This window comes from Rhinoderma darwinii, chromosome 13 (genome assembly GCF_050947455.1).
Source record: "Rhinoderma darwinii isolate aRhiDar2 chromosome 13, aRhiDar2.hap1, whole genome shotgun sequence".
NCBI classification, from domain to species: Eukaryota; Metazoa; Chordata; class Amphibia; order Anura; family Rhinodermatidae; genus Rhinoderma; species Rhinoderma darwinii.
The window spans coordinates 45,593,535-45,652,496 of NC_134699.1; the positions used below are offsets into that span (position 1 = coordinate 45,593,535).

General features: G+C 43.1%; 1 protein-coding gene, 1 long non-coding RNA gene and 1 pseudogene across 3 annotated transcripts; 2 read left to right on the forward strand and 1 right to left on the reverse strand.

Moving 5' to 3' along the window:
- The first annotated feature begins 858 nt into the window (after window positions 1-858).
- LOC142666649 (glutamine-rich protein 2-like) lies at window positions 859-34,031 on the forward strand. Of its 2 annotated transcripts, XM_075846791.1 has the most exons (19): window positions 859-1,285; window positions 2,271-2,375; window positions 2,839-2,937; window positions 8,770-9,247; window positions 9,762-9,850; window positions 13,690-13,781; window positions 14,340-14,454; window positions 15,634-15,978; window positions 17,023-17,136; window positions 17,257-17,331; window positions 17,732-17,896; window positions 18,369-18,490; window positions 19,371-19,436; window positions 19,547-19,648; window positions 21,748-21,966; window positions 22,322-22,458; window positions 25,905-26,090; window positions 31,869-31,937; window positions 33,895-34,031. In XM_075846791.1, exons 1-18 carry the CDS (start codon window positions 884-886, stop codon window positions 31,922-31,924), a joined length of 2,967 nt encoding a protein of 988 aa, XP_075702906.1. In that variant the 5' UTR covers window positions 859-883; the 3' UTR covers window positions 31,925-31,937; window positions 33,895-34,031. The 2 variants fall into 2 exon arrangements, with proteins under 2 accessions (XP_075702906.1, XP_075702907.1); XM_075846792.1 differs by lacking the exons at window positions 31,869-31,937; window positions 33,895-34,031 and having other exon boundaries at window positions 25,901-26,047.
- On the reverse strand, window positions 21,773-37,124 carry LOC142666651 (uncharacterized). Its single transcript, XR_012851712.1, has 3 exons — window positions 36,845-37,124; window positions 35,755-35,837; window positions 21,773-22,144 (listed from the first exon to the last, which is right to left on the reverse strand). It is a non-coding gene; the product is annotated as an uncharacterized LOC142666651 (long non-coding RNA).
- Window positions 37,092-57,382, forward strand: LOC142666650 (BTB/POZ domain-containing protein KCTD5-like; annotated as a pseudogene).
- The last annotated feature ends 1,580 nt before the right edge of the window (window positions 57,383-58,962 follow it).

Genomic DNA, 58,962 nt, shown 5'->3' on the forward strand with positions numbered 1-58,962 from the left:
CTATTCTGTTCATTCACTTTGCATATTGTTACTTGATGAAAAATAACTATTAGCACCTTGGGTAAGTACACACGGGGCGAATACACTGCTTAAAGGTACACAGCATATCCGCCCTGGTGCCGCAGGAAGTTCCGTTCGAAAAAAATGCACCAAATTGTGGTGCAGTTTCTTGGCCAGAATGTCGCTGCAGAAAACAGAAAAGTCAAAAATACCTGCTACTTGTTGAATTCAATGGGTAGAACCCGCACGCAACAAAAAAGCAGCTATTACGCAAATTAAATTGACATGCTGCAGATTAAAATACAACACGGCAGGTCAATTTCTAAACGTTGTTTCCGGTTATCATTATGCAGCGTGTGGATGAGATTTGTTCAAATCTCATCCACTCTGCTGCTACTGTAGTATGCTGCGGATGTTCCGCTATGTTTGAACTTACCCTTCTATTTTTGAATGCATTTTTACTTTTCAGCATTTTTCCACAATTGCCTAACACTTTTGCACGGTACTGTATATATTCTATGTGTACACAATTATTTAGGGTTGTGTTGATCAGTTATAAGCTGCCAAAACTGATGTTATCACTAGGTTTCTGTAGGTGCCCCTCATCTGCTCCAGGTAACAATGCATTTATGCATAATGGTGGTAGTAGTAGCTGAGGCAGGGTCAGTTGAGGCTGAGTGAGGTAGCAATGCGTTGAGGCAGAGTCAGCTGTTTATAATGTCACTAGTGGACATGGTGTTCTGATTGTAGTTGGTTGTCAGGGAACAATACACTGTAGTGAAGTGAGTTGTGGGTGACATCACAAATAGCTGCAGTATTCTGATTATAGGCTGATGTTCTGACCAGTCAGAGCTCCGACGGATTGGTAAATGGAGGGAGGAGCATGAAGGGAATCCGTCTATTTGATTTGGCCAATTTGGCCATTGGGACGCCAGAAGTCGGGGCAGTGAATTTCACTGCTCTGCACACTCTACTTCATGCCATTATCAAGCACTTACACGTCCAAGATGTTAGTGCAGAGCTCCCAGATGAAGGCACCAGGCGGTACCCACCAGCTGGAGGAAAGCTGGTGAAGGGCGAAGAGAAGGGGCAGGAGGGCATGATGGAGCACAGGATCTTGCACATGGAGAAGCAACTGGAGGCACTAAACAATTTTCCATCTGGATTAGATATTATTGAAAGGAGCCACTCCGGACAGCAGGGGGGCAGCAGGGATGTGGAAGACATGTGGCAGATGATGCAGCTGAAGAGAAGACTGGAGGTGAATGAAGAAGGAGTGTGTAAGGTAATGAGCAGTCACCATCCCCTCACTGATCAAGTATTGGGGCTTCTGTATGAAGGTGACAGGTGGCAATACAGGCCAGTATATGCCAGATCCATGAAGCCACCAGTGCCCTCCATCACGATCATAGTTCACTATCATGCACAGACAAATTTGCTTGTGCACTGCTGGAAATGCTACAAACTGTAAAAACCAAGAAAAAAAAATGTTTCATGAGAAATAAAAAAGAAAAAGCCAGAAATTTTGCTTTGTTGGTAACAACTGCTTTACTGATTAAACAATGAATCATTGTAGGATTGTTACCAGAAGGGGAAAAATCTTTGTGTATTGCAATGTGAATTGAACACTTGGCAGACGGGTTATCACAGTGCAGCTTTACCTCTGATAGAGACCTGCACAGATACTGTATAGTTTTCCAGACCACCCTACCTGCATCTTCAACTCAAACTTTGTACTTGTATCTAAAACCCACAGAACCGTTACCAGTGCTAATGGCTAAACCTGAGCCCAGAGTCATACCCAGGATTTCCTTTACGAGGGGCAAAAATTCAGTTTGCTGCCCAAGCCTTGTATTTTAATACCCTTGCCAAGGCAAAATGGTTTGTTGGTGCCCCTTCTGATACCCAGGACCACAGACACATTCCCTGCCAGCCCTTCTCACCTAGATACGCCCCTGTCTAAGAATCACAATCAGTACAAAATACCTGACGTATGCCGTATGTTCATCGACTCAACTATGAACATGTGTTTGTAGCATTTCCATACAGCATGGTACCAGAAATTTCAGCTCATATTTTGCGGTCGGGCTGTTAGTTTATTTTTTCATTTACATAAAAAGTAAAAATCCTCTGGATACAGTTATATCTGCTGCACTGTGTACATCTAAACTGTATCCTATCCGAGGTGCAGATATTATGAATACTTCCAACCAGATGATATAAAGGACTTTATATTGTCCTCACCCTAAAGTTCACTCTTGTAATTTTAGGCTATGACCGTGCTGCAGGACCTCATGCTGGAGGTTGAGACCCTGAAAGATTCACAGCATGAGGTACAGGACCAGATACAGAAAGTGACCGAGGCTGCAGGGCTGGTAAGTGGCACAAAATAATTGCGACAGCAGAGGAGACATTAGTTGATGTTAAAGAGAAAAAACATAAACCCTCCCTAGATACACAATGGCCTGAAACGCTGTAATAGTGTGATCCATAACATAATTCAACATATCTAAATTCAACTTTTCTTAAAATGACCCTGTAGTCTAAGATTAATGTGTAAAATCTGTGCACAACTCTATGTAATACTACAATACTCCCTACAATCCATCCCTATCGTTTACGTAGAGGAAGATAGGGAGTGCAGCAGAGAAGCAGTCATAGTGCAGTGAACTGGTAACATAACGATTTGCTGATTTGTTCCACACCCAACATCTGCTCACAAACAAGATAGTTACCATACGTAAGATTTATAAAGTGTGTAGGACTTCACAATGATGACATTTCTGAGTGGTCTATAGGTAAATGGTTCATCTCGCTTACTCTGATGTCTGTATCTAGGGGAAGCCGCAGCAGCTGAGCCAGGTGGACTTGAAGACAGAAACAAAAAAGGATGTGGAAAACGTACAAAAAGAATTGGAATTGTTGAAGACTCGTATGGTAGGTAGATAGATAAATCGAAACACATTCAACATACCTACATACAGTGAAGTTTGCAAAGTCTAGTAGCTCCATACCTCACATTTGTATACTGTACTTCTTGTGATGGTGGGAAAATTTTGCATCATGAGAAATACCTGGGACATAATGTAGGCGTACCTGGAGAGCCTGATTCCCAACGCATTACTAGATGCCTGGATCTGGAGACACCATACAAGCTAGCAGTGCTTTGCTCAACTCTTATCCTGGCACTGTCTGTGCTTTGTTGTACATTAAGGCCCCATGCACACAACCGTAAAAACAACCGTAATTACGGGCCCCTAGACTTCTATTGGCCACGGGTACCTTCCCGTTTGCTTACGGGAAGGCGCCAGGGCCGTTGAAAAATATAGAACATGTCCTATTTCAAGATTACGGCACGGGCAGGCCCATAGAAGTTTATGGGGCTCCCGTAATTACGGGTGGCTACGTGTGTGCACCCGTAATTACGGGAGCGTTGCTAAGCGACGTCGGGGGATTCCCCTGTGTACAGGCTTAAGCCTGATTTGAATTTTTGAATAAAGAGAAGCAGGGAAAACGGGTCCGTAAATACGGGTTAAAAACGTGTGACAAAGGACCCGTATTTACGGGAGGGAAAAAATACAGTCGTGTGCATGGGGCCTAAGTCTTCTCAACTCTTTTCTGTTGGGGGGGGGGGCCACAGCAGATAGAACATGGCAATGCCTTGGCCTTACTTTTGATCAAAGTCCATGTCAATGTTAAAAATGTAGTATCACAGTGGAAACTCCTTATAAAACAAAACCTTTATTCACTATTCATAATCCACAATAATCACCTGGAGTATCCAGAAAATGATATCTAGATGGTGTGGTACCATACGCCACCTATGGACAAACTCCAGGGATACAAAAATTTATATCACACACAATTAGTGTAATTTCTAAGCACCAAATATTGCATAAAATGTCCACAACACTTACACTTCATAACCGTCTCAATGCGTTTCCCTAACTTAGTTAGTTCATCAGGGGACAATATTAGACAATGTGTGTGTGTAATTGGAGACCTATAAAGGTATATATACATGTGATAAATATTTGCTTGTATCGGCACATTTGTGCCAGATTACAACTCACGAATCCTGGGAATAAAGATGACAATTGGTTGAGGAAGGAACAGGTGGATTAAGATGATCCATTTTACAAGGCATGCTGGTTTGTAGAAGCTGTAGATGGAGGCTTAGCATTCCACATGGTTTGTGATGACTTCCTTCCACAACCAATTGTCATCTTTGCTCCTAGGAGTTGTAAGTTGTAATCTGACACAATTGTGCCGATACAAGCAAATATTCATCATATACAGTGAAGAAAATAAGTATTTGATCCCTTGCTGATTTTGTAAGTTTGCCCACTGTCAAAGACATGAACAGTCTAGAATTTTTAGGCTAGGTTAATTTTACCAGTGAGAGATAGATTATATATAAAAAGAAAAAAAAAAGAAAATCACATAGTCAAAATTATATATATTTATTTGCATTATGCACTGAGAAATAAGTATTTGATCCCCTACCAAGCATTAAGAGTTCAGCCTCCTCCAGACCAGTTACACGCTCCAAATCAACTTGGTGCCTGCATTAAAGACAGCTGTCTTACATGGTCACCTGTATAAAAGACTCCTGTCCACAGACTCAATTAATCAGTCTGACTCTAACCTCTACAACATGGGCAAGACCAAAGAGCTTTCTAAGGATGTCAGGGACAAGATCATAGACCTGCACAAGGCTGGAATGGGCTACAAAACCATAAGAAAGACGCTGGGTGAGAAGGAGACAACTGTTGGTGCAATAGTAAGAAAATGGAAGACATACAAAATGACTGTCAATCGACATCGATCTGGCGCTCCATGCAAAATCTCACCTTGTGGGGCATCCTTGATCCTGAGGAAGGTGAGAGCTCAACCGAAAACTACACGGGGGGGGGGACTTGTTAATGATCTCAAGGCAGCTGGGACCACAGTCACCAAGAAAACCATTGGTAACACATTACGCCGTGATGGATTAAAATCCTGCAGTGCCCGCAAGGTCCCCCTGCTCAAGAAGGCACATGTACAGGCACGTCTGAAGTTTGCAAATGAACATCTGGATGATTCTGAGAGTGATTGGGAGAAGGTGCTGTGGTCAGATGAGACTAAAATTAAGCTCTTTGGCAATAACTCAACTCCCAATGTTTGGAGGAAGAGAAATGCTGCCTATGACCCAAAGAACACAGTCCCCACTGTCAAGCATGGAGGTGGAAACATTATGTTTTGGGGGTGTTTCTCTGCTAAGGGCACAGGACTACTTCACCGCATCAATGGGAGAATGGATGGAGCCATGTACCGTCAAATCCTGAGTGACAACCTCCTTCCCTCCACCAGGACATTAAAAATGGCTCGTGGCTGGGTCTTCCAGCACGAAAATGACCCGAAACATACAGCCAAGGCAACAAAGGAGTGGCTCAAAAAGAAGCACATTAAGGTCATGGAGTTGACTAGCCAGTCTCCAGACCTTAATCCCATCGAAAACATATGGAGGGAGGTGAAGATCCGAGTTGCCAAGCGACAGCCTCGAAATCTTAATGATTTACAGATGATCTGCAAAGAGGAGTGGGCCAAAATTCCATCTAACATGTGTGCAAACCTCATCATCAACTACAAAAAACGTCTGACTGCTGTGCTTGCCAACAAGGGTTTTGCCACCAAGTATTAAGTCTTGTTTGCCAAAGGGATCAAATACTTATTATATATATAATCTATCTCTCACTGGTAAAATTAACCTAGCCTAAAAATTCTAGACTGTTCATGTCTTTGACAGTGGGCAAACTTACAAAATCAGCAAGGGATCAAATACTTATTTCCTTCAATGTATATCATAGTTGCCAACATTTGAAAAATGTTGTGTCTTAGGGTGTGGCGTCTTTGGTGGGTATGTCTTTTGGGGGTGTAGTTTATCTCGTGGGTGTGGTTAATGGGGCGTGGCTTTCCCAAATTTCTGCATACAAAAACAAACAAAATTTCTGCACTTGTTACGCTGACAACTACTATGGTGCCCAGGATGTTATCTGGTTGTTTACAGGCAGGTGAATTCTCACTGTATCACTAGGGTTATGTGATATGTGTTGACCACTACTGTCAGCGTAAAAACCAGCGTATATAGTGCCACACTCAGTGCCCCTTGTAGATGGTGCCCCACACTGCCCCAGTAGGTATTGCCACACACTGCTCCCTGTAGATATTGTCACACACTGCTCCCTGTAGATGCCACACACCCCTGTAGATGATGCCACACACACCCCCTTCCACACACCTCCCTGTAGATAGTGCCACATACCTCCCTTTACATAGTGCAACATACTCCCGCTTTAGATAGTGCCACATACACCCACTGTAGATAGTGCTACATACTCCCCCTGCAGATAGCCCCCCTCACTGTCCCATTATGGCTCCCTCTATGATCGGAATCCCTTGCCAGGCGTCGGCAATATTCTGGCCGGGGATTTCACTACAGGAAGTGCCCCTGAAGTCACTGCCCTTATATGGACAGAAAGTCATGGGCTCATTCTATGAGCAGAATCCCCGGCCATGGTAACGATTTGGCCAGTGATTCCACTGCAGGAGGTGCCCTGACATAACTGCCCTTATATGGATAGTGAAGTCATGGGCTATTCCTGGAGCACCGGAATCCCCGTCCAAAGCGTTGCTGATGCCCTGGCTGGGAATTTCGCTCATATAAAGAGCCCTGACTTCACTGTCCATAAAATGGCAGTGACGTCAGTGGCACCTCCTGCAGCAGAATCCCTGGCCAGCGCGTCGGCAATGCTTTGGCTGGAGATTTTGCTCCAGGAAGAGTGAATGGCAGAGGAGGAAGTGAATAGTTTCCTGCTCTGCCTAAGTATTCAATTGTATCTGCGTCCTCAGAACGCAGATACAATTGAATATAGCAGTTGCTGGGACAAGTTCCGCGACAGTAATTTGCCGGGACTGTCTCTGTAAATTCGGGACAGTCCCGGCAAATTCAGGACAGTTGGCAAGTATGATATATGCTGTATATATACTGGATTTACTTTAGGATTTATTTAGATCCTCATTATCTAATTTAGATCCAAGTCAGGATTATTCATTAGAGTTTGATCACTGAATTTTAATCTTAGAGTAACTACAGTTAAAATACTGTATGTTCAGTCTAGAATTAGATGTCTTCATCTTGTCTAATTTAGCCATCAAGGTTTGTAAAAACACAGAATGTTAGTCTGGTTACATGGTTGTTGTAGGGTCATCCTATGTGTGAACTTCCTTACAAGACCACTAAACCTGAAATACAAAGGAGGAGATTTACTTAGACTGGCACTTCAAATGCCAGTCGAATGAACCCTCCTCAAGTCAGATGCAATAAATTAATTAATGTGGCACATCTTCTGCTGTCAATGCGCCAAAAACGGAACTCTACACCCGCTAGGAAGTGTAGATTTCTGCTATAATTTATGTCAATTTCTGGCGTAAATTATGGTAAATGTGTCAAACCGCAAGTAGTCCCGGAGGCAGTGGAAAAGCCAAAGAGTTTTTGCACAAATTACGATTTTTCTACTCCGGAAAACTGCTGTAGATTGCTTAATTCCCCCCAAAGTGTCTTCTATAGAATAATGATAACACATATACAATAGTTTGTATTAACATTTTCTTTTCCCAAGTACAATGTGAAATATCTCAAGTTCCATAACTATATGGGAACATCCAGATTCATAGCTCTAATAACTAAGTTACTACTACTGCTGTAAGGACATATTTGTAGTTGGATTTAATAGTTTCTTATCCTAACAGACAAGGGCAATGCTCCTCTTTTCTCAGAGTTTTAATAGCTTAATATGACGAGAAAAATGAAAGAGGCTGTCTCATGACAACAACCCCTGTCCATATGCCCTACTAGGACAGATGCAATTCAGATCCCCTAGGACTCCCCTCTGTAAGCCAGAATGGAGAGCTGCTGTGACAGACTCGGTATGTCTGTGAATTACATGGGTGACTATTCATTTGGGTGGCTACTATACAAATGCTACATTTACACGTTAACATTTTTCCCCAGAGATAAACAGCAGATCACTGAGCTAGAAAAGCCAGACAGGCAACAATCAGCCCACCGGCTTATTTTTTAGAAAGTAATTATCTTAGTGTGAATACCCCTGTAACACTCCTGATATGTCTGTTTTGGTAAATATTTGTATTTCCTATAAAATAATAACGCTGACGCATCTTTTCTTAGAACATGGCATTGTGCCGTTCCTCCATTATTCTTCCTGGAAATGTATGAATAAATTGACAACTTGGTTTTACCATTCACCTTATCAAAGGGTTGTATCCCTAAAATGTCCAACCTAGTGATGACAGTCTGGACACACCCTATTAACGAAGGGAATGGTATCACCCAGTTGTCAATTTATTCATACATTTCTTGGAGGAATAACGGAGGAACGGTACAATGCAGAGTTGTAAGAAAAGAGGCTCTAGCATTCTTATTTGATGGGGAATATAGGTATTTACTAAAACAGACATGTCAGGAGAGCTGATAGCTCCTCATAAAAATCGAAATATGTGCAAATTGAATAATGTATAAGGGTTTGAAGTGGACCGTATATAACTGTATGCACCATATTCATAAGTGCCTTTGTCATATCTGAAAGTCCTTTATTATTTTTGTTCATTAATTACCTTTATGTACCATGAATAAATATAAAGTGAAGGTAGGACTGAGGTGTTGTAAAAAGATCATCTCATTGTTTTGTAACTTCCTTCTGTCACCAGGATGCCCAGACATCATTTACTTCACAGCCTAGTGACATTGACATCAGCCCTATGTCTGAACCTATACAAGGTACCGACTTATCACAACCTGATGAACCCTTATTGGACACTTCTCAAACTATGCGGTCTCAGGCACAGGGGTCCACTCAGACTAAAGACCCTGTAAATGCTCCACATGTTACTCAGGATGGTATGTCAGCAAGTACATTGGAGGACTCTCAGATGGGGGTGTCAGGACAACAGCATGAAAGAGACCTAACCCATTCTCACCCTGGGGCCCCTGTGCCTGAGGATATTGGGATTAACCCTTCTATGACCAGCATGGACTGTACTCCTGCTCCTGGGCCACCTGGAGTGAACCTTGCTCATCCAAGTGGGGCCACGTCTATGGAACAGGCAATGCTTTATATAAGACTGGATGCACTGGAGAGAGACAAGGCAGACCGCACCGAACTTGGACTTCTGCAGAGAAATACAGGTAATGTTTATTTAGCACTGTACATCGACACCTTCAAATGTGAAACCCTTGTTTAGTTTATATGAAAAAAATGGAGTGAAAATTGTAAGAGGCCGTCATGAAAGATTTGACTGGATTATTTGTTTGTTGCTCTAAGAAACTGCAAGTGAAATAAACTTGTTGCAGGTGTAATCATTTATACAATAATGAATACTTTTATATTAGTTTAAATTAGGATATATAAAGCATAGCAAAGTGACTTTTCCAATAAATACAGAATATATTATTCAATAATTCTGCCATATTAATAGACATTCCCCCTCTTCAATGACCACATCGTGTCACGGATGGTACCAAACCATAGTGATCTATAATCTCTTCATTCAATTATATTTTAGGCATTGTTATAAAATTTTGATATTTGGACAGATCTTGCAGGACCTCACCTGTAATGCAGAATTATTTCCAATCACAGTTATGGTTCTGTTAGTATATACTGCTCACATATGCAAGTGACCACTCTTTCTTGTTTTAGATGATCTTGCTAAGACTGTACCTGACATGCAGGAGAAGATGAGCTCCCTGTATAAAGAGATGCAAGACTTGAGAGGAGATAGAGATAAGGTGAGAGATTTGATAGTTAAATGGACACTCTGGCCAAAACTAAACTTTCCCATGTGTACCATTATGATATTCATGTGTCGGTCTCTCATCTGTTATTTTTCTTGCTGCTTCCATCTCTATATACCAGACTGGGATGGCTTCTTATCAGCAGTGTGAATCCGGCTCGGTGACTACTTTCTCTACTTGGGTCTATAGAGATCTATGTGTCACCCATCACAGGCTTCAGCAGTTCCTGTACCACACTAGTTTTGCACAGGGGGGTGGGACAGAAACTTCTATCATCAGCTACCACTGATACTTAGACAGGTTCCTGTCACACAGGTATTATGTAGAAGAATATAGTGCAGCCTCCAAGTCTGTATACTTATGGTTTCTCAGCTTATTTAGGAAAATATAGAGAGAATGAAAATCACAGTGTCCCCCAGCATACAGAAATGGTATGGTCTTTAGCTGGTCATGTGATGCTGTGCTGAAGCATCATAGGATTGATAACAATGCAGAGAGGAAGAGAAAGCTGGGGAAATCTAAGAATCAAGATGGAGGCTTTTTCTAAGCACAGGCAAAGCAGCAGTTCATAAAATAAGTCCAGAATACATAAAAGAAGTGTAAAGTGTGGTATACAGTCAGGTGGGGAATGCAGTCATGGAAAGTTGTATTTCCACTGGAGGTCTTGTTAAGATGTATTTACACGTGACAGTTTTGTGATTTTTTTTTTGCATAAGGCACTGCAGTTGTGTCCGGGCAAACACAAGCAGAAACCTCTGATTTATGCTTTGGACTCCTAATACACTGAGATAATAGTTCACATAAAAAAAATATCCCAATTCGAATTTGCAGGGTGGCATGTTCAGCCGTTACCCTAGCAAGGAGCACTCCCTCTGAAGAATGTGTCCTGACACCCCCATCTGAGTGTCTACTGAATAAAGTCAGGTTGTACCTGACTTCACTTTTCTCGAACAAAAAATGTACGTGTTCTCTGTGGGGTCTGCAAAAGATATATCATATCCCACTCAGTCATACCTCCCAACCTTCCCGGATTCAGTGAGACAGTCAAGGATTCTAGGCGGTGTCCTGCTGTCCCAGGTGGCAGGAAGTATGTCCCGCTGTCGACGCAAATACAGTTGAACCCAATGCTGAAGAAGGGAACCATCAGCTCCCTACTTCAGAATTAGTTCAGAGCAGAGGAGCGGAGGGAGCTCCTCCGCTCGCCGAGGGCTCCCCGGACACATGCTATTTTAGGCGCTGTGCTCGGTGAAGCTCATGACGTCACTTTCCATATAAGGACAGTGACATCAGTGGCTACTGATTAAGCAGAATCCCTGTTGCCGGTGATCTGGCTGGGGATTCCACTCCTAGAGGAAACCCCTGAGGTCACTACCCATATATGGGCATTGATATCAGGGGCTCCTCCTGGAGCAGAATCCCTGGCCAAATCGGGAACGGGGATTCTGCTCAAGGAGTAGCCACTGACTCACTGTCCATATATGAACAGTGACATCAGGGCGTCCCTCTAGGAGCGGAATCCCCAGTCTATGGTCTGGCCGGGAATTCCACTATTAGAGGGAGTCCCAATGACGCTATCTACAGGGCGGTGGTGCTATCTACAGGGGGTGGCGCTATCTACAGGGGGGTGGCACTATATTCAAGGGGGATGTGGCACTATCTACATGGACACTGTGGCACTATATAGGGACACTATTTAAAGGGGACATTTTGGCTCTATCTATAAGGGCACTGTCACTTTATATGTGGGAACGGGCACTACAGGCATCTAGGGGGGCATTATACTATATGGGGGCAGCTTTGGGGGCATTAAGCTGTATGGGGCAGCTATGGGGCATTATACTGTATAGGGGCATCTGTGTCTGCATTATACTGTATGTGGCATTGTACTGTATGGGGCATCTATGGGGTCATTATGCTGCATGGGGGCAGCTCCGGGGCATTATGCTGTATGGGGGGAATGTGTTTGGGCATTATACTGTATGGGGGGATCTGTGTTGGCTTTATACTGTATGGGTGCATTTATGGGGGCATTTTACTGAATGGTGGCAGCTATGGAGGCATTATACTGTATGGTGGCAGCTATGGAGGCATTATACTGTATGGTGGCAGCTAGAGGGCATTATACTGAGTGGGGGCATCTAGAGGGCATTATACTGTGTGGGAGGCACTATGGGAGCATGATACTGTGTGGGCTGAACCGAGTGTGTATGTGCGGGGATTGGGTGAGATTAGAGGCGTGGCTTAAAATAGAAAAAATTGCCGCGCTACATGCCATGTGATACTTGAAATTTGGGAGGTATGCCCTCAGCCCTCAAGAAAAAATCTAGTCTTGATAATCTGTCCTTACAACTGAGATCTTCCATGCCAATTATTAATTTAGTTTCCCTTGCTTGAACTTTCTACAGCTCTCTGATATTATTTTTATGAAGAGGTGCCAGAACTGGACTTCATATTCAGAATGCACCTACACCCCTTCTACTCTAGAACTCATGCCCTTTAGGACAAAATTTAGTTAGCATTAGATGCAGCAGCTTGGCATTGTATGCTATATTTTAAGCTGCTCATACACTTTAGATAGCTGTCGGCCAAATGATCGTTCGGCCAACCTCTATTTCTCCCCACCCCCCCATACATATGCATGCTCCTCTGTCAGCTGCTTATCTACTAATGAACAAAAGGATAGAGTGGGGATGCCACCCTAGTCATTACATGGTCGGCGGGTCCTGACTAAATCAAAATGCAGAAATTAGGTTATGTTCACACGCTGAGCCAAAAACGTCTGAAAATACGGAGCTGTTTTCAAGGGAAAACAGCACCTGATTTTCAGACGTTTTTGGAGCAACTCGCGTTTTTCGTGCCGTTTTCCCACCGTTTTTTCGGCCGTTTTTGGAGCTGTTTTCAATAGAGTCTATGAGAAAACGGCTCCAAAAACGTCCCAAGAAGTGTCCTGCACTTCTTTTGACGAGGCTGTAATTTTACGCGTCGTCTTTTGACAGCTGTCAAACGACGACGCGTAAATTACAGGTTGTCGGCACAGTACGTCGGCAAACCCATTCAAATGAATGGGCAGATGTTTGCCGACGTATTGGAGCCGTATTTTCAGGCGTAAATCGAGGCATAATACACCTCGTTTACGCCTGAAAATAGGTCGTGTGAACCCAGCCTTACTCTTCTTACTTGTTGACTCAGCCAGTAGTGATTCACTTAGGGTATACATATTTATATACCTAAGGCTGGGTTCACACAACCTATTTTCAGACGTAAACGAGGCGTATTATGCCTCGTTTTACGTCTGAAAATACAGCTCCAATACGTCGGCAAACATCTGCCCATTCATCTGAATGGGTTTGCCGACGTACTGTGCAGACGACCTGTCATTTACACGACGTCGTTTGACAGCTGTCAAACGACAACGCGTAAAAATACAGCCTCGTCAAAAGAAGTGCAGGACACTTCTTTGGACGTTTTTGGAGCTGTTTTCTCATAGACTCCAATGAAAACAGCTCCAAAAACGGACGTTAAAAAACGGAGCGAAAACGGCGCGAAAAACGCGAGTTGCTCAAAAAACGTCTTAAAATCAGGGGCTGTTTTCCCTTGAAAACAGCTCTGTATTTTCAGACGTTTTTGGTCACTACGTGTGCACATACCCTAAATGTAAGAGCCTGATGATTTTTGAGTCAATTCAACATTTGGTGTGGACTAGTCCTTACGGTATGGTGTCTTATTCTTTTAATTTATCATTCCAATAACATCTGTCTCCTGTTTCCACTAATGAAATTGACATTCATTCAATCAATCAATTTAATGGTTGAGATACCTTCTATTGCTTTCAGCTGGACCAACTGCAGAGAGCAATGGATCCAATAGTAACACAACTGAAGTTGGAGGAAACCAGTCAGATCAATCAGCAGCTAGGTTATCTCAGGTAAGTAAAGAGACTGGGAGCAAAGTCAGTAGGTCAATCTGACATAGAGACTGTAGAAGAGTAGAAAGACATTAAATGGGTATATGCACACGATGAGAGGCTTTTACGTCTGAAAAGACAGACTGTTTTCAGGAGAAAACAGCTGCCTCGTTTCAGACGTAAAAGCTCCTCCTCGCATTATGCGAGGCGTCTGTGACGCTTGTAAATCTTGAGCTGCTCTTGATTGACTTCAATGAAGAACGGCTCAAATTACGTTGCAAAGAAGTGTCCTGCACTTCTTTGCCGAGGCAGTCAATTTACGCGTCGTCGTTTGACAGCTGTCAAACGACGACGCGTAAATGACAGGTCGTCTGCACAGTACGTCGGCAAACCCATTCAAATGAATGGGCAGATGTTTGCCGATGTATTGGAGCCCTATTTTCAGGCGTAAATCGAGGCATAATACGCCTCGTTTACGCCTGAAAATAGGTCGTGTGAACCCAGCCTTAAAGAAAACCACAGAATAGTTTTACATGAGTGCCAATTTTTTTCCTGTGAATGTCCATTTTTCTCTCCAAGTGCTACCATAGAAGACAGTGAAAAGGAGCTGAAGGAACTGCGTGATAGGCAGGTGCAGGAAAAAGTTACCATGGAGCAGTCAGGGGCTGACAAATATCGACAACTACAAGATCAGGTTATTAAATTGTAGCAAACGTGCACCAAGATGCCTATTAGGGCCTGTTCACCTCACCGTTGCCTGTTCACCTCACAGAGTTCCGTTATTCTTGACGTAAACAATAGCGCAGTCGACTGCGCTATTGATTCCGTCAAAACCCTGTCGCAACAGTGACAAACGGAAACCATTAGCAATGTTTCCGTCACCATTGAGTTCAATGGTGAGGGAAACGGAAGATGAGTTTTCAGTTTGTCTTTTCGTTGATGGGTTACCCGACGGAAACCTCTGACAGAACCCTTCAACGGAAGGGCAACGCTGATGTGAACACAGCCTTAGAAAAAAATAACATGCCAGACTTTAATCTGACAAAACTTTACAATATTTTTGGTGTGGGATAGAACAACAAGATGTTGCAATCTGATGATGTTGCTACTTGTTGGGCATAAAGTGGCCTAATCAAAAGCATATGCGCTATAGACGCAGCCCATACAAATGTGATGTGCCCTTGGAAGGAGTAGTACCCCAGCTCTGGTTGGTTCCACCCTCTTTGTTATTGGGTAGCATGAACTTGTGCAGGATTCCCTTCTGCAGAGGAACTACATTGTTAGCAAACAAGGGGTGAGGAATTGGCTATAGGCTCGTGAAAAGGCTGTGCAGGGGCAAACAAACACCAGACCCTGGTGGCAATTCCCATAATTCTAATCTTTTCTAAGGGACCCTCTTTAAAAATAAACTGCAGTAGAAATCGATTTTCACTTACATGATATTTATAAAATGTGTCTTTTATTGGTATCACTGATTTCACTGGCAGTCTCTGATACCTGTGCCAAAAATAATGTGAAATAATGTTTTATCTGTCAGAAGACGTGATCATACAGGTCATTGTTTGGAGAGCTACATTGTCAGCCTTCTCAGAAGCGGTTCACCAAAAGCTACATGTATACAACTGTTCTATGTAGATGCTCTGAGGACCATCTGTATTGTACATTTGGAGCAAAATCGCTAAAACATTTTGACAAACATATGAAAAGAACAGAGGGGTTACTTGATCTTCAAGAATAGCACATGCCAATTCTTGTAGATAGACTCCAGATTTTTACTCTATTTCAGTTTTTTGGGCTCTTGTTTAATAAGGTTATAACCATGTTGTCATATCCTAAAATGAACTGTCTTTTTATCCGTTTCTTTCTATCACAGTTAAACCAGCTTCGTGGGATATTAACAACTATGGCATCTTCATCATCCACCCTTCTAGCCATGAGTATCCCCGAACAGTCTGAGAGCTGCACACCACCATCAAATGTCACTCCAGAACCTGAACTGCCAGCACTGGCTACTATGCAGACACAACCTCCTGTTACTACCACAACATCTAAGGAACATCTGACATGTCCAGCATGTTCCATTGACATAGGAAAGAAAGTTAGCAAACTAGTCAGCGATTATGAACATCTGCAGAAACTGGTGACCGATTACACATCTAAGGAGGCAGCCGGTAAAGATCTACAGGGAGGCAGGAGGGCATCTAATCATTACATTCAGGTAACTAAGTGGTTAAGGAGGATCTGTCACTAGTTTATTAATTCCCTATCTCCTAACTAATCTAATAGGCGATATCCTGCTGATAACTAGTGTGATTTTACAAAAATGTTTATTATTTGCAAAGTTCAGAGCATTTTTCTAAATATGCTAATTTGGCTCTAACAGCCAAATAGGAGGTGACTCTTTCTTTTCTCTCTGGGCGGTGTAATGTTTTCTGTATGATGCTGTCCAATCAGCATACAGCTTCCCCCCCTTTCCCTGCCCAGAAACATAGTGTGATCATATAGTATACAGCTTCCATTCCCGACTGTGTTGTCAACTGATAATGCCTCTCGTTGTTTCAGATCTAGATCCTGGTGTCATATGAAGGATTAGAATCTCATCTTTCATATGCCACTATACGCACTGTTGTAAGTGGTCCGCAGCCGGAGATATGGCTGTTTGAAGTGATCCCCCTACCCTCTAGCCTGTGTCTCACACTGTGTGATGCAGCTTTATGCAGATAGGACAGGTCGGAGGCTGTGATGTAGCTCCACCCCAGGAGAATCGCTGCTGTTGACGCCCACTTGTCAAGTATAGCCTCATTTGCATATTTAGAATAAAAGCTCAGAACTTTTAAAATAATAATCTTTTTGGGACACAATTGTCACTAGCATTATCAGTGTGACAGCGCCTATTAGATTAGCTATGAGATTTGGCATTAGTAAACTAGTGACAGATCCTCTTTAAGGAGGTTGTCCCATCTCCTTGCTCGGGACCCCACTCTAGGAGCCCGAGTAAAGATCTACTAACAAGCAGTGATTCATGGCCGTAATGTAATATTACATTTCCCCTGCTGCAGCCACAAATAGCTGATTATGCCGGGGGTCTCACAAACTTCCATTTTTAGACTACCCCTTTAATGAGTCCTAAATCATGTAGAGTAAGAACATACAGTACAATCTCTATACTTATGTTGCCTTGGTAGGATTTGAACTCAGGACCTCAGAGTTGCTTTCTTTTGATTTTTCACAATCTCCTCAACACTTGACTTTCTACCTATAGGACTCAGAAGTAATTGCTTACATCAAGAATACCATGGTCCAGCTCCAGGAGGAATGTGAACAACTGAACAAGACCACCAAATCCCTCCATGAACAAAAACAACAACACATTGATGTGAAAAAGACTTCTCATATTATTTCTCAAATTTCTCTTACACTTGTAGGATAACACTTGTTATCCTTTATGCGTACTCTTGTTTTTTTTTTAAACATACCCCTGTGGTTCTTCTTGCAGATCCTTTACCAGGCAGTGGGTACACTGGAAAACAAGAAAGCCGACAAAGAACAGATTGGGCTGGAGATAGATGTGGTAAATTGCTGTAAACCCAGAGTTTTTCTGCCTTTTTCCGTTGTGATAATCCTCTCTCTATACAAAAACTGAAGAGTAGCTATAACGGATAGTAAGGCCAACTGGAAAAAGCAAAGGGTGACATTATTCTGGGTACTGTAAGACATTACTGAGAGGTTGTGATAAGTAGCCTGTTGGGTTCAGATTATTTGAAATGATGGTAGATCAAAAACAAAAGATGTGAAAACTTCTGTTGCTGCCCAAAGCCTACACAAAATGACAGCAATAAATCAATGTCTGCCTCACTCTTCTGTGCCTGGAATAAGTCACAGCACATTTAGAGGATATACCCTTCACCTCTAATACTTGTGTCCAACGCTCTAATCTTTTATGTTGATTTTTACTTTCTGTGATTGGATAGAAAGCAGACAAGAGATCACTAGAAAGTAAAGTGAGCCGCACACATTTTGATGCCACCACAGAACACCTAAACCACATGATTCAAGAGCTGCTTGGCAAAGTAAGCACCCAGGAGCAAGACTGGCAGAGACTATTGGAGAAAATCAATGTGGAGATGCAGAATAAAGTGAGTAGGTTTATGTGAATATTAGATTGAGTGTTCGATTTCCTCTCATAACCATGTGATGACCAGAGTAATGAAGGGTCTATTGGAAAGTCAAGGGGTCTAGTAAAATAGATTCTATCACTGCCCCATCGTTCTCATGGTCCTGGTCCACCCTTAATGTTTATCACTACAAGATTGTGATGAAAGGGGTATTCTAAGTGATAGTATGAAGCCTCTTAATATGCAGATGGACACCTGCACAGAGGCGTGGATGTCGTTTTTATTACATGATATACACTGAATATTAACCATGACCGGTTATCATATTTATTTGTAATATGGACACACAGATGTCTGGCTTCTTTACATTCTATCTTCAGTAGATTAGCCCCATACTGTAAAATGCGGTTTTGTGACCATGAAAGCCCAAGGACTTGGGAGGAGTTCGGTAGTGATGCAGGTTCTAACACAATTTCATGATTTCACTCTACAGTTGGACCGCATGGAAATTGATCCACTGAAGAATATATTGGAAGAGCGCTGGAAAAACCTTTGCCGACAGCTGCAGGAACATCCGACGCAGTATGTGGCTGATGAGGCTGCTGTTATCCGCAAGTAAGTGACTATCATAGGTGGAGAGCTGAGGAGAAGGAAAGACTTGTGCAACGAAAAAAACATTACAAGTAACATACGAATACTACATGGTGTATATAACACATGAGTCATTACAGAGAAAAATTGTCGTTTGTGGACCACGAGCATACCTCTGTGGTTGACAGATCTACAGAAGGATTAGGGGATTAGGGGACTGAATCCTTAGTATAGGCCATATTGATAAATTACAACCCTAGTTATGGTCATCTATTTACCCTTAAGATGGTTTCACACACAACATCTTGATGCATTTTTCGCTTTTTTTTGTAGCATTTTTCGTGTTTTGTTTTTTTCTTAAAACGCTAATGTTAGTTTAGTCTGGAGTGAAATATGAAAGAGCCTACATACAGTATAAAGCATTTTGTTTTTTTGTAGCATATTTGGGGTCAGCTGCACTAGGTATGACGTTTTTTCTGACTTTGTCTCCAAAGGGTTTAACAATGCCAAAACATTTTTGTACAAAATGACACTGAATAAAAAAAAGCCTCCAAAAAAACACATGTAAAAAAAGCCATTAAAAACACTTGAAACGTATGTTGTTTTCCACTTGCCTCTTAAAACACTGAAAAGTGAGGAAGCCGAAATGATTTGATATATAATAATAATAATAATAATAATAATAATAATAATAATAATATCATCTATGGGCTATGACATAAGGGTTTCTTAGACAAATTACTAGGACTGATCACTCTTTTTAACACTTTAAAATAAACACTTTGACAAAACTTTTAATGTAGAAGTTGAGCAAAACATTATTGGGTTAAAAACGGAGTCATGTAGATGCTTCTATGACAGGGAAGCAGAACAATGATTATTTATTTCTATCTTTGACATCCAGGCAGCTGATGAAAAGATTTCACTGCATCTCCTGTGACCGCACTGTGGATATGATGGTGCCTGGCCCGTAAGTCTTCATGTTTTTATATATTTCAGTTTCATAATCCGCATAGATCACCGGAAGTTTATTTTTATTTATTTTTTATTCTCCCCATTTTGTCTTGTTTTTTTTATCAGGGCAATATTAACCATCCCAAAGATGTCTGGGCTACCAGCACGTCATTCCAACCGGCCGTACACTGTCTTTGAACTCAACCAAGTCCGTCAGCAGAGCCACAGGTAAGGAAGATTATAAAACAGTCTGTGGCTTCAAATTCAACTCTATATTTGGCTGTAACTTAGGTGATTGTCTACTTTTGGCTATCTCTTTCTGTTATAAGCAGCGGTATAACTACTGTTGTAGCAGCCATAAAAGCTGCTATGGGGCCCTGTGACTCAAGGGGGCTTGGCGCACAGGGTACTGAACCCCTGGTTAGAAGAGTCCCCCGACGGTTTTTGTTTTAGTTTTATATAGTATTGTATTGCACTGTTCTGTATATTACAGGATAACTTTTTTTCAAAGGAGACTGTCCGTATCACGATATACTGCAATACGTTAGTTCAAGTCTCCTACGGGGACTAATAAAAAAAAGTAAAAAACAGTTAAATAAAGTTTTTTTTTTATATGTTTAAAAAAAAAAAAAAAGAGTATTAAAAGTTCAAAAAACACCCCTTTTCCCATTTTTCCCCTAAAGTAATGTTTAAAAAAAATTAAAGGTTAGCATAACTGGTAAGGCTGCGTCCGTAAAAGTCAGAACTATCACAATATAGTGTTGTTTAACCCGCTCGGTGATCGCCGTAAAAATAAAAAATTATAAAACGCAGAAATTGCTGTTTTTTGGTCACTTTAGCTCTAAAAAAAAAAAGAAATAAAAAGTGATCAAAATAATGCCCGCATAGCTGCCCCATACAGCTTAATGCCCCCATAGATGCCCCCATACAGCTTAATGCCCCCATACAGCATAATGCCCCCTAGCTGCCCTTATATAGTATAATGCCCCCAAACCTGCCCCTAGTGCCAGTGACCACAAATAAAGTGCCAGTGCCCTTGTAGATAGTGCCCCTATATAGTGCCACTGTGTCGATGTTGATAGTGTCATCCCCCCCCCCCCCTGTAGATAGTGCCATTGGGATTCCCTCTAGGAGGGGAATCCCCAGCCAGAGCATAGACTGGGGATTCTGCTCCTAGAGGGTAGTCCTGATGTCTCTGTCCATATATGGACAGTGACGTCAGTGGCTACTCCTTGAGCGGAATCCCTATTGCCGACTCTGGCCGGGGATTCTGCTCCAGGAGGAGCCCCTGATGTCAATGCCCATATATGGGTAGTGACCTCAGGGGTTTCCTCTAGGAGTGGAATCCCCGGCCAGATCACTGGCAACGGGGATTTTGCTCAATCAGTAGCCACTGATGTCACTGTCCATATATGGACAGTGATGTCTAGGGCTTCCTCGAGCACATCGCTTAAAGTAGCGCTGTGCCCGGGGAGTTCTCAGTGAGGGGAGGAGCTCCTTCTGCTCCTCCGCTCTAAACTAATTCTGAAGCACGGAGCTGATGGATCCCTGCTTCAGCATTGGGTTTAACTGTATCTGCGACCTGAGGTGACAGCGAGACAACGCCTGGAATCCGGGACTGTCCTGCTGAATCCGGGACAGTTGGGAGATATGATAATCTGTAATCTGAAAGGGAAATGAAGCATTACAAGGTGCCTATTGAAAACAATGGGCTGTCCATGTAATGCACAAACATGCTGGGTCTTCCAGAGAGAGCTGCTATTTCCAGCTGATTTCTGATACACTTAATTAATGGAGACCTGGAAAGAAGGATTCCCCTCTATCCTTTAGCTCTCCAGGTGTTATGAAACTACAACTCCCAGCATACGACTGTCAGGGTATGCTGGGAGTTGTAGTTTGGCTAAACCTGGAGAGCCATAAATTTGAGATTACTGTAATAGATTATTTAACAATAGGTCCACTAAACCAGACAACATCTGTGCTTTAGTCAGGGTATAAGGGTATATTTACAGAAGATGCTTTTTGGTGGTTTTTATTGTTTTTTACATTTTTTATATTTTGAATAAATGCAGCAGTCCCCATTACGGCTCAGTGCCCGATGAAGGTCTCACGACCGAAACGTTGTACATATAGCCACCCGCATTACGATAAAAAAATCAAAATAAATTCACTTTACCTTTCAAAGAGTGTGCCGAATACAATTCTTTCTATTTCTTCAACTGGGTTGGGACCCTATTCTGAGCACCTGAGAAAAACTAGTGCTATCTGAACAACTCCACACAGTTGTATAAAGATGTTATCCCACCCTCCTAATATTACACCAACAGATTAAAGTCAGGAATTTACCAGGCAAGATGTGAGTTCTCACAGCTAGAATTAAGCATCAACCACCTGCGTAGAATCCATTCCCATATGCGCCAGGAGATTGCAAGAGTACAACTGCATTTTGGAGGCTCAGATACCAGGAAGATCATCAGTCATCTCCTGCAAGCACATTGTGCCACTCTGGGGAAGTTCTCCAAAAATTCCAGCACCAATCAAAGAATGTGAGTATAAGAAATTGGGGGTTAGAATCCTCTCCGCAAATCCTCTGCAATTTACAGTACAATACAAATCCCATTCCACATGTAGTGGAAAAAATCATCAGGAAAATGAGAGCATGCTGGTTTTTTTTTTATTCTGAGCATGCTTATTCTTTTGTGGAAAAGTTGCAGATTTAGGCCCCTGCAGAAGCAAGGAGAAGTAGTTTATCCACTGTATTTCTCATTCCATTTGAAGCCACTTCTGACTTTAACTCAAAAATTTGCATTAAAATCTGTAACAAATACGCCATGTGTGAATGCAACCTATGACTGTTTGACGTGATTGAACCTGGCTAATCCTGTGTTTTTTATTCATTAGTGATGACTTATCCAGCTCCCGCAACTGTGGAGGAAGTCACACACTTAAATTGTCACAGAGACGTTATACAAAGTTTCAGGTCAACAGCCCATGTTCTGTGCAGAAGAAAGATACTGCTGGGGCTGGCTTAAAGGCAGGTAAAATAGTAACTGGAACTTTAGGTCACTTTCAGATGGCAGTATTTTGATCAGTATTTTGCTTCAGTATTTATAAGCCAAAGAAGTGGAACCGACACAGAGAGACGGAATAATGGAAAGATTTGTACCATGTTTTGGACCCACTTCTGGTTTTAGCCTACAAATAATGATGCAAAATACTGACAAAACGACTGCCATATAAAAGGGCAAGTTTACACATACCGGATTTGCTACGGAAAATTCGGGTTTTGTTGTGGATTTTGGCTTCTTAATTTAACTCAATGGGTAAGGCCCCTGCACAGGAGCGTAGTTCTCTTCTCTAATTGAGGATCCATAATTACGGATGAAATTGCGGGCCCATTAATTTCTATTGACCTCGGACACCTTTCCATATATTTACGGATATGTGTCTGTGCTGTAGAAATGACCCGCAAAATATAGAACATGTCCTATTCTTGTCCGCAATGGCGGCACAGACGCACTCATAAAAGTCCATGGGGTCTTCTGCAATCGCTGACGGCTACGGATGTGTATCTGTAGCCGTCTGATCCATATTTCCAGACAGTAAAAACCCTTACAGTCGTGTGCATGAGGCCTTAAACTGTGATAAACACATGCTCAATTCGGATCAGAAATTGACATGCTGCGTATTTAAAAACCTGAACCACAGGTAAATCGTGGAAAAAATTTGCAGTGTGTGGATGAGATTTGTTGTAATCTCATCCCCTTTTCTGGTACTATAAATCCCCTGAACAAGCTCTTAGGGTGGTCTTACATGGCCCGATGGGGGCTGTTTAAACGAGCGCCAATCAACGAGACAGCTTGTCGATTGGCTCTCGTTTGCTCCTTTTACAAGGAGCTCGTATGGGGACAAGCGCTCGTTATTACGATCGCTCATCCCCATACATTTCTATCATGTCGGCAGCACGTCCCCCTGATGACACAGGGAGATGTGCTGCCTACAACGATAATAGTATCGGCATTTAAAACGATACAATCAGCCGATGAACAAGCGTTTGCACGATAATTGCCCGGTGTAAAAGGGCCCTCACACTCTTGTCACTACATTTTCACCTGATTCCTGTTCCATTGTCTGATCTATTTATCTGTTTTTTTCCTGATCAATTTCTCATTAAGTCATTTCTCCACAATATCATAATATGTTCAATAGAACAAGTATTATGAACAGAGTTGTATTTACTTCTCAGGTGTCTAGATACACTTGAATAAAGCTTAATCTTTAAATAATTAAAACTTCTACAACTTTCCAATATACTTTAAATTTTAATTTCTCACAATTTTCAAGATCTCATTGCTGTCAGTGAGTTAAAATATTAATTATTACATGAAAAGACTGAAAACTGCACAGCTTTTGTCCTGCTCACAGCTGATGGATGTGTGCAGCGTCAGACTGCATAGGGACCCACCGCTTTGACCAGGGGAATGGTTACACCGAGTTGTCAATTTAATCATACCTTTTTAAGGAGGAATAACAGAGGGACAATACAATACAGAGTTCTAAGAAAAACTGCTCCAGAATTGTAATTTCATGGGGAATACAAGTATTTACTAAAACAGTCAGGAGGGACAGAAACTCTTTAATGTTATACCCAGGTCCTGGTGTCTCATTGTAGTATGTAGACACATTCTTAGGAGACACTGTGCCCAATCACTGAAGATCCTTTAATATCCCCCATTGCCAGCATATGGTGACTTTGTAATCTATATCTCCTTAACCCATCATGAAGTACATGTGTCTGTCATGATGAGGGGGTACAGAAGCAAGCGGTGCCATACGCTGCATATGTCCGCTGTATATTACAGCTGAGACTTTGCTCTAAGGGTAGGAACACATGCAGCGTAAACACTGCGGATTTTCCACAATGGATTAATTGTGGAGAATCCGCAGCGTATTACAGTAGCAGTAGTGTGGTTGAGATTTCAAGAAATTTCGTCCCCACATAGTGGAAAAAATCAGCCCAAAAAAATACACATAAACTGACATACAGTGCGGTTTCCTCAACCGCAGCATGTCAATTAATGCTGAAGAATCACAGCACTTCTGTTGCGGTTTTCCCCATTGAATTCAATGGGGTGCTTAAACCCGCAAAAGTGGTGTGTGTTGTGACATTTGCGGCGGAATCACAGCGATTCTGCCGCAAAAATGGCAAGTAAGAAAAAAATAAATTAGGCCTCATGCACACGACCGTAGCCATGTGCACGGCCGTGATTTTCGGGTCGGCCGGCAGAGGACTGTCAGCCGCGAGCCTTACACTGCTCTAGACAGAAAAATAAAAAAGTTATGGCTCTTAGATTATAACGACACGATCAAAGTTATGAACTTAGATGTGATCAATAACAGCAGGATCCAGCGTGTCAGAGACAAGCAGGACCCGCTATCACTGAAGCCGTCACTCCCGCTAACCTGACAGATTTGGGTTTCAGCTTCTACATAGCCAGAATGCATAGAAGCTGTATCTCAAAAAAGTAAAACATTTTTGTTAAATTAAAAAAAATTAAAAAGTTGCATTAAACACCATGATACACTGTTTTAATTTAAAAAAAATATGTAAAAGTGTTCAAAGGTTTACAAAGCTTTAAGGTGATCTAATAGCCTGTTATTTATAAACTTACATTATAGTGTGTAGCCAATACTTGGTGACATAGTGGTATATAGTGCAGCTAGTTTACAGTGATCTAATGGTTGATTCAGTGTTAGGGTATGTGCACACGATAACGTCAATTACGGCTGAAATTACGGAGCGGTTTTCAGGAGAAAACAGTTCCTGCATTTCAGACGTAATTGCTCGTACTCGCGTTTTGCGAGGCATCAATTACGGACGTAATTTGGAGCTGTTCTTCATTGGATTCAATGAAAAACGGCTCCAATTACGTCCCAAGAAGTGTCCTGCACTTCTTTGACAAGGCTATTATTTTACGCGCCGTCTTTTGACAGCGACGCGTAAAATTACAGGTCGTCGGCACAGTACATCGGCAAACCCATTGAAATGAATGGGCAGATGTTTGCCGACGTATTCGAGGCTTGTTTTCAGGCGTAATTCGAGGCGTAAAATGCCTCCAATACATCTGAAAATAGGTCGTGTGAACCCAGCCTTACAGTGCTGAGTTCTTATTTACCCTTCAGCTTAGTCAGTGTTGCCATTGCCACGAAATGCAGCTGTAATTTGAAAGCAATTTTCATCTCTGGAGAAATTTGCTGCAAATCTGCAATGAAGTCCACATTGAAAATCTGCACCATACTTGTGCAGGTTTTGATGTGGATTTTGATGTGCATTTGACACTGGATTTTACACTATGTAATGGCAAGGATGAAATCAGTTACCTCTATTCTGCTTTGCATTTGAAAAGCATGCCCAAAAATTTGCACTGATATTTTCCACAGTGTGTAAATTCGGTTTTGGAAATCACCTTTTCATCACAGGAAGAAGTATTAATTTTAGGCCAGGATGGTCACATCTATCGTGGCAGGACGCACAATCATTTGCCAACAACTAAACTCAAAGATGGCAATAGATTACCTGCTACTCTTCAGAAAGCAAGTGGATATAATCTGAAGGTAAAGGAAAATCTTACCAGCTATTCTTCAGCCAAATCTACGGATATTTGTTACGGTAAGAAGGAAGCTAAATTGTTAGAAATGTTTTCAGAGGAATCGGGCTGAACCTTGTTGTGTTGTAAAACTGACATTAGAACTTGAAGGGGTTTTTCCATGAGGGACATTTGACATATCCACAGAATATGTCACAAATGTCAGATAGATGCGGGTCCCACCTCTAGGACCCGCACCTATCTCTAGAACGGGGCCCCCTAAACTCTGTTCTACCTTTTTCTTCTATCGGTGCCTCCCAGCCACTTCCTAGTTGTATGGTCGGGAGTTACGAAAACAGCGTAGCTCACTGTGCTACTCTGTTTCCGTAAGTCCCATAGTAGTGAATGCCAGTTACGGAAGCATGCGAGCCACACTATTTCCGTAACTACCATTTAGTTCTACGGGACTTATGGAAACAGAATAGCTCAAGGAGCTACGCTTTTTCCTAATTCACGGTCACAATTCACCTGCTTCTGCCGCAACACAGAGCGGCAGGACGGGGTTTAGGGGGCACCCTTCTAGAGATAGGGCAACTGGGCAAGGAGACCGCAAAAAATATGAAATTAGGTATATAGAAAAAATGAACCAAGAAATAGCGCTGCTCTCATCCAAGAAAGGTCATAAAAGTTATAATAGTTAAAGCTTATAATATGCAGACTACGCTTTTCAACACCGAACAGGCATCTTCGTCAGGTCAGGTACAAGAAGAAGCCAAAAACATTAGCTTATATAATGATTGACAGCATAATCAGACACAAATTGAAACGTAAAAAGACCACCAAAACACAGTTCAAGTGGACAGCTGTGACGTAATGACAGGTCAAAATTCGAAACATAGCTAAAACATTTACATAATGTTTTTATAACTTATTTTTGTCTCATTATGTTACATTCTTTACTTATTTTTGCTGTGTTGCGTGCATGTGTAAGGGGGAGTCAGGAGGAATAGCTGTCGGCCCAACGATCTAAAGCCTATGGCTTTGTGTACACGGCAAGATTTGGGGAAATACTTTCCTGTACTCACAAAATGGGATCCCATTAGTGCTATTCTGTTCTTTTTATTAACTCTATTTCTACACAATACTTTTATCATCTAAGTAATTGAATGGATTTTTGTCTTCTCTAGGGATGAGCGAAGGTTGCCGATTGCCAAACTTTCAAATACTGTAATGCCACTCTACAGTACACATAAATAACCCTGTCAGAGTGTACAAATAAATGATGCCACTTCACAGTACACACTAATAACACACATAGCCATAGTGCCCCCATTAACAGCAGGACCAAAGTATCCTATATAATAAAAAAAAGTGCCACTGGAGTGCCACCTATAAACCATGCCTCCTGAGTGCCCCAGAGTAGCAGTGTCTTCCATAAATAACAGTTACAGCAGAGTGTGGTGGTATTATTTAAAGTGGGTTAGAAAATTAAAGAATGAGGAGACACAGGGCATGAAGCCTGGGGTTGTATTATCTATTTTTTTTTGCCCTATGAGGTGCCCATAATGAAACTAGACATTTGCTTTAACCCCTTCCCGACATTTTCCGTATGGATACGTCATGGAAAGCTAGTGCTTCCCGCATGTTACCGTATCCATTTGACAAATGCATGGCACCGGCGGGGACCGAAATTAACTTCGATCCCCGCCATTAAACCCTTAAGTGCAGCGGTCAAAAGCGATCGCTCCATTTAAGTTGTTTGCAGCTCATCGGCACCCCAGCAATGAAATTGCAGGGGTTCCAGTGGCTGCAATGGCAACCGGAGGCCTAATACTGGCCTCACGGTCTGCCGAGCACGGAAACCTTCCAGGCCCCGCCCAGAGGCTGAGCCTGGAAGACTTCAGTAGCGGATGGCAAGATGGCGCCGGCTGAGGAGCTGAGCCGGCGTCATCAGCGGTGGATGTCAGCTGTATGTTAAAACCGACAACCACCTGTAAGGGCAGGAACCGGAACTAGCTCCGATTCCTTTCATTAACCCCTTAGATGTAGTGATCAAAAGCGATCGCTGCATTTTAGAGGTTGCTAGCAGATCGGTAGCCCTGCCGTGCAATCACGGCTGCCAACTGCTGCTATGGCAACAGGAGGCCTAACAATGGCCTCCTGCTCTGCCATTACGGGAGCCGATTAAGCCCCAACGGGAGGCGAAGCCTAATTGGCTTGCAGTCAGTGAATAACTAACAGATCTATTACATTGCACTACATAAGTAAAGCAATGTATTAGAAAAAAAAAATCAGGCAGTTGGACCATCAAGTCCCCTAGTGGGAAAAAAAGTATAAAAAAGTGTAAAAAAAAAAAAAGAAAACAAAAAAGTTTTAAAACATATAATAAAAGTTTCAAGTAATAAAATCAAACACAATCACCCTTTTTCCCTTATCAAGTCCCTTATTATTGGGAAAAAATTAAATAAACCATACATATTTGGTATCGCCGCGACCGTAACGGCCTGAGCTTTAAAAATAGTATGTTATTTATTCCACACGGTGTACAGCGTAAAAAAAAAACCAAAACTTAAAAAACTAGAATAAAGTTAACATGTAGTTTATAACGCATGGTGAACGCTGTATAAAAAAAACTAAAAAACGATGCCAGAATTGCTGTTTTTTGGTCACATTTCCTCCCAAAAAATAGGATAAAAAGTGATTAAATAGTCGCATGTACCCCAAAATGGTACCAATAAAACTATAGCTCGTCCCGCAAAAAAAAACAGCCCTCATACCACTACGTCTATGAAAAAATAAAATTAGTTAAGGCTCCAATAAGTCATGAAATAAAAAATATGCAGTTGTGCAGGCCCGAGGGGAAAATTTCTTCTGTTTCAAGAGGCGAATTATCAAGGCCCTAAAATTAGGGAAATAGGAAGGGGGGGGGGGGCCCATACATAACTGCTGGAAGCGAGGGTAGCCGTATTATACCAGGACAACACTTCCCAGCAAAATTCCCCAAACTGAAAAGGTGCAGAGTGTGGACCAGAAGGGGGATAAGGAAGGACTTTATCAGAGCGACACTGGCCTGTGCAGAAAGGATTGTGTCACAGCGTAACACACATCTATGGATTATTTTACTGTTATAATTAACCCAATTATTATACCACCTGACTATGCCCCTGATGTACTCTGCCCAGCTTACATATGCCCCCCACATTATAAACTGAAATACCAGTAAAATTCCAAACAAAACTACAACCAAGCAAAATCCACGCTCCAAAAGCCAAATGGCTCTTCCTCATTTCTGAACCCTACAGTGTGCCCAAACAGCAGTTTACTTACACATATATGGCATCGCCATACCCGGGAGAACTCTTTTAACAATTTTTGGGATGTGTGTCTCCAGTGGCACAACATATTTGCCACTGAAATAGCATATCTAGGGAAAAATTGAAATTTTTACTTTGCACCATCCGCAGAGCAATCACTTATGGAAAAGCCCTGTAGGGTGAAAATGCTCACTACACCCCTTAATAAATGCCTTGAGGGGTGCAGTTTCTAAAATGGGGGTCACTTCTCAGGGGTTTGTTTTATTACTTCACATCTGAGCCTCTGCAATTGTGAACCAATACTAAATCACCAAATTAGGCCTACATTTTACATGGTACTCTTTTACTCCTGAGCCCCGTCAAATGTCCAGGCAAAAGATTAGGGCCACATGTAAGGTGTTTCTAAAACTGGGACACACAGCATAATAATTAGAAAGCAGTCTGGTTATCGTAGCACAAGCTGGGCACCACATATTGGCATATCTATGGAAAAAAATCCCATTTTCAGTCTGCAACATCGAGTGCACATTAATTTCTGCGAAACACATGCGGGGTTAACATGCTCACTACACCCCTAGGTGAATACCTTGAGGGGTGTAGTTTCCAAAATGTGGTTACTTCTGGGGGGATAACACTGTTTTGGTCCCACAGGGGCTTTGCAAACACGACATAGCAACCAGAAACCAATCCAGCAAAATCTTCACTCCAAAAGCCAAATGCCGCTCCTTCCCTTCTGAGCCCTACTGTGCGCCCAAACAGCCGTTTATGACCACATATGGGGGTATTGCCTACTCTGGAGAAATTGCTTTACAAATATTGGGATTCTTTTTTTGCTTTAATTGTTGAGAAAATTAAACATTTTGAGCTAAAGCTACGTCTTATTGAAGAAAAGGGATTGTTTTTATTTTCACTGCCCAATTCTAATAAATTCTATGAAACACCTGTGGGGTCAAAATTCTCACTACACCCCTAGATGAATTCCTCAAGGGGTGTAAGTTTCCTAAATGGAGTCAGTTTATGGGCGTTTTCATTGTTTTGTCCACTCAGGGGCTTTGCAAATGCGCCATGGCCTCCGCAAACCAATGTGATCTCCAAAAGCCAAATAGCACTCTTTCCCTTTTAAGCCCTGCCGTGTGTCCAAACAGCCGTTTATGACCACATGTGTGGTATTGTTTTACTCGGGAGAAATCACTTTACAAATTTTTTGGTGCTTTTTCCCCTTTAGTCCTTGTGGAAATGAAAAAAAATTTGCTAAACCTACATTTTCTTTGAGAAAATGTAGATTTTAGTTTTTACGGCCTACTTCCAATCATTTCTGCAATAAACCTGTGGGTTCAAAATGCTCACTATACCCCTTGAGGTGTGTCGTTTCCCAAACTGGGTCACTTTTGGGGCATTTCCACTGTTTTGGCACCACAAGAGCCCTTCAAACCTGACATGGTGCCTAACATATATTCTAATAAAAGAAGGCCCCAAAATCCTCTAGGTGCTCCTTTGATTCTGATGACTGTGCTTCAGTACATTACCACACTAGGGCCACATGTGGGATATTTCCTAAATCTGCAGAACCTGGGCAACAAATATTGAGTTGCATTTCTCTGGTAAAACTTTCTGTGTTACAAAAAAAAATTATTACAAATTAATTTCTGCAAAAAAAAATATGACATTTTTACATTTCACCTCTACTTTGCTTTAATTCCTGTGAAACTTCTAAAGGGTTAAGAAACTTTCTAAATTTGTTTTGAATACTTTGAGGGGTGAAGTTTTTAAAATGGGGTGACTTATTGGGGGTTTCTAATATATAAGGCCCTCAAAGCCACTTCACAACTGAACTGGGCCCTGCAAAAATAGCCTTTTGAAATTTCCTTGAACGTGAGAAGTTGCTGCTAAAGTTCTAAACCTTGTAATGTCCTAGAAAAATAAAAGAATGTTAAAAAATGATGCCAATCTAAAGTAGACATATGGGGGATGTTATTTAGCAACAAATTTGTGTGGTATAACTGCCTGTCTTACAAGCAGATACATTTACATTTAGAAAAATGCTAATTTTTTGCTAAATTTTGATGTTTTTCACAATTAAATACTGAATGTATCGAGCAAATTTTGCAAGTAACATAAAGTCCAATGTGTCACAAGAAAATAGTCAGAATTGCTTGGATAGGTAAAAGCATTCCGAAGTTATTACCACATAAAGTGAAACATGTCAGATTTGAAAAATGAGGCTCTGTCAGGAAGGTCAAAAGTTGCCAAAGAGGGAAGGGGTTAAATCAACCAATTTTCAGAACCATTTTCTATGTTGACAATAAACAGATTTAAATTTAATCACACCCTTCTTTAACCCAGGGTGTAGCTGTAGGGGGGGGGGGGGCGGGCATGGCATGTGCACCAGGCACTGGGTGGATTAGACAGGGTATTATGCATCTTTGCCTCGGGTGAAAGCACAGACTATGTTTATCCTTCTATTCTTAAATATTAATAAGTCTGATTTGGTAACCTTTGTACATATAAGTATTTTATTAATTTATATTTTTAATTATTTAATTAAAGGAGTTTCCAAAGTCCATGTAAAATCTACACCGGGATCCGAACAGCCTTTGCCTTAGACAGCCTTTAAAGGTAGTGCATTACTCACTAACTGTCAGATTGTTAAGTCCACACAAAGAAGCTCCGGTATCCATACCGAAACGTTGTGCATTGAAGTATATAGGAGAATATAAGGTTAAAGTATTAACAGCTATTCTATTCTTTTAATCTGAAGCCTAATTTGTTACCACTGATAAAAAGCCAGGGTAGATTTTTTCCATTAGAAGCACAATGCCTGTGCCTAGAGGGGGTTTACACGGAGCAATTATCGGGCAAACTATCGTTGCCGATAATTGCCATGTGGAAACAGGGCAGCCATCCGCAGATGAACGAGCAAACGCTCGTTCATCTGCTGATCCTATCGTTCTAAAAAAGTAAAATCTTATAGTTGTCGGCAGCACATCTCCCTGTGTAAACAGTGAGACGTGTTCCCGACATGATAATAACGTATGGGGACGAGCGATCAGAGTAACATCTGCTCATCTCCATGCATAGCTCCTTGTGACAGGAGCAAACGAGTGTTGATCAACGAGCTGTCTCGTTGAACGCGTTCGCTTAACGGGCCAATATTGGCCTAGTTCAGTAAGGGCTGCAAAGATGTCTAGTAATATCCTTCTTGTAGCTGACTAGATTAAGGCTATGTTCACATAGGGCGGATACGCTGCGTAAAAATACACAGCGTATTCGCCCTGGACCCCGCAGGGAATTTCGGCCGAAAAAACGCTCCAAATTGTGGTGCAGTTTTTCGGCCAGAAGATCTGATGCGGAAAATAGCGGTGCAAAAAAAAATAAGCCTATACTTACCAGTCGTCATGGCGATGCGTCCCTCTGACACCCTGCAGCCTGGCCTCCTGGGAAGACATTTCATTCCATGTGACTGCTGCAGCCTGTGATTGACTGCAGCAGTCACATGGGCTGTATGTAGAAGCAGAGAGATCTGGGTGAGTATAATAAAAACAATTTCCTCACTTGCAACTTTTGCATCGAAATCGCAGTTTCTACTCAGCAAAAATCGCAATGCTTACTATTTGTTGCGGGTTTTACCTCCCAATTGAATTCAATGGAGAAAAGCAGCGATTTCCGAAGCATAAATTGGCATGCTTCGGATTGAAAAACTGCACCGCAGGACAATTTATGAAGGTTTTTTTCAGCCTATTTTTTACGTAGCGTGTGGATGAGATTTGTTCGAATCTCATCCCCTCTGTTGCTACTGTAACATGCTGGGGATTTTCAACAACTAAATACGTTGCGGAAAATCCGCAGTATTTAAGCTACCCTTAGTGTACCTGAAATGAAGACTAGAGGGGTCCAGCTACCGTTCATTATGCCACCCCACAAAATGATCCCAGGAGTAGGACCGGTGTGACATTCCCTTGTGAAGGCCTTTTCATGGCATTGCCCACGCGGTCTCCAGACCAATCTCCGGCTATTACCGAGGCAAAAGCATTATTCATCGCTGAAGAGGATAGACTTCCATTCCAGCCTCCATTGCCGTCTTGCTGTTCAAAACGAGAGTAGTAGCGTGTGGTCAACGGAACACCTGTATCTGGAAGTCTGGCTTGTAGCCCAATTTCGTGCAAAAGCATTTTGATGGTTTGTGCCGACACTGGCTGTAGCCCTAGACTTGGAATGTGACGTCCAATTTCACATGTAGCACAGAATAGATCTCTACATACCATTCATCCAATCAGACGATCCGTCCCTGCAGAGGTTCGCCTGCAGATTTTCCACAATGAAATCAGTTGCGCAAAATCCGCAGTGTTTACACTACGTGTGAACATACCTTTAAGCAATGGTTCTTTAGTCAAATTGATTTGTTCCATGTAGTGATACATGTGTGAAGAATAACAATGTTTACATTATAAATAGAAAAAAATATAATTTTTTTCCAGCATATAAAGCATTGGACTGTAATAGCTGCACGTATTAAAATACATTATCACCTTACTAGACATTAATCTTCCAAACATGTTCTTTCTTAATATCACAGTGCTGTCAAGAACATCTCAGGAGTGCCATTTTCAGCTTCCCGTGGACGTCTGCACCAACAGAGTGATTAACGCAACGTCATTGACTATAGTAGTCAGGAAAACATCAACCTCAAATAAAAAAAAATATTACATACATTTTACATGGTCACATTGTGGGGTTAGTGCACCTTAAGAAAAGATTGCTTTGGTATGGTGGGTAGTGATTGCACAGGAGACATTGTTATTTAGACATAGAGGCAGACGGGGGTAATCCCCCTAAATATCACTGCACCCACCTTATTATCAGCACTGCTAAACCAATATAGAATATACCTACATTTGCTTTTATATTGTGTTCATGATTTTAATTTAGAAAGGTTTACAGTAATTTACATTGATAGCCATCAACGTGCGATCTTTGGGAGTCCAACGCTCTAAATTACCAGCATGGATGAGGATCTAGGGGCACTATCGCTTTATCTTTGCTAAGCTTGCACTATATAAATGTTTTCATTACGCATTATTAAGAAGGGTCATCCATCTCGAAACACAGATTATTGGATTTGATTAGCAACAGGAGTCCTTTATTCTTAAAGTCAATGTCCAACTTTCCTTCCCACTGCAGCCAGTTTAGTCCTTCCGAAAAGAGCCTCATTTTTCTAATCTAACATGTGTGACTTTATGTGGTTAGAACTTTGTAGTGCTTTTACTTATCCAAGGGATTCTGAGAATGTTTTCTTGTGACATATTGTACTTTATGTTAGTGGTAAAATCTTGTTGATACATTCAGCGTTTATTTGTGAATAACACGAACATCTTGAAAAAAAATAGGAAAAACATGCATTTTTCTAAAATTAAATGCATATTGTAGGACAAATAATAGTTACTAATTAAGAGCACCTTGTGTATTTTGAAGCCCTGTATTTATTAGAATATATTTTACGCACCATGTCAGGTTTGAAGAGGTCTTGTGGTGCCAAAACATAAGAAAACCCTCCAAAATACACCATTTTGGAAACTACACCCAAGGAATTCATATAGGGGTGCAGTGAGCATTTTGACCCTACAGATGTTTTATAGATTTTATTAGAATTGGGCCATGAAAATTAAAAATTAATTATTTTGTTTCCAATAAGATATAGATTTAGCTCAAATGTATTTAATTTCCACAAGGAATAAAGGAGAAAGAGCACCACAACCTTTGTAAATCAACTTCTCCAGTGTGCGGAAATACCCAATATGTGGTCATAAACTGCTGTTTGGACATACTGCAGTGTTCAGAAGAGTATTAGCGCCATTTAGCTTTTGGAGCGCAGATTTTGCTGGATTGGTATCTGGTTTCATGTCACATTTGCAGCTCACTGAGGTACCAGTACAGTGGAAACCCCTAAAAAGTGACTCCATTTGGGAAACTGCACCCCTTGAGGAATTCATCTAGGGGTATAGTGAGCATTTTGACCCACAAGTTTTTTTCTGAATTGATTAGCATTGATATAAACCAAAATCGAACAAAAGGAGCATATAGACTAGAATATATATATATTGTATCAAAAAGAGGTCTATTTATTAATTTAAGCAACAAACAGAGATAAAAACACAAATATATAATAAAAAAATAAAATAAAAAAATGATATCAAACACCAAATAGACAATGCCATAATGGTTTACATGGAGTGAAATATGATATTATTTTGCTACATTAGGTAAAAGCAGCATGGCAAGGAATATACGTTGCGGATATACGTCTATAAGTAAAGGTCAGTACATATCACAATAGAGGTGTATTGAATTATCACCTTAAAAAACCTCTGACATCAAATATGCATGCATATAGTACTGAAAACTTGCCAGGAAAAGAGAAGATTCAACTCTTACTCACATGAAATAAAGTGCAGTGCAGTAACTGGCGTGTATGCCGCCTCTACGCGCGTTTCTAGTTAGTTCTCGCCTCCTGAGGCATATCTGTGGAAAACAGCAATTTTCAATCTGCAACATCTATTGTGTACTCATTTTTGCAAAACACTTGTGGGGTCAAAATGCTCACTACACTTCTAGATGAATTCCTTGAGGGATCTAGTTTCCAAAACGGGGTAATTTTTCGGGGGTTCCACTGTACTGGTACCTTAGCTCAATGCAACATGGTGTCAAAAAACGAATCTTGTAAAATCTCCACTCCAAATACTAAATGGCGCTCCTTCCCTTTAGAGCCTTGCTTTGTATCCAAATAGCAGTTTATGACCACGCGTAGCGTATTTTGCCTTACTCTGGAGAGAATGCTTTACGAATGTTGAGGATCTTTTCTCCTATAGTCCTTGTGAAAATGCTAAATTTTGGGCTAGTACTACATCTTTTCGCAAAAAAAATGTTAATTTTTTTTTTCTTTTCACATCCCAATTCTAATAAATTCAGCAAAAACCTGTGTGGTCAAAATGCTCACTACACCCCTAGATTAATTCCTCAAGGGGTGTAGTTTACCAAATGGAGTCACATTTCAGGGGTTCTTACTCCGGTAAAGTATTTTGGGAACTTAATCACACAGCACGGCGTGATCACGATGTGCTGTCATTCACAGAAACTTTACTGAAGTGAACGTTTACCTAAGGCCTCATGCACACAACCGTAGCCATGTGCACGGCCGTGATTTTTGGGTCAACGTAATGTCAGCTGCGAGCCGTCCGCGAATCGAATTGAGTCCATTATTTTCAATGAGCCCGGACCGCAGGACACGGCCGTAATAAGACATGCCCGTTCTTTCTGCGGTGCGGGCTCCGGGGCCATGCACGGACCGTGGAAACCACGGTCGCGTGCATGGCCCCATAGGAATAAATAGGGGCCGCAATTCTCCCGTGGATATTCGGGGGAATTGCAGCTGCAAAAGCACGTTCGTGTGCATGGGGCCTTACGGTCCAGAATTGTATAGCTGCCTGAAGAAAGAACTAGGCCATGTTTATAAAAGGCGCACTGCTGACCCTGGCTAGTGGCACTGTGCCAGTGCTGGTAAAGGGGTTTTCTCACGAAAATTGAAGTTGCCTCAGTTATCCGGCTTCTCAAGTGCGCATGAAATTGCTGAGTATGAGACCGCTATATACCACATAACCCCCTCCCCTCACATACTGAAAGTTAACGCCAAAACAATCCCATCTCCGGGACGTCACCGGAAAAGACGCGAACCACCCTGCAGCACGTGACTCGTACTTTCATCACATCCACCAGGAGCTACTCCATTGGTTGAGCCTGGCGCGCAGATACATGCGATCGCGTGACGTCAGAGCCTCCAAGAAGCCCATCCACTCTAGCATCTACCAAGACCGCGCTATTATGTAGCGGTCACTAGCTAGTTGTGGGTGTACCAAGATGACCGTGTTTGTGCCCTCGGAAGTGACGGCACAGCGTCCGGAAGCCTCTTCTGTTCCGAGTCTCGGTGTTATGGCTCCGCCGCTCTCCCGGTTCTGTTTGGTTTGAGCCATCATGGCAGAACCACAGAGGGAACCAGCGGAGCCTGTGGGAGCACGGGTCACCCCGCACAGCCTGACCATACCCTGTCCCCGCAGCGGACCGCAAAGCCCACTCCTCTCCTGCTCTGCACCCCGGAGCCCCCGCAGTCCTAGTCAGCAGGAGAACCCCGGCAGAACGGGAGGAAAATGGGTCCGACTTAATGTGGGCGGCACGTACTTCCTGAGCACCAAACAGACCCTGTGCCGGGAGCCCAAGTCCTTCCTATACCGACTGTGCCAGGAGGAGCCGGACCTGGACTCTGACAAGGTGGCAATGGCGGGGCAGCCACATCTACTGACATTTCTGTCCCTTATGTGTGCATACCTCTGTCCAGTGGGCACGCTTGTACTGCCAGCTCAGAGCTTGGGTGACAGGCCACTTCTAGCAGCATGGTCGTGCCATCGACGTTATCATTCAGCTGCTACCTGATTTTACTCTACTGTCTGCCATAGTATGTAAGTGCCCCCTGTTTGGGAGGTGCACAAGCTAAGGCTCTGTTCACACTTGCGTCGCGGCTTCCGTTTATAACTGCCAAACCCTTACGTAATACCCCCGACTCCCTTCATTTATTAGGCTCTGTACACATGTGTGTCATGGCATCAGTTTCTAACTAAAGCCACAACGCAGTCATATGACGGATACTAGCGGCGCCTGATAGACCCTATTGACATGCTATGATCACATCTCTGTTCAGAGCCTCTGTCGCAAATTCCGTCATATTTGGCGATATAACTAGCACTATTTTTTCCCATCAAGATGAGGGTAGTCGACGGACCCCATTTTTAGTATCTCGATGGGTCCTGTACTGCGGCAAGGCCCCCGTTATAAACAGAAGCCACCACACCAGTGTAAACAGAGCCTAACCATGGGGGCCATCAAATTTCGCTGAGGCAACGCTATTTCCTGTCAAATTTGACAGAATCTGCGACAAAGCCTCTAACTTTAAATATGAACAATGTGGTCCGTAGGGGTTCCGCCATGTCTTTTTAGGAGGGCAGGAAATCAAATTTGTCAAATTGACAGAATTTAAGTGAACATAGCCTGTGCAAATGTGAACAAAGCCTTGTGTGAGAACGGCATGATCTACAATTCCATAACACTAAGGCCATATTTACACGTTGTGGACTCCGTCAGGATTCCTCACCTAGTTAACCTGTTATATGCACTTGCTTTAATTATGTCATTCTGGACAGAGTTTGCAAACATTTTGCCGTCAATCTATGTGATGAGGGGTATTTTATGCCCCCGTTCACATGCTCTGGAAAAAATCTGCAGCGACTCCTATCCAATGTGGCAGAAATCTGAGCATCAGCTGGGGATTTCTGCCAAGGATTATCTTAAAAAGGTGTCCTAGTGAACATAACCTTATAACGCTCTATTTTAGGGCATCTATTAGATGCTTTGCAAAAGGAGTCAGTGGGCACCCCGGCCTCCACTCAATGCCCTCCGCTCAGAAATTAAATTAGTTTGAGTAGCTAGAAGTGCTCATGTGACGTAGTTTGCCTGTTTCTTTTGTGGGGTGCGTTTATTGGGTGCACCCACTGATGCAATAAGATCACTTGCACACACAGGCCGTACTCCGGAGCCGTAGGCACTAGTGTGCTGCCGCGTGGTTCTCAGTACAGTCAGATTCTGGTGAGATTAGGCCAGTAAGGCCGCATGGAAGTGTAAGGTTGCCGTATTACGGCTTAGTACAACCCAGAGGTTATACGTAGTCGTAATATGCTCGTCCATAATTCCTAAATCCATTTAACCATGCAGCCTGCAACCTCAATAAGTAGCATGCTGCCCATACACATTATATTAAAGGGGTTACGCGGGGGCCAAAAATGATCAGTATGTGAGTGCACTCGCTAATATACATTCCAGTGCTCCGTCACGCTGATTCTCATAGATATTTATAGCGCTGTTGGGGGACAGGAAGTCTAGTTGCACAGCCTTCTTCGATGACGATATGACTCTTCGTCATGTGACCGAACTTGCTGTACTCCGTGTACTTGCTGTACTACTGCTCTTGCTTGTACATGGAGTACAGCGGGTGCAGTCACATGACCTAGAGTCCTATTGTGCGCAAAGAAGGCTGTGCAACTAGACTTCTAGTCCCCCGGCAGCGCTATGTACCCACATACTGCAGTGTGTGCACTGCTAATAATTTTTGGTCCCCGCATATCCCCTCTAATATTCTTGGATGCCATCAATTTCAGCTGGTTCCGCCTACAATCTGTGTATGTGGCGCCCCAATGGCAAATGTTGGGGGGGAAACAAGGAACAGGGATTTTTTATTTCAACCTGTCCAATCTTTTGTTGTGCCAAGAGATAATCCGCTGCCAGAAGTGACTGGCGGTGTGCCCTGTCTCCCTCTTCCCTATTGAATAAACTGAGCTTGCATGTTTATAGGGAGGTCATCTTATTTGTACGGCCAGCCTAAATATTCGGTGTCTTTGCAAAGTCTCAAAAGACCTAAATGTGCCTTCACACAACCCTATTTGTGGCACTGGTCTAATACCAACATATACATCTGTAAATATGGATTTACTTTACTTAGAACAGTTATTTTAAAAGATACTGTATTTGGGGGTTTTATCCAAGTTTAGCAAACATGAATGAAGTATGAAAATGTTTCTATTCATTCACTAGCTATACATACTCTATACATGTATGTGTCGTGTGGCGCTGATAATGGTTTTGTCTCGCTGTTTCCTAGGATGAGACGGGAGCCTATCTTATTGATCGGGACCCTACCTACTTTGGACCCATTCTGAATTATCTGCGACATGGAAAGTTGATCCTTAATAAAGAGCTAGCGGAAGAAGGTAAGAATTACCAGTCTATTAGAAGTCGGGCAGGGGGGGTACTGGGAGGAGGTGATTTCTGTACTCCCAGTATTATTGTGTATGCAGATCAGTGTCAGTAGTGATATAATGGACAGTAACCATTAGATCACGGTTATGTCCTCTCCGCCTCCTCCGATAAGTGAGAAAATACATTCTGTAGGTTAGTTAGAATATGACCGCTGGATCAGACTACTCTGGTTTTTTTTGTAGTCTGTAACCATGGAGACACACAGGAGCTGTATACCCATGTTTATATGGAGATAGTAATAAATAGCTTGTATATTCTAAACCGTTGCAGCCTGTAATACGATAGCAGCGATAGAATCAATTCACCCCATCTCACAGTAGTCTTGTCTAAGGCCCTGTTCACACTGAGTTTTTCCGCGCGGAACCGCTCCGCAAAACTCGTCAAAAACCGGCCGAAAATGCCTCCCATTGATTTCAATGGGAGGCGGAGGCGGTTTTCTCCCGCGAGCGGTAAAACCGCCTCGCAGGAGAAAGAAGGGACATGCCCTATCTTCGTGCAGTTACGCCTCTGACCTCCCATTGACATCAATGGGAGGCAGAGAAAGCGTATTTCGCTGAGGTTTTTGCCCGGAGCACTCAATGGGCGCGAGCGAAAATCGCGGCAAACGGCGTGCAGGAAGGTCAAAATCTGCCTCAAAATCCCAAACGGAATTTAGAGGCAGAATTTTCCTCCTGCAAAAAACTCAGTGTGAACACAGCCTTAAAGAAACAAAACCAAGAAAACTTGCACGCATTGGCCTTTGTCAGGTTATTTCTGACATGTTTTGTGTTTCAATGTTTTTATTAAATATTTTAATAGACAAACATAATAAAGCAACTGTGTTTAAAGGCTCAGTTTCTTCACATTGACTTTACATAATAGAAATGACACTACTTATGAAACGAAACACTAGTACCTAAGAAATAGAACATGTTCTCATCATGAGGAGAAGAGCAATAAATCTAATGTTGACAAATATACTTGTCCTCTTATGTAACTTAACCCCTTAATGACCGCCGATACGTCTTTTTACGGCGGTCATTAGTGGGCTTTATTCTAGAGCGCCGCCAAACTACGTCGCTGCTGTAGAATAAAGTAAACAGAGCAGGGAGCCGTGAAATCTCCCTGCTCTCAGCTGCCAGAAGCAGCTGAGGGCTGGGGGCGTCCCTGCTCTGCCGGGTGAGATCGATATTAGTATCGATCTCACCTGTTTAACCCTTCAGATGCGGTGCACAATAGCGAGCACCGCATCTGAATGGTTTTGGAGAGAGGGAGGGAGCTCCCTCTCATCTCACTGACACCCGGCGATAAAATCGCCGAGTGTCTGTGTCTTCTATGGCAGCCGGGGGCCTAATAAAGACCCCCAGGTCTGCCTGCAGCGAATGCCTGCTAGATCATGCCGCAGGCATGACCTAGCAGATGCCTGTCCGTTTTAAACGGACAGGCAGTAATACACTGCAATACAAAAGTATTGCAGTGTATTATAATAGCGATCGGAGGATAGTGAAGTCCTCTAGTGGGACTAGTAAAAAAGTAAAAAAAGTTTAATAAAGTTAATTTAAAAAAAAAAGTGAAAAAAAAAATAATGAAAAACCCAGCTTTTCCCCTTACAAAATGCTTTACTATTAAAAAAAACTACAATAAAGCAAAAAAGTTACACATATTTGGTATCGCCGCGTCCGTAACGACCCCGACTATAAAGCTGTTACATTATTTAACCCGCACTGTGAACGCCGTAAAAAATAAAATAAAAAACAATGGAAAAATTGCTGTTTTCTCTTAATCCTGACTTAAAAAAAATGTGATAGAAAGTGATCAAAAAGTCGCATCTACTCTCAAATGGTACCAATAAAAACTGCAAGTTGTCCCGCAAAAAAACAAGACCTTATACAGCTATGCCGACACAAAAATAAAAAAAGTTACAGCTCTTCGAATGTGACAATGGAAAAATCTAAAAAATGGCTTGGACATTAGGGCCCAGAATGCAAGCAGGGGGAAGGGGTTAAAAGAAAGATATTTCACGTTATAAAAAATTCTCATTACATCACTATACAGCTAAAATAAAACTGTTTCCAGACAAATTCAAGCAACACTAGACAATTTTTTTTTTGTTGCCATCCCCAGTTTCATTGTAATGACCTAACAATAGTGTGGATTAAAAACGTACTAGGAGCTTTCTTCATGTGTTTTCAGCCTCTGTCCAGTCCTTCCATTAGGTCATCGATCTGACTCTCCGATTCCTACTTTGTCTGATGTGTGGACTGGCAGTCCGTTTCTCTATTCACGCCTATGAGACTGACATTGGGCGTAGTAAAGGAAAAATGTTGGGGAAGGAGGGACTGTTCCCTTACACGATCTAGAAAATTCTACAGTTATTTTAATGTTTTATCTTAAAGAGGCTCTGTCACCACATTATAAGTGCCCTGTCTCCTACATAAGTAGATCGGCGCTATAATGTAGGTGACAGCAGTGCTTTTTATTTTAAAAAACCGATCTGTTTTTACCACTTTATTAGCGTTTTTAGATTTATGCTAATGAGTTGCTTAATGCCCAAGTGGGCGTATTTTTACTTTAGACCAAGTGGGCGTTGTACAGAGGATTGTATGACGCTGACCAATCAGCATCATGCACTCCTCTCCATTCATTTACACAGCGCATAGGGATCCTGCTAGATCCTGCTGTCTTATACTTACACATTAACGATACTGAAGTGTTTAGACAGTGAATAGACATTCCACGGGATGTTTATTCACAATCTCTGCACTTCGTTACTGTTTCTATGGTAGTTACAGCCGAGGAAGCGTGATCTCGTTGTAACCTGTCATTTACCGCTTAATCTCACGAGATCACGCTTCCTCTGCTGTAACTACCACAGACAGAGTAACGAAGTGCAGAGATTGTGAATAGACATTCCGTGGAATCAATGGGAGGCATTTTCGGCCGGTTTTTGACGAGTTTTGCGGAGCGGTTCCGTGCCAAAAAACTCAGTGTGGGGTGAATTGATTCTATCGCTGCTATTGTATCACCAGCTGCAACGGTTTAGAATATACAAGCTATTTATTACTATCTCCATATAAACTTGGTCTAAAGTGAAAATACGCCCACTTGGGCATTAAGCAACTCATTAGCATAAAGCTAAAAACGCTAATAAAGTGGTAAAAATAGATCGTTTTTTTAAAATAAAAAGCACTGCTTATGTAGGAGATGGGGCACTTATAATGTGGTGACAGAGCCTCTTTAAATATTTTCTTTTGCAAAGGAATATTCAGGGAACTCTAATTTAAGAGGCTTTAAAAAGACAATACAAAATGACATATAGGTATAAAGGGGTTGAAACGGAGACCGTTATGAATGACAGGACGAAAGCGGAGTTTACACTGGCAGATATGTGCTTAATGACATGTCACGTACAGTTACATCGATGCAGCTAATGACAGCGCAACATCACGTAATTGTACGTGACCGTGATGGAGCGTGCTCAGAAGCAGAGCACGCACCATCACCCATGAGTTTCAGCTGTGTGTTACAGCTGACACCCTGCTGAAATGGCCAGGAGCTAGCCTATAATCCGACTAATTAACCCTTTAGATGCCACGGTCAAAAACGAATTGCGCCATCTCTGTGGTTACTAGCCGATCGGTACCCCCCGCGGCACGATTGCGGGGGTGTTGATGGTTGCTATGGGAATGGCCTCCTCGTCTGCCAAATACAGAAATCGATTAGGCCCCATCTGGAGGCGGGACCTAATGAACTTGCTGTCATAGTGACCCTGACAGCTCTAAAACACTTCACTAACTGGGTAGTGCAATGTAGTAGACTAGAGATCAGTGATGCAGGACTTCAAGTCCCCAAGTGGGACAAAAATAAAAAAATTAAATAAATAAATAGAAATGTTGTGCAAAAGTATAGAAATAAAAGTTTCACGTTAAATAAAACAAGAACCGCCTTTTTCACCATAAGTCTTTTATTATAGGAAAAAAATGAAAACATAAAAAAAAAGTACAGGAATTTGGTATTGCCGCATTCGTAACGACCCGAACTATAAAACTATCACAATATTGTGCCCGTGTGAACACCATATAAAAAACAATGCTAGAATTGCTGTTTATTTGGTTACCACTCTTCCCAAAACATAGAATAAAAAGTGATCAAAAACATCCCAAAATAGTATCTTTAAAAACTACAGCCCATCCCGCAAAAAACAAGCCCATAAGCCCCATGCACGCGACCGTGTCCGTAATCACAGTACGTGATTACTGGCACGGCTGGCTGCGGACAGCCATCCGTATTTGCGGGCTTTGCTCCCATATAAAGTGAAAAGCAAAAAATAGGACATGTCCTATCTTTTGCGGAGCCTGTCTACGGCATGGATACCTTCCCGTAAATGCACGGGATGGTGTCCATAAGCCATAGAAATGAATGGGTACGTAATTACGGACCGTAATTACTGATGAAATCTACGGTCGTGTGCATGGGGCCTAACACAGCTTTTGTGATGGAAAAATAAAGTTATAGCTTTAAGAATATGGTGATAATATGCACTTGGACCAAGGAAACAGATTTTACAATTATGCGTTAAATGGTAAAACACTGGGTAAAACTACTACTGAGAGAGATTTGGAGATGTTGGTGGACAGTGCATTTACCTTTACCAACCAGTGCCAGGCAGCTGCTGCCAAGGCAAATAAAATCATGGGATGCATCAAAAGAGGCATAAATGCTCATGACAAGAAAATAGTTTTGCCTCTATAGAAATCACTAGTCAGACCACATATTGTCCATTGCTGCACTCCTTCTTCCATCCTTCCTACAGCAGTCCTTGTCCTGGTTGCCTGGAGCAACGCCCTGCTGTAGTGATGCTGGCCATAGACTTGCATCCCTAATATCAGCCAAACAGGCATATTTACGAGGTTGTGCCAGTTCAGGACTAGCCTCCCTGGCACTTTTTCCCCATACCCCTTCCTCTAACTGTTACCCAGCTACTAATCTCTGGATCCTGAGCTTTGCCCCCCTCCACCCACCTCCATCTCGCTGGCCCCAGCCAGTGTTTGCTCAGTGAGCTCTAAACCCCACTCCAGGGTTGCAATGCTCCTAAGTGTTGCAAGCTGCATATTTAGATCCAGTACCTGGGCTTCCAAATACACAACATGCGTGCATCTAGTGCAAAGATATTCACCCTCAAATGGCTGTTCAAGGCATGCATACATTGCACAAGACACAGACCTAGTAGCATTGTCCATGGAGCACATTTTTAAATGGGGATAAACAGTATAGCAAGTAAGGATGAACGCTGCATCGAAACTTCGATACTGTTTTGATGCCGTGCACTTTGAAACGGCTCAATACAGTTTTCTTGTATTTCGATACTAAGCTGTGCGGCCGCACAGCTAAGTATAGGAATACATGCATGTTGTTACAGCGTGTCTGCGGCTGTGTGATACAGCCATCGCACCGCTACTGATTCACGACAAGTGCGTGCGCGCGGTCAGCATGATGTGATGCGAACAGCGCTGCACTAATGAGCGCCGGCACTGAAGACAGAACATAGTGACCGCGCACTGAAAAACATCCCCATGTTCTGTCTTCCGTGCCTGCGCCGCCGCTCATTAGTGCAGCGCCGGCCGCATCACCTCATGCTGACCGTTCGCGCGCACTTATTGTCAGGAGCGGGGCAATGGCTGTATTACACAGCCGCAGCCCTGCTCTAACGGCGGAGATCAGAGAAACCTCTCATGTCCGCTGTTATTCCCCTGAATGCTGCGATCAAAGCTGACTGCAGCATTCAAGGGGTGAATGAGAAGGGGGGATGCCCTTTGGATCGCGTCACGGGGAGTCCCTGTGAAGCGATCGAGGGACATACCATATATGGGCAGACAGCCCAGGGTCCATTGCATAAAAATAAAACCTAATACTGAGAACTTTCGTTATGGGAGGGTGAGTGGTAAAAATGACATACGTACACTGGAATAATGTTCATCTAAAGAAAAAGCACACGTACCAATATATTCAGAGAAGGAGGACTACGGGCCAAAGGACTATCAGGGGTCAGCTTTCATTTAGAAAATAAGTTGAATTCTGATTGGTTCTTATGAGCAACAATGCCTATTTTTTTTGTTATAGAGAATTGATCTATGAGGCCCACTGTCTGATTTTTCATTTTATCCATGTCATTTCATAAGATATCATTGTGGAGGACTTCACCGATAGCCAAAAAAAAGAGGTGCTGCAGAGCTTTATACGGCTGTATTCACACAGATGCAAATGCTGCAGATTTTCCGTAAATGTAGAGCAAATTCTCACATGTTAGTTTGTCCGCTTCAGATTGGTTAAATTGATTGTATCTTTTGTTCACAGGAGTCTTGGAAGAAGCCGAGTTTTACAATATCGCTTCTCTCGTGCGGTTAGTGAAGGAGCGGATTAGAGACAATGAAAATAGAACTTCACAGGTAAATCTTTTTTTTAATAACCTCAAACCACTAGTCCTTCAAGCGGTGGTGCACACCGAATATTGTGCCTAATTTCTTTCCAGATATTGCTATTTACTTCTATTTTTACATTGTAATTTCCTCAAAAGGCTTCCACGTATTTGCAGCTACTTGCTACTAACATTATGTAATGGGTCTGTTTATTTTGTCTAATGTCATTGCTCCATGGAAATTCTTCTGTTGTGAGTCTATAGTTCATACTCTCATTATCTGTATGTTGGCAGGGTCCAGTGAAGCATGTCTACAGAGTGTTACAGTGTCAAGAAGAGGAGCTGACACAGATGGTTTCCACCATGTCTGATGGTTGGAAGTTTGAGCAGGTGAGTGACCACAGCTGTAATGCATGCGACTGGAGATACAGATCATTTGTGGCACAACAGCCCCAACAGCAGCTGTTTCTCGAGAACTGCACATTTTTTTATACTCCTTTCTGATATATTTGTGATGTTACATTAAAATCTCATGTAAGTATATTTCTATAGACTGCAACAGTAGCAACTCAAAGTGCACATGACCTCATGCACTATACCTAATACTTTCTGTAGGCAGGCCTGTCTTCCTCTGCCTTCTAAGCGTCAGTTTATACTGAGTTTTTTTTACGTCTAAACCGTGTCAGAAAACGTGCCAAAAAACGTCCGAAAATGCAACCCATTGATTTCAATGGAAGGCGGAGGCGTTTTTTTTCCGACATTGGAAAAAAACGCTCGCAGGAAAAAGAAGGGACATGCCCTATCTTCGGGCGCTTACGTCTATGACCTCCCATTGACATCAAGAGAAATCGGCGTGTAGGCAGAGCAAAGTCTGCCTGCAAAAAACTCTGTGTGAACCCAGCCTTAGGCCTCATGCACATGGGCGTAGCCATGTGCAGGGCCGTAATTTTCGGGTCGGATGGCCGCGGAGTGTCACACGCGGGCCCAGCACGTGGCAGTGTGCATTAATCTCTATGAGCCTGGACCGCAGAACACGGCAGTAATAAGACATGCCCGTTCTTTCTGCGCTCCAGGCTCCTGGGCCATGCACCGACTGGAAACCAAGGTTGTGTGCATGGGCCCATAGAAATGAATTGGGCCGCAATTCTCCCGTGGATTTTCGGGGCAATTGCGGCCGCAAAAGCACGTTCGTGTGCATGGGGTCTTAGGGATTGACACACTCCTACAATGTTATATATATTATCAATGTCTCCTCCCCTATGACATGCCTCCAGGTCTTTGTACTCCCTGCAGCATAGAATATAATAAGGTAACAGTTAATGTATACTTTCTATAATTTGTCATGTTGTTGTCTTTCAGCTGATCAGTATTGGGTCTTCCTACAACTATGGGAATGAAGACCAAGCAGAATTTCTGTGCGTTGTGTCTAGGGAGCTGAATAACTCTACTAATGGTCTGGCCATTGAGCCCAGTGAAAAGGCAAAGGTAATTGTTGCTGCTGTTTATTATGAGAAAACATCCATTCTCTTAATTTAATCCGTTAGTGACCGGCCCATCGTGTTTCTACGTCGGTCACTAACGGGCCTTATTCCGATGCCATAGACTTTTTACGTCGCGGCATCGGAATAAGTTTACAGAGCAGGGAGCTGTCAAATCTCCCTGCTCTCAGCTGCTAGAGGCAGCTGAGGGCTGGGAGCGTCCCTGCTCTGCCGGTTGAGATCGATATTAGTATCGATCTGACCCGTTTAACCCCTCAGATGCGATGCGCAATAGCGAGCACCGCATCTGAGTGGTTTTAGAGAGAGGGAGGGAGCTCCCTCTCTCCCCCACAGACACCCGGCGATACGATCGCCGAGTGTCTGTGTCTCCAATGGCAGCCGGGCGTCTAATAAAGGCCCCCAGGTCTGCCTGGAGTGAATGCCTGCTAGATCATGCCGGAGGCATGACCTAGCAGATGCCTGTCCGTGTTAAACGGACAGGCAGTAATACACTGCAATACAAAAGTATTGCAGTGTATTATAAATGCGATCGCAGTATCGCATATTATAGTCCCCTAGTGGGACTAGTAAAAAAGTGAAAAAAAAGTTTGATAAAGTTAATTTAAAAAAAAATGTGAAAAAAAATGAAAAACCCAGCTTTTCCCCTTACAAAATGCTTTACTATTAAAAAAACAAAATAAAGTTAAAAAGTTACACATATTTGGTATCGCCGTGTCCGTAACGACCCCGACTATAAATCTATTACATTATTTAACCCGCACGGTGAACGCCGTAAAAAATGTAAAAAAAAACTATGGAAAAATTGCTGTTTTCTGTGAATACTGACTTTAAAAAAATGTGATAAAAAGTGATCAAAAAGTCGCATCTACTCCAAAATGGTACCAATAAAAACTACAAGTCGTCCCGCAAAATAAAAGCCCTCATACAACCGCATCGGCCAAAAAATAAAAACGTTACGGCTCTTCAAATATGGAGACACAAAAACAAATAATTTTGAAAAAAAAGCGTTTTTACTGTGTAAAAGTAGTAAAACATACAAAAACGATACAAATTTGGTATTGTTGCAATCGTAACAACCCGCTGAATAAAGTTATTGTGTTATTTATATCACACGGTAAACGGCGTAGATTTAAGACGTGAAAAAGAGTGGCGAAATTTCAGGTTTTTTTCTAGTTCCCCCCAAATAAAAGTTAATCAATAAATAATATGTCCCCCAAAATGGTGCTATTGAAAAGTACAACTTGTCCCGCAAAAAACAAGACCTTATACAGCGATGTCGACGCAAAAATAAAAACGTTATAGCTCTTGGAATGCGACGATGGAAAAACTTAAAAAATAGCCTGGTCATTAAGGTCCAAAATAGGCTGGTCATTAAGGGGTTAAAGGGAATGTATCATCAGGAAGTGATACATTACAATAAAAATTTGTTTTAAATAAACAAATTGTAATTTTTTTATTTTTATTTACAGCAAAATAAATATAGTCCATGTTTTTCACTGGAGCAGACACAATAGGATGACACTCCCAGTTTTTTGCTACTCACATGGCAGTTTTGCTTTATAGGACAGAATGTGCAGAGTTGTCTCATTATCATTAGGGGGTGGGTAAGTTAAAGAGGTTGTCACTTGGAGACAACCCATTTTCTTGTTTGTTACATTGGGGGACACAGACCGTGGGTATATTCTGTTACAAGGAGGCTTGACATTAAGAAATAAAAAGTGGCTTCTCCTACAGGATTTGCCTTACCTACAGACAGCTATTTAGTTTCAGCTTAGTGTTGTAGGAGGCAGACACTTCTGGTAATGCAACAGTCTCCCCCAAATATTTTTCACTTTTTATTTTGTTCATCAAGCAAGAAGATTGGACACAGGTTTGACACCTGTGCCTTCTCCTCGGTGGGCGCATTGTGTCATATTGCAAATGCACTGATGTCCAAACACCCTGTGAAGACGAGTGGGACAAGAGCCTCAGCCCCTCTGTCACCGATCAGCCTCAGGAACACCTCTAAAACTTCTCAAACTAGTGTCCCCTTAGTAAAGTATGTAACATCACTAAGGGGGTGCTGGTCACTCATCTGGGAGATGGAGAAAAAGTGTTACTACCCCCGCCCCGGGCCTCCGCTTGTATGTAGTATATGTTCCCTGGACCTATCCTTCAGTAGCATGTAGTATGGGGCTGTTTTGCACGTTTTGCCTGCGGCACCATTTATTTAATCATGTCCGGTGCCATTATGCCAGCTGCACCGTTTTCCTCTCCATAGTACAAGCAGGGGGCGGGCCCTTCATCTTCCCTATCCCTTCATGGGGACTCGGCCTTCTCCTCACATGACACGCAAGCGGCCAAATGTGGCGTTCTGGGGGTAGGGCCTGTGTGTCCCCTTGCTGCACTTCTCTCCTCCATGTGGATGGACGCTGCTGGGGATGCTTGACCTGACCAGTGCTGCTGCATTTTTGCAGGCAGTCTGAAAACCAGGTAGGAGCAGCCCTTGGCCTTTTTCTACTTTCCCTAAAGGTTCTCTAGCCTCAGTCACTGTTCTTACTCCCTGTAGGAGTGTGTACTCATCCTAACAGAACTAGGTGAAGGCAGCCACTACTTCCTAAATAGGAAGGTCTATTGCTGTGCAGTCCTGAGTGGTTGTCTAGGTTCGGGGGACTGATCTCCTTCACTAGTACAGTGTGTTGTTTAGTAACCCCCTCTACTGCCATGCCTGACCTTAAGGGAGAACCCTCATGCCAGAAATCAACGTGTATAGCCTAGTGGTAGTGCTACTGTTCTACATGCTCCTGACACAGGTTCGGATCCTGGTGCTTCACTGTTCTAACTACAACCTTTGCAATTTATTATGCCTGTTCCAAGTGCAGTACTACATTTTCTTGTGGTCGGTCTACTTCCTTATGCGATGCCAGATGCCTGCGGCCTCTGCACCCCTGCCACCCCAGTATTGTTCACCCCTGGTATGATAGGTGAGGATCCGTAATCGGCCCATTCCCTTTTCAGAACGGTTGATAACCTAGCAAACATCAATCAGTCCATCTTGGGCGGAACGTCTACCCGCCCTCCCCTGGGCTCCTGTTATGGCCGTCCTCATCTGGAACCCTCCGTCCATGTCTTCCTCTCGTGGCAGAACCCGCAAGCATACCAGGTCCACATGCCTGCTGTCGCTTTCACCGCCCTCTTCAGTTTCACCCCCCCCCCCCCCCTACAGGTGAGGTCCAGTGCTATCTCTCTCCCCCACCCCACCCCCCCAGAGAAGTTTTGTCTGTGGGCGAACTGTCTGATTCAAACTTGGATTCAGCTGTTAAGGGTTCTACACCCCTTCCTACTTCGGTAGATGTCCTCATTAGGACTCTTCGTGACACCCTACAGGTCACTTATTCTGCACCTTCCCCTTTAACTTACCCATTTCCTTTCTTGAGCCTCAATATTCCCTAGCGGTCTTTCCAGACCATTCGCACTGGAAACACCCAACAAGAAGTTTTCTCACTCTAGCCATCTGGATGTTTTTTTTACCCTTTTCAAGACGGGAATTCTTCCGAATGGGTTAGGTCTCCAGTGGTGGATCCTCCTGTTTCTCGTTTAGCCAAGTCTAGTACTTTTTTTATGACTAACTACACTTCCTTCAAAGATTCTCTGGATCACTGTATAAGCTCTCTTGCTAAATCGCTTTTGAGGCCTCTCTATGGTTCTCAACTGATTTCTGCCTCTATCTGAGTTAGCAGAGCTATCATCGATTGGGTGCACAAACTAAGTCATATCCTGCTATTGGGGGGCCCCCTCAGGAGGACCTGGTGGTTCTGTCTCGCCTTATTTCTGTGTCCAAGTATGTGTGTCAGTCTGCCCTTCGTGTGGTTTGCGTCTCGGCCTATCCGCATGACTACCTGATTTAAAGCTTGGTTTGCCGATACAGCGTCCAAGCGGTCCCTGACTGCAGGTTCCCGTCTCTTTGATCCTAAATTGGACGAAATTATCTGAAAGGCTACGAGTGGCAAGAGCGGCCATCTTCCTCAAATTCGGGTCATACAAACTACTCCAGTAAAGAACGGGTACTAGTTTTCGGTCCTTTTGTGGGTTCTCTCACGCCGCGTCAACCAGGTCTCAATCTCGTCAGCATCAGAAGGCCAAACATTCCTTCAGGGCTTGCCCTTCCTGGCAACCCCGGCCCCCACCTGCGAAGGCTAGAGCTGGCAAGGCCACTTCTGCCTGAAGGTGCGCCCCCACTCGATCTCACTTCAAGGACGTCCGGCTCTCACATTCCAGATGCCTGGGTTCAGGACGTGGTATCCTCAGGATACAAAATCAAATTGGTCAGCCTCCCTCCAGAGCATTTTTCTTTCAGCCTGCTGCTCCACACTCCCCCTCCAGGGCGACAGCCTTTTTTCGAGCAATCGACTCTCTACTCCTTCAAGGAGTTATCATTTTGGTACCCTCGAACCACAAGTTCCAGGGTTTATTTTCCAACCTTTTTGTTGTCCTCAAAAAGGGCGGCTCAGTGCAACCCATCTGGGATCCCAAATGTCTCAGCACACATGTTAGAGTTTGTAATTGTCTGATCAAATCTCTCCATTGCTTCCAAGGAGCAGGGAGAATTTCTTTCCTCAGTGGACATCAAGGACGCCTATCTGCATTTTCCTATTTGTCAAACTCATCAGCGCTTCTTGTGCTTTGCAGTACTGTCAGGTCATTAGCATTTAGAGGCCCTTCCCTTCGTTCTGGCAACAGCCCCTAATCTTTACGTATGTTTTCTCCATTGTGATAGAAACTCATTCGCACCAGAGGGGTGTCAGTCACCCCGTACCTGGACGATGTCCTGATCAAGTCCCTTTCCAGGGGGGACAACGGAACGGCTCTTCAGATTTCTCTGGACACTCTGCGTTGATTTGGTTGGATTGTCAATAACTCAAAATCGTACCTGTTTCCGTCCCAGCAGATTGTGGTCTTGGGGGTTGCCTTCGACGCTCGATCTGCAAAGCTTTTAGTTGCTCCAGGGAGTGTATCGATTCTTTAGGACGGGATTTGTTCCTTGCAGAATGCCGCTCCGACTTCACTCCACTTCTGCATTTGGGCTTTTGGGACCATGGTGGCCTCTATCGAGACCATTCCATTTTGCGCAGTCCACACGCTCACTCTTCAACGAGCAATCCTCTGTAGGTGGAACCGATTCTTGGATTCTCTGGATCTGGTGATGATTCTGGCCACGGCGGAAGCTTATGTTCTGACTCTGACTGCAGTACACACTCCCGGAGTCGACAACTGGGCGTAGTCTCATAAAGGTGGATCCAGGGAACGATCTGTTCACCAGGAGGTCTTTGACCAAATATACCTCAGGTGAGGTCACCCAGATTTGGACCTTATGGCCTCCAGGTTCGATCGCTAGGTCCTTTGCATAATCTACCAAACACTAGATCTGGAAGCTGTGGACGCTCTCGTAGCACTGTGGTACGACTTCAGTGTCCTGTATCTCTATCCTCCTCTGCCTCTCCTGCCGCAGCTTTTCTGACAGCTAAAGGCAGAAGTGATTCCGGCCATTCTGGTAGACCCAGATTGGCCGCGCCCTAGTTTGTACGTGGACCTAGTGTCCCTGTTGGCAGAGGTCCCGTGGCCCTTGCCTCACCGAACTGCCTTTCTCTCTCAGGGACCACTTTTTCCATCATACCTGAAAGGCCTACCTTCGTTGGTGTGTGTGGATCGCATGCTCCCCCCCCCTTTGCTTTTTTTCTGTATCCAAAATTCCTTTATGCAGAGTGGTCTGGCTCAAGGTTTGGCACTGCTCCATGAAGGGGCAGGTGTCTGCACTTGCCATCTTGTTCGGTCAGCTGTTGGCATCTAAGGCTGACATAAAGACTTTGCTGCAGGGGTGGCTCATGCGGTCCCCCCTTATCGTCCTTCGATCCCTTCTTCGGATCTCCATTTGGTTTTAGATATCTTACTGTTGGCTTCCTTTAAACCCTTGCGAGACATCTCCCTTTCGTTTTCTGTCCTGGAAAGTTGATTGTTTTTCTGGTCGCGGTAACCTCCATCCAAAGGGCTTCTGAGTTGGCGGCTCTTTCCTGCCATTTTACATGTCTGATTCTTCATCAAGACAAGGCGGTGCTCCGCACAGGCCTTCTTTTTTGCCTAAGGTTGTTTAGTCTTCCCACATGAAGATATCATTTTGCAATTTTTTTTGCCCATCTATCTGAGGGAGCGTTCCCTCCACAACCTGGATGTCGTCCACGCCCTACGGACTTACCTTTTTGTCACTGCATCCCTCCGGAGGTCGGATTCCCTGTCCATCTTCCTGGAGGGTTCCCCGGAAGGGTTTTGGGCCTCCATTGCTCGCTGGATACTATTTGGATACGTTCGCAAGTCTTATCAGATTCGGGGTAAGGTTCTCCCTTTACGGGTCACGGCCCACTCTACCTGAGCGTTTGGTGCTTCCTGGGCTGTGTGCCATCAGGTCTCTGCCCTTCCATTGTGCAAGGCGGCCACGTGGTCTTCTCTGCACACCTTTGCCAAGTTCTACCAGGTGCACACCTTTGCTTCTGCAGACTCTTCCCTGGGTCTTCAGGCATCTGTGAAATAGCTGACCTGTTCTGTTCCCACCCCTGGGGACTTCTCTAGGACGTCCCACGGTCTGTGTCTCCCATGTAACAATCAAGAAAACAGGATTTTTTGAGTATTCGCCATGAAATCCTTTTCTTGTCCAGTTTATTGTGGAACACCGCTCCCATCCAGTCTTTCAAGGTTTTTTTGTTCATGGTTGTCAGTTTGGGGGATTCTCCTTATGTGTTTGACATACTTCTCTTACCTTGTCTCTGCTTCTCCTACTTCTTGCGGACAGACTGAATAGCTCAGTGTCTTGGCATGATATATCCTGTGGGAAGAGCCACTTTTTTATTACTTAGTGTCAAGCCACCTAGTGGAAACAGCATATACCCACAGTCTGTGTTGTCCAATGAACTGTACAAGGAAAGGATTTTACACTCAAGAAATCCTGTTTTTAAATTGAGGCTGGCTCAGTGATTAGCTGATGGGTCATGGATCACACCGTGGTCTGACTTCAGAAACTGTAACTTCACTCAATTAAATTAATGACTTTCCATGTAATACATGGATGGACCTTATTCAGTAGAGTGAAAGCTACTCGTTGTTAGCAGGGGATCGCCCTCAACATTTTATTTTTCAGTGCAGTTTAGAAATTGAGTGCTGAACACTGGTGGCTATTGGCAAAAGGGCCACTTCTCTTTGAGAGGTCATCGATAGGCCTTATCTATTATTTGGCTGGATTTGGAGAAACCCTCCTCACAGGTTCCTATGCCAGGATTAGGGTTGCACGATGCATCGAGATTTCGATACCGTGCACCCACAAACGGTTCAATACCGTTAATTCATGTATTTCGATACTAAGCTGTGCGGTCACAGCTTAGTATTGTAACACATGAATATAGTTAGAGCCGGGCTGCGGCTATGCAATTCTGCTATTGCCACGCTCCTGACAAATGTGCGCGCATGGTCAGCATTATGTGATGAGGCCGGCGTCTCACTAATAAGCGCCGGCACTGCAGACAGAACATGGTGGGCACACTACATGTTCTCTGTTTTCAGTGCCTGCGTTGCCGATCATTCGTGCAGCACCGGCCGCATCACATCATGCTGACCGCGCGCACACTCTTGTTGTCAGGAGCGGGGCAATATCTGTATTACACAGCCGCAGCCCCGCTCTAACGGCGGCGATCAGAGAAACCGCTGATCACCTCTGCTATTCCCTTGAATGCTACGATAAAAGCCGACTGCAGCATTCAAGGGCAAAATGAGAAGGGGATGCCCTTTGGATCACATCACAGGGTATCTCTGTGACGCGATCGAAGGATATACCATATATGGGTAGACAGCCCATCAGTACACAGGCTAATTTACTGGCATATTGATATATGCTAGTACATTAAAGATTAAAAATTAAAAAAAGTAATGTTGAGTAAAAAAAAAAATGCACACATTTTATACTTTCACTTATTAATGTGAGGCACATGGTATTATGAATTTTTAGCCTCCGTGTGCCTCACATTAATACTAATTAACCCCATCATGTACCTCACACATTAACCCAATGTTGTCCATTATGACTGAGAAACATGATGGGGTTAATCACTATTAATATGAGGCACATGGAGGTTCAAAATTCATCACACCACGTGCCTCACACCAGAAAATGTAAGAACTTTTTTTTTTCTTGTTGGGAAAGTATCGTTTTGGTATCGAGTATCGCAATACTACACAGAGTATCGGTATCAAAGTCCAAATTCTGATAATGCTACAACCCTAGCCAGAATTCCCCCAAGTTCGGCTGCTATAGCTGAAGAATGGCCAGGCTGCTTTCCTCAATTAGCTTGCAGCAACGTTGCAGTAAAAACGCTGCATTATACAGTGCCATTAAAATCAATATGCCACCATTGTAATGCATGGAAGAGATTTTCGTTTTAGCAGCTCTCTTCTCTAGCTAATAGAGGGGGGGGGGGGGGTTCGGAGTAGGGGACCCCCCTTTGTCATCCTTGCTATTCTACATGGTTTGTACATCCCCTTTTTAATGTCTGTTTCATTGTTCTACAGACATTTATTGGTCCTTTTTTTGTTTTTACTCTTAGATTCTTCAGGAGCGCGGATCCAGGATGTGATGAAGCATTGTGGCCAAGATCTGTTACTGAGCTGTACCCAGGCTGTAACCAAAGCCACCGCTGCCTGCGGAGCTCTTGCGCTGTATTTTCATGTTATCCCCTCTTACTCAGCCGGCCTTAACACCCCAACGTTACAGAGGGGGCAATTTGTGAGCAAACTAAAGCAGACAGTATTGTGTTTGCTATTTTCTGTCACAGGCCTGTGCTTTGTATTGTCAGGTTATATAGGAATGATGTCAATTTTTGTTGGGTGAACGGGTTAGAGGGGGCGACTCCTACTTGTTTGGGGCTAATTGTGTTTTCTCGTGTCTCAATTTGGCCTGTGTTTAGAGGGGTATAATCTGTGGTGCTCCTTGGACTCCCAGTGACTCAAGGCAAACTTTTTTGCTGGATGGAAAATTGGACTTCCCTTGATTTATCTTTCTTTACAATTGCCAAAAGTCATGTTCTGTATCCTGTCTTAAGTGCTTTTACTGTGCAGTTATGTCTTTAATTGTAAATCTATGGGAAAACCAATGCCTGGAGTCTGTTGTGCTCAGTATGTCCTCCACAGCCTCTCAGAAGTAAAAGGACTATTCCTCCAATAAACTGATCACTTTTATGGCACAGACTATACCATCACTCACTGGGGTAACTGTTCCAGCAGTTGGCAATCTTCCGATGTCTTTACAAAGCTTGCATACCTGTACCGTGTGTGTGTGTGTGTGTGTGTGTGTGTGTGTGTGTGTGTGTGTGTGTGTGTGTGTGTGTGTGTGTGTGTGTGTGTGTGTGTGTGTGTGTGTGTGTGTGTGTGTGTGTGTGTGTGTGTGTGTGTGTGTGTGTGTGTGTGTGTGTGTGTGTGTGTGTGTGTGTGTGTGTGTGTGTGTGTGTGTGTGTGTGTGTGTGTGTGTCATGCACATTAGATGATAGTAGGCTCAACCCACAAATGATCTAATGTGTACGGGGTCTACCACATGTCCCCCAGATGTTTTTTTTACTGGGAAGAGGGAAATGAGCCACTTGCAACGCTTAACTCCGGCAGAAGCAGACGCAAGCCGGTTGAAATCCAACACGCCCGATCACTTGTTCCCACTGAAGATAGTCTACTGCCAGGTGGGATCTGGCAGCAGCTTATTTCCATCTCCTTATTGAAATAAACATGCACACGCACTCGAGTCGGAGAGCTGATGGCTGAACAAGCAGTTATCGTGTTTGAGTGGCCAGCTGCAAATAGTATATTGTCACTGTAGTTGGTGTTTATAAAGGGTTATAGCATGATGGTGCCTGTGACAGCAATGGACAGTTCTAGAGGTAAGGAAGACTTGTTAGGCCAAAATTTTAACTGTTATACAGAGGTTCCTAAAGTGAGGTTGCTTCCCAGATAGAATTTCTGATGTTAGGAAAACCATAATCACACTGCTTTATGCTAGATCAGGGTTTCTCACCGGTTCTAAACCAAGTACACCCGAGACTACAACCCACCATGATTTTGAGCAAAATTGTTCATCGAACATCATATTACATTGTGATCATTAGTGCCAATTCACACGTAAATCAATCAACAGTAGTTCTCCCTAGATTAATACCGCCATACAATGTCCAATTAGTAATCCAATACAGTTCAGTTCTGCCATTCAGTGCTGAATGAATACCTCCATTAACCTTTTAGTGACCACCAATGCACCTTTTCACGGCGATCACTAATGGGCCTTAGGCTAGGCCGCCGTGCAAAGGCAGCAGTCTAGTCTAAGTCCTTCATCGGTATCCCGTGTGGGCTGGAGAGGTTACTTGGCTGTCTGATGACAGCCAGGCAACTGCTCTAATGGGCGCAATTGAAGTTTACTTAGATCGCGACTGTTTAACCCCTTAGACGTTGCAGTCAATAGTGACCACGGCGTCTAAGTACTTTACAGAGGGAGAGGGCTCCCTCTGTCATCCATTGTTGGCCATTGGTGTCCCTTGGCTATATGCCTATTAGGCCGTGCCAAAGTCATGGCCTAATAGATTGCCTCTCCGGCAATAATGCTTTGGTATACTAAGAGTACCAAAGCATTATGTCAGCGATCAAAAGATTGCATTGTGACGTCCCCTAGTGGGACTAAAAAAAATAATGCATTAATGTGAAATAAAAATTATTAAAAAAGGTACACAGTAATAAAAAATCCACTGTGTTCACATAAAAAGTAGCTTTATTTTGTAAAAAATTT

What these genes read in the sequence shown, in the direction of transcription:
- LOC142666649 (XM_075846791.1), top strand. Translation starts at nt 884, where the DNA reads ATGAAGGGAATCCGTCTATTTGATTTGGCCAATTTGGCCATTGGGACG. An exon ending in TGAGAGGAGATAGAGATAAG is followed by an intron (nt 9,851 to 13,689) that starts GTGAGAGATTTG and finishes TATTGCTTTCAG; the next exon opens with CTGGACCAACTGCAGAGAGC. An exon ending in AAAAACAACAACACATTGAT is followed by an intron (nt 17,137 to 17,256) that starts GTGAAAAAGACT and finishes TTCTTCTTGCAG; the next exon opens with ATCCTTTACCAGGCAGTGGG.